The sequence below is a fragment of the Schistocerca americana genome, chromosome 3 (assembly GCF_021461395.2).
Source record: "Schistocerca americana isolate TAMUIC-IGC-003095 chromosome 3, iqSchAmer2.1, whole genome shotgun sequence".
Classification (NCBI taxonomy): domain Eukaryota; kingdom Metazoa; phylum Arthropoda; class Insecta; order Orthoptera; family Acrididae; genus Schistocerca; species Schistocerca americana.
The window spans coordinates 464,708,865-464,780,953 of NC_060121.1; the positions used below are offsets into that span (position 1 = coordinate 464,708,865).

Sequence of the window (72,089 nt, forward strand, 5' to 3'; positions counted from 1 at the left end):
CAATGAATCTCAACCTGGTACCCGCCTTACCAACAATTAATTTTATATGATCATTCCACTTCAAACCGTTCCGCACGCATACTCCCAGATATTTTACAGAACTAACTGCTACCAGTATTTGTTCCGCTATCATATAACCATACAATAAAGGATCCTTCTTTCTATGTATTCGCAATACATTACATTTGTCTATGTAAAGGGTCAGTTGCCACTCCCTGCACCAAGTGCCTATCCGCTGCAGATCTTCCTGCATTTCGCTACAATTTTCTAATGCTGCAACTTCTCTGTATACTACAGCATCATCCGCGAAAAGCCGCATGGAACTTCCGACACTATCTACTAGGTCATTTATATATATTGTGAAAATCAATGGTCCCATAGCACTCCCCTGTGACACGCCGGAGGTTACTTTAACGTCTGTAGACGTCTCTGCATTGATAACAACGTGCTGTGTTCTGTTTGCTAAAAACTCTTCAATCCAGCCACACAGCTGGTCTGATATTCCGTAGGCTCTTACTTTGTTTATCAGGCGACAGTGCGCAACTGTATCGAACGCCTTCCGGAAGTCAAGAAAAATAGCATCTACCTGGGAGCCTGTATCTAATATTTTCTGGGTCTCATGAACAAATAAAGCGAGTTGGGTCTCACACGATCGCTGTTTCCGGAATCCATGTTGATTCCTACATAGTAGATTCTGGGTTTCCAAAAACGACGTGATACTCGAGCAAAAAACATGTTCTAAAATTCTACAACAGATCGACGTCAGAGATATAGGTCTATAGTTTTGCGCATCTGCTCGACGACCCTTCTTGAAGACTGGGACTATCTGTGCTCTTTTCCAATCATTTGGAACCCTCCGTTCCTCTAGAGACTTGCGGTACACGGCTGTTAGAAGGGGGGCAAGTTCTTTCGCGTACTCTGTGTAGTATCGAACTGGTATCCCGTCAGGTCCAGTGGACTTTCCTCTATTGAGTGATTCCAGTGTCTTTTCTATTCCTTGGACACTTATTGGATTTAGAGAAGGAACTGCAGTGCGGTCTTCCTCTGTGAAACAGCTTTGGAAAAAGGTGTTTAGTATTTCAGCTTTACGCGTGTCATCCTCTGTTTCAATGCCATCATCATCCCGTAGTGTGTGGATATGCTGTTTCGAGCCACTTACTGATTTAACGTAAGACCAGAACTTCCTAGGATTTTCTGTCAAGTCGGTACATAGAATTTTACTTTCGAATTCACTGAACGCTTCACGCATAGCCCTCCTTACGCTAACTTTGACATCGTTTAGCTTCTGTTTGTCTGTGAGGTTTTGGCTGCGTTTAAACTTGGAGTGGAGCTCTCTTTGCTTTCGCAGTAGTTTCCTAACTTTGTTGTTGTACCACGGTGGGTTTTTCCCGTCCCTCACATTTTTACTCGGCACGTACCTGTCTAAAACGCATTTTACGATTGCCTTGAACTTTTTCCATAAACAATCAACATTGTCAGTGTCGGAACAGAAATGTTCGTTTTGATCTGTTAGGTAGTCTGAAATCTGCCTTCTATTACTCTTGCAGATAAACCTTCCTCCCTTTTTTTATATTCCTACTAACTTCCATATTCAGGGATGCTGCAACGGCCTTATGATCACTGATTCCCTGTGCTGCGCTTACAGAGTCGAAAAGTTCGGGTCTGTTTGTTATCAGTAGGTCCAAGATGTTATCTCCAAGAGTCGGTTCTCTGTTTAATTGCTCGAGGTAATTTTCGGATAGTGCACTCAGTATAATGTCACTCGATGCTCTGTCCCTACCACCCGTCCTAAACATCTGAGTGTCCCAGTCTATATCTGGTAAATTGAAATCTCCACCTAAGACTATAACATGCTGAGAAAATTTATGTGAAATGTATTCCAAATTTTCTCTTAGTTGTTCTGCCACTAATGCTGCTGAGTCGGGAGGTCGGTAAAAGGAGCCAATTATTAACCTAGTTCGGCTGTTGAGTGTAACATCCACCCATAATAATTCACAGGAACTATCCACTTCTACTTCACTACAGGATAAACTACTACTAACAGCGACGAACACTCCACCACCGGTTGCATGCAATCTATCCTTTCTAAACACCGTCTGTACCTTTGTAAAAATTTCGGCAGAATTTATCTCTGGCTTAAGCCAGCTTTCTGTACCTATAACGATTTCAGCTTCGGTGCTTTCTATCAGCGCTTGAAGTTCTGGTACTTTACCAACGCAGCTTCGACAGTTGACAATTATAATACCGATTGCCGCTTGGTCCCCGCATGTCCTGACTTTGCCCCGCACCCGTTGAGGCTGTTGCCCTTTCTGTACTTGCCCAAGGCCATCTAACCTAAAAAACCGCCCAGCCCACGCCACACAACCCCTGCTACCCGTGTAGCCGCTTGTTGCGTGTAGTGGACTCCTGACCTATCCAGCGGAACCCGAAACCCCACCACCCTATGGCGCAAGTCGAGGAATCTGCAGCCCACACGGTCGCAGAACCGTCTCTGCCTCTGATTCAGACCCTCCACTAGGCCCTGTACCAAAGGTCCGCAGTCAGTCCTGTCGACGATGCTGCAGATGGTGAGCTCTGCTTTCATCCCGCTAGCGAGACTGGCAGTCTTCACCAAATCAGATAGCCGCCGGAAGCCAGAGAGGATTTCCTCCGATCCATAGCGACACACATCATTGGTGCCGACATGAGCGACCACCTGCAGATGGGTGCACCCTGTACCCTTCATGGCATCCGGAAGGAACCTTTTCACATCTGGAATGACTCCCCCCGGTATGCACACGGAGTGCACATGGTTTTATTCCCCTCTCTTGCTGCCATTTCCCTAAGGGGCCCCATCACGCGCCTGACGTTGGAGCTCCCAACTACCAGTAAGCCCACCCTCTGCGACTGCCCGGATCTTGTAGACTGAGGGGCAACCTCTGGAACAGGACAAGCAGCCATGTCAGGCTGCTGGGATAGTTCCTTGGAAAGGCACGACAGACTTCCTAATCCGATGGGACCGATGACCTCGCTGTTTGCTCCCCTCCCCCAAATCAACCAACTAATCAATCCAGGCAAATACCAAAATAAAATACTTTCTAACATTTAAATTTATTTTTGACGTACACAAAGTTCTGTATTTCAAAAATTCTTGTCTTGTCATTGCGAGTCTGCACCTCACACACCCTTTACTTCTCTCACTGGCACTTATTATGTTGCCCAAGCAACAAAATTATTTTAGTTTCTCATTTCCTGGTCTAATTTTCCGCATCAAAAAATGGTTCAAATCGGGCTGAGCACCATGGGACTTAACTTCTGAGGTCATCAGTCCCCTAGAACTAGGAACTACTTAAACCTAACTAACCTGAGGACATCACACACACCCATGCCCAAGGCAGGATTCGAACCTGTGGCCGTAGCGGTCGCGCGGTTCCAGACTGTAGCGCCTCGAACCGCTCGGCCACCCCGGCTGGCTTCCCGCATCACCTCATTTGTTGAGCCTGACTGTGACGTTACCTGGACTCGAAAAGAAGGCCTAGATGAACGCAAGTTAGTCATCAGCTGTTTCTATCGGCCACCCGACTCCGCCGTAACAGTTGAAAAATCATACAAAAAATGAACGCTCAGTAGCGCGGAAATACCCGTATCATGCAGAATTAGTTGGAGGGGGGGGGGGGGGGGAGGGGCTTAATCTACCGCGTATAGGCTGGGACGTCTATGGATTCATCGCAGGTGGTATGGACAGACAGTGTTGTGAAATACTTTTGAACATGTTTTTCGAAAACTGTCTTGAACGTTAGTTAGACAACACACAGGCAGCGGACATATTTTAGACCTTGTAGCTACAGACAAACCGGACCTTATCGACAGTGTCAGTATAGAGGCAGTGATAAGCGTTGTTGACGTCGTCATAGTAACCTTGCGTTTTAAAAAGACACACCATATTCATTTCTGCGCATCTAGGGAAAATACAGCAATGATAACTGTAATACATGATAAGGAAACAATAATTCGGGTGTAAACTTCAAAATTTTAGATGTCCATATTGATGAGAATTTAAACTGGGAAAAAGTGCATTTTGGAATTCGTAAAATACCTTGTTCACCCACTTTTGCACTTAGAATCATTGCAAAATTTAGAGAGAGACAAATCAGCAAGCTGGCATATTTTGCATGTTTTCATTCAGTAATTTCGTATGAAATAATGTTCTGGGGTAACCCATTTTAAGAAAGAAAGCCTTCATTGCCCAGAAAACGTGCTGCAAGAATAATATGTGGTGCTCACCCATGATCATCTTGTAGACGTCTGTTTAAGGAGTAGACGCATACACATTGTATTTATTCCCTCGTGCAGTTTGTTGTAAATAATCTACTATACTTCAAGAGGAACGATGAGGTTCATAATTACAACATCAGGAGGAAGAATAACAATCATTACTCCATATTAAGGCTACCTTTAGCACTAAAAGGAGTGCACAGTGCTGTAACTAAAAATTTTGGTAATTTACCCAGTTATATAAAATGTCCGTCAGATAGCACAGTAGAAATTGAAAACAAACTGAAGCTTTCTCCGTGACAACTTCTTCTATTCCGTAGAAGAAATTCTATTATTGTATTGTGGAAAAGGTGGTGGGTAGGAAACAGCTACTCACATTTATGCATTTAATAATTAAACAAACGTAAGTATTAAGCAGGTAACCATATTTAGGAATTAATATTCAGTGCGAATATAAGAAGACTTGTTTACATCATTAAGATTCATCGCACAAATGACCCATGGGACATGAAACTGATTGACTAAATAACGACTGTTATTGAAGTTAATAAATCCATCAAGAAGGCAAGGAGAATATTTATGCTAGGAAGAGCAGAAAAGACGCTGTCAGCGTCCTACTTAGACAATCAATGTAAGTTACATTATTTAGTTCTAATGTAATGGAAGTAGAGGAATCACGGGTAAAATTTAGGCTTATCGTAAATCGCGCCATCGATAAGTATGTGGAGAGTGAATGGATTACGGACGGAGAAGACACACTATTGTTCAATAACAAAACTTGGAAAATGCTGGGAAAAAGCAGAGATTCTACATCTATATCGACATGATTACTCTGAAATTCATATTTAAGTGCTTGGCAGACGGTTCACCGAACCAAAATCATACTATCTCCCTACCATTCCACTCCCGAACAGCGCGCGGGAAAAACGAACACCTAAACCTTTTTGTTCGAGCTCTGATTTCTCTTATTTTATTTTGATGATCATTCCTACCTATGTAGGTTGGGCTCAACAAAATATTTTCGCATTCGGAAGAGAAAGTTGGTGACTGAAATTTCGTAAATAGATCTCGCCACGACGAAAAACGTCTTTGCTTTAATGACTTCCATCTCAACTCGCGTGTCGTATCTGCCACTCTCTCCCCTATTACGTGATAATACAAAACGACCTGCCCATTTTTGTACCCTTTCGATGTCCTTCGTCAATCCCACCTGATAAGGATCCCACACCGCGCAGCAATATTCTAACAGAGGACGAACAAGTGTCTCTTTAGTGGACTTGTTGCATCTTCTAAGTGTACTGCCAATGAAACGCAACCTTTGGCTCGCCTTCCCCACAATATTATCTATGTGGTCTTTCCAACTGTATTTGTTCGTAATTTTAACACCAAGGTACTTAGTTGAATTGACAGCCTTGAGCATTGTACTATTTATCGAGTAATCGAATTCCAACGGATTTCTTTTGGAACTCATGTGGATCACCTCACACTTTTCGTTATTTAGCGTCAACTGCCACCTGCCACACCATACAGCAATCTTTTCTAAATCGCTTTCCAACTGATACTGATCTTCGGATGACCTTACTAGACGGTAAATTACAGCATCATCTGCGAACAGCCTAAGAGAACTGCTCAGATTGTCACCCACTTCATTTATATAGATCAGTAACAGCAGAGGTCCCAGGACGCTTCCCTGGGGAACACCTGATATCACTTCAATTTTACTCGATGATTTGCCGTCTATTACTACGAACTGCGACCTTCCTGACCAGAAATCACGAATCCAGTCGCACAACTGAGACGATACCCCATAGGTCCGCAGCTTGATTAGAAGTCGCTTGTGAGGAACGGTGTCAAAAGCTTTCCGGAAATCTAGAAATACGGAATCAACTTGGGATCCCCTGTCGATAGCGGCCATTACTTCGTGCGAATAAAGAGCTAGCTGCGTTGCACAAGAACGATGTTTTCTGAAACCATGCTGATTACGTATCAATAGATCGTTCCCTTCGAGGTGATTCATAATGTTTGAATACAGTATAGGCTCCAAAACCCTACTGCAAACCGGCGTCAATGATATAGGTCTGTAGCTCGATGGATTACTCCTACTATCCTTGTTAAACACTGGTGCGACCTGCGCAATTTTCCAATCTGTAGGTACAGATCTATCGGTGAGCGAGCGGTTGTATATGATTGATAAGCAGGGAGCTACGTATCAGCGTAATCTGAAAGGAACCTAATCGGTATACAATCTGGACCTGAAGACTTGCCAGTATCAAGCGATTTGAGTTGCTTCGCAACCCCTAAGGTACCTACTTCTAAGAAACTCATGCTAGCAGCTGTTCGTGTTTCAAATTCTGGAATATTCCATTCGTCTTCCCTGCTGAAGGAATTTCGGAAAACTGCGTTCAATAACTCCGCTTTAGCGGCACAGTCGTCGGTAACAGTACCATCGGCACTACGCAGCGAAGGTATTGACTGCGCCTTGCCGCTTGTGTACTTTACATACGACCAGAATTTCTTCGGATTTTCTACCAAATTTCGAGACAATGTTTCGTTGTGGAACCTATTAAAGGCATCTCGCATTGAAGTCCGTGCCAAATTTCGCGCGTCTGTAAATTTTATCCAATCTTCGGGATTTCGCGTTCTTCTGAACTTCGCATGTTTTTCCGTTGCCTCTGCAACAGCGTTCGGACCTGTTTGTGTACCATGGGGGATCAGTTCCATCTCTTACCAGTTTATGACGTATGAATCTCTCAATTGCTGTTGTTACTATATCTTTGAATTTGAGCCACATCTCGTCTACATTTGCATAGTCAGTTCGGAAGGAATGGAGATTTTCTGTTAGGAAGGCTTCTAGTGACACTTTATCCGCTTTTTTAAGCAAAATTATTTTGCGTTTGTTTACGGTGGATTTGGAAGAAACGGTATTGAGCTTAGCTACAACGACCTTGTGATCACTAATCCCTGTATCAGTCATGATGCTCTCTATTAGCTCTGGATTGTTTGTGGCTGAGAGGTCATGTGTGTTTTCGCAACCATTTACAATTCGCGTGGGTTCATGGACTAACTGCTCGAAATAATTTTCGGAGAAAGCATTTAGGACAATCTCGGAAGATGTTTTCTGCCTACCACCGGTTATGAACAAGTATATCGAGGGAAGGTTGAAGTCCCCACCAACTATAACCGTATGAGTGGTGTATTTATTTATTACGAGACTCAAATTTTCTCTGAACTGTTCAGCAACTATATAATCGGAGTCTGGGGGTCAGTAGAAGGAGCCAATTATTAACTTACTTCGGCTGTTAAGTATAACCTCCACCCATACCAAATCGCACGGAGTATGTACTTCGACTTCGCTACAAGATAAACCACTCCTGACACACAAAAACACTCCACCCCCAATTCTGCCTAATCTATCTTTCCTGAACACCGTCTGAGACTTCGTAAAAATTTCTGCAGAACTTATTTCAGGCTTTAGCCAGCTATCTGTACCTATAACGAGTTCAGCTTCTGTGCTTTCTATTAGCACTTGAAGCTCAGGGACGTTCCCAGCACAACTACAACAATTTACAACTACAATTCCGACTGTTCCTTGATCCGAGCACGTCCTGTATTTGCCATGCACCCTTTGAGATTGCAGCCCACCCCGTGCTTTCCCGAGGCCTTCTAACCTAAAAAGCCGCCTCCGCTACCCGTGTAGCCGCCATCTGAGTGTAGTGAACTCCTGACCTATTCAGCGGAACCCGGAACCCCACCACCCTACGGCGCAAGTCAAGGAATCTGCAGCCAACACGCTCGCAAAACCGTCTGAGCCTCTGATTCAGACCCTCCACCCGGCTCTGCACCAAAGGTCCGCAGTCGGTTCTGTCAACGATGCTGCAGATGGTGAGCTCTGCCTTCAACTCGTAAGGAAGACCGGCAGCCTTCACCAAATCAGATCCAAAGCAACACACGTCATTAGTGCCGACATGTGCCACCACTTGCAGCTGGCTGCACCCTGTGCTCTTCATGGCATCGGAAGGACCCTTTCCACATCAGGAATGACTCCACATGGAGTGCACACTGGATTTCTTCTCCTCCTTAGCCACCATATCCCTAAGGGGCCCCATTACGCGCCTAACATTGGAGCTCCCAACTACCAATTAGCCCACCCTCTGCGATTGTACGGACCCTGAAGGCTGAGAATCATCCTCTGAAACAGGGCAGGTAGCTGCATCTGGCTCAGCCAGAGACAGTACCTGAAACCTGTTTGTCAGACGCACCAGGGAGGCTTTCTGATCGGCCTCCGGGGACGTCTTTCGCTGCCTGCCATGCCTTGGAACCACAGGCGACGGCTCAGCCCCACTGCGAGCAGCAACCGGGGCAACCACAGCGACAGACCGATCTGGAGACGAGGTTGACATCCCCATGATACCCAAGTCCGGCTCCCCACAGTGGTGCCCATTGGCAACAGCCCCAAGCTGCGTGACCGAAGTCAGTGCTGCCTGCAGCTGTGAGCGAAGCGATGCCAACTCAGCCCTCATCCGAACACAGCAATCACAGTCCCTGTCCATTCTAATCGATGTTGAACAACAGTGGCACTCTCGGTTCAAACAGAACGCGCTAATGGCGATACTCTAAAATTAGTAGAAATTCGAGCATCTGTAAGAAGATCGATGAGCAAAGCATAGATCGTAATACCTTACTGTAAGATCTTGTCCAGAACCCAAGGAAATTCTGGTCCTTGTAAAATCGCTCAGCATGTCGAAGGCTACTATCAAGTCACCAACCAGCTAAAGGAAAGCTTAAGTTTTAAATTTCACTTTCAAGCAATCGTACAAACATAACGTCGTTTCACCGTCGCACTGACTCCCATATAGAGGAGGTCGGCATCCCTAGTGTAGAGAAGCAACGGAAGGAGTTGAAAACAAATACGTTCCCAGGTCCTGATAAAATACTAATTCCGTTTTACATAGACTACGCTGCAGCTTTGTCCCCTTACCTAGCTTGCCTTTATCGCGAAAGTCTCGCCCAGCACAAAGTCCCAAGCGACTGGGAAAAAGCGCAGATAACTGCTGTAAATAGGGAGTGGAAAGGAACGGAGCCACATAACTACAGACCGATATCCGTAACATCGGGTTTGCTGCAGAATTCTAGAACATATTCTCAGTTCGAATATAGTAAATTACCTTGAGACAGAAAAGTTTCTGTCCATAAATAAGGACGGATTTAGAAAGCATCACTCAGGCGAAACTCAGCTTACCCTCTTCTCGTAGGACATCCTGCGAACCATGCCTGAAGAGCAACAGCCAAATTCCATGTTCCTAGATTTCTGGAAAGCGTTTGACACAGTGCCCCAGTGCAGATTGTTAACAAATGTACGAGCGTACGTAATAGATTCCCAGATATGCGAGTGGCTCGCAGACATTTTATGTAAGAGAACCCAGTACGTCGTCCCCGTTGGCGAGTGTTCGAGAATGGTATTGGTGCGAGCGTTACAAGTGCCCCAGGGAGGTGTAATAGGACACCTCTTACTTTTTGTATAGGTAAATGATCTGATGAACAGGGTGGTTGTTTGCTGATGATGTAGCAGTGTTCGGGAAGGTGTCGTCGTTGGGTGACTGCAAAAAGATACAAGTAGGCTTAGACAGCATTTCTGGCTGATGTGATGAATGGCAGCTCCAGTAATGTTCGAGTACAACATGAGTTTAGGTTATAGCAAGAACAAATTAAGACCGCAACAGTTCTGTCAACATTAAAACGGGCAGGCGGTACGACGACACAGGACTAGAGAGGCTCGGCAGAGTTTCTGCTGAGCAAGCTCCTCCTTGATGACCAAGAAACACACAACCAACACACGACTTAGGTTACAAAGTGAACAATATTTACTAAACTGGCGATGTTACCATCCCTTTCGCCCGTGGAGACATAGCGTTACCCACAGCTAGACTTAAAAATAGAAATGCGCCCGGCCAGGATGGAATATATACGGGAACTCTTAAAAATACTGTCACGCAGACCATACCCCTTTGTAATGGACATACTAAACGACGACTTACAACAAGGAAGAACTCCTGCTCTTTGGAAAACAGCCAACGTCGTAATTATTAAGAACACGGACAGGGACCCAAGTGACTCAAAACATACAGGCCAGTATGGCTTCTAAACATTTTGGCTAAGGTAAAGGACTGATTACAGATACACATTGAGCTCTTTGGTCTATGTCCACACCATTGCGGTTTTAGAGCAAACAGATCAATAGAAGACGCAGCCAACTGCGCATTAGAAATAATACAAACGACAAACGATAAATGCGCAGTTGCAATTTTAATCAATATCGTAGGTGCTTTTCATAGTCTTTGGTGGGCTGTGTTGTTCGCTAGGTTGAGGGAGGTGCTACCTCCAACTGCCCTGCATTACACCTTACTGGACTATTGTAAAAATAGGACAGCAGAGTGAAAAGAGGACACCAGAAAGTAGTCAGCGAAAGGATGCCTGCAGTATTTTGGGACATTGCGTTGAGCCACTCCTAAACAAGGGTTGGGTTGGGTTGGGCTGTTTGGGGAAGGAGACCAGACAGCGAGGTCATCGGTCTCATCGGATTAGAGAAGGATGGGGAAGGAAGTAGGCCGTGCCCTTTCAAAGGAACCATCCCGGCATTTGCCTGGAACGATTTAGGGAAATCATGGAAAACCTAAATCAGGATGGCCGAACGCGTGATTGAACCGTCGTCCTCCCTAAACAAGGTGGACGTGGATGACAAGATAAACGAGGCAGTCACTTATGAAGATGACTTAGTTGTTGTCTCAGCAAACTCATGAGTATACCTAGAAAATATCAAACTTTCCATAAGTATAAGTAAGTGATGTAGCCAAAACAAACTAAGAATAACTGCGAACGAAACAGAATATCTATTACTCAAATGGGCACTGAAATGGAACCCAATTATGAACCTGGATGACATTAACGTAAAGAGGAAACAAGTAACACGACATTTAGGGATACATATTGACAAACGATATACTTTCAGTGGACACACCAGAATGGCAATTGACAAAGCGACCAAACTGATGCACACACTTGCAATGCTAAGCACCACTCAATACGAAGCTACGAACGTATAACACACCTCTCTTGGAAGTCATGGTACGCTCTGCAGCAAGTGCACGGAGTAACAAGTCTGTGTTACTGGCCCATAGAAACACAGAGAGACAAGGACAGAAAAGCATACTGTTCACAAGTGGAGACCACGACGTTGGGATCACAGATTTACTTAAAACTTTGTTCACCTTTAGTGCACCATTGAAACAACGTAATGTGCAAGTAGTAAGGTGCACTACTCTGTCAATTCAGAGAAAATCGCAAGAGAAATTTTACGCGTCTATTATGTAATTGATCTCTCTGCGCGTAGGTTCCGGACGTTAGAGTTCAAGGTGGTCAAGTGGTCTGTTAGCTCTCTGCCGTAGTAGCGTGCGGACCTGTCCCGCGCGTCGCACAGTGCTCCGCTCTGGGAGTTGTTTACCTTTGCGTCGCGTTATTTGTTTACATACAGTCCACTTATAATGTGCCCCAAGGCGCACTCTTACCGCCGTGCGACAATCAAAGTAATGTTTCATGCCGAACATCCACGACCAACAGCCTCTGATATTGAGCAGTTCATACGAGAGGATCTGCGTTTGAACTCCCTAGACGTGACAGGAATACATTTTCCCATCACAGAAAGTGTGTATACATCAAGATGTCGACGAAGGCGCTCTGCGCTGAACTTGTTCAACGACATACCGCAGGACTACAATTAAAACACTCTGATGGACATCTAGGTCCAGTGACAGTGGCCCGTACGGAATTCGGTCCCTTAATCTTGCGGGTGTTTGAGCTCCCATTCGAAGTACCTCAAGAAGTGGTCATTGCCGCTTTCCAGCCATAAGGCAACGTCTTTGGTCACCTCGCTGACAAGTGGTGAACATTTACGACCTACCCAGTATTAAATGGCGTTCTGTATCCACAGGACATGTGGCCTGTAATTGAAGAAGTGTCATGATGATCTCTCCATTGGTAAAAGATGCCGGAATAGTCCCCCATTCGGATCTCCGGGAGGGGACTGCCAAGGGGGAGGTTACCATGAGAAAAAGATTGAATAATCTACGAAAGGATAACGTTCTACGAGTCGGGGCGTGGAATGTCAGAAGCTTGAACGTGATAGGGAAACTAGAAAATCTGAAAAGGGAAATGCAAAGGCTCAATCTAAATATAGTAGGCGTCAGTGAAGTGAAGTGGAAGGAAGACAAGGATTTCGGGTCAGATGAGTATCGGGTAATATCAACAGCAGCAGAAAATGGCATAACAGGTGTAGGATTCGTTATGAATAGGAAGGTAGGGCAGAGGGTGTGTTACTGTGAACAGTTCAGTGACTGGGTTGTTCTAATCAGAATCGACAGCAGACCAACACCGACAACGATAGTTCAGGTATACATGCCGACGTCGCAAGCTGAAGATGAACAGATAGACGAAGTGTATGAGGATATTGGAAGGGTAATGCAGTATGTAAAGGGGAACGAAAATCTAATAGTCATGGGCGACTGGAATGCAGTTGTAGGGGAAGGAGTAGAAGAAAAGGTTACAGGAGAATATGGGCTTGGATCAAGGAATGAAAGAGGAGAAAGACTAATTGAGTTCTGTAACAAGTTTCAGCTAGTAATAGCGAATACCCTGTTCAAGAATCACAAGAGGAGTAGGTATACTTGGAAAAGGCCGGGAGATATGGGAAGATTTCAATTAGATTACATCATGGTCAGACAGAGATTCCGAAATCAGGTACTGGATTGTAAGGCGTACCCAGGAGCAGACGCAGATCACAGTATACTAGTGATGAAGAGTAGGCTGAAGTTCAAGACATTAGTAAGGAAGAATCAATACGCAAAGAAGTGGGATACGGAAGTACTAAGGAATGACGAGATACGTTTGAAGTTCTATAACGCTATAGATACAGCAATAAGGAATAGCGCAGTAGGCAGTACAGTTGAAGAGAAATGGACATCTCTAAAAAGGGCCATCACAGAAGTTGGGATGGAAAACATAGGTACAAAGAAGGGAGCTGCGAAGAAACCATGGGTACCAGAAGAAATACTTCAGTTGATTGATGAAAGGAGGAAGTACAAACATGATCCGGGAAAATCAGGAATACAGAAATACAAGTCGCTGAGGAATGAAATAAATAGGAAGTGCTAGGAAGCTAAGACGAAATGGCTCCAGGAAAAATGTGAAGACATCGAAAAAGATATGATTGTCGGAAGGACAGACTCAGCATACAGGAAAGTCAAAACAACCTTTGGTGAGATTAAAAGTAACGGTGGTAACATTAAGAGTGCAACTGGAATTCCACTGTTAAATGCAGAGGAGAGAGCAGATAGGTGGAAAGAATATATTGAAAGCCTCTATGAGGGTGAAGATTTGTCTGATGTGATAGAAGAAGAAACAGGAGTCGATTTAGAAGAGATAGGGGATCCAGTATTAGAATCGGAATTTAAAAGAGCTTTGGAGGACTTACTGTCAAATAAGGCAGAAGGGATAGATAAAATTCCATCAGAATTTCTAAAATCATTGGGGGAAGTGGCAACAAAACGACTATCCGCGTTGGTGTGTAGAATATATGAGTCTGGCGATATACCATCTGACTTTCAGAAAAGCATCATCCACACAATTCCGAAGACGGCAAGAGCTGACAAGTGCGAGAATTATAGCACAATCAGCTTAACAGCTCATGCATCGAAGCTGCTTACAAGAATAATATACAGAAGAATGGAAAAGAAAATTGAGAATGCGCTAGGTGACGATCAGTTTGGCTTTAGCAAAAGTAAAGGGACGAGAGAGGCAATTCTGACGTTACGGCTAATAATGGAAGCAAGGCTAAAGAAAAATCAAGACACTTTCATAGGGTTTGTTGACCTGGAAAAAGCGTTCGACAATATAAAATGGTGCAAGCTGTTCGAGATTCTGAAAAAAGTAGGGATAAGCTATGGAGAGAGACGGGTCATATGCAATATGTACAACAACCAAGAGGAAATAATAAGAGTGGACGATCAAGAACGAAGTGCTCGTATTAAGAAGGGTGTAAGACAAGGCTGTAGCCTTTCGCCCCTACTCTTCAATCTGAACATCGAGGAAGCAATGATGGAAATAAAAGAAAGGTTCAAGAGTGGAATTAAAATACAAGGTGAAAGGATATCAATGGAACGATTCGCTGATGACACTGCTATTCTCAGTGAAAGTGCAGAAGAATTAAATGATCTACTGAATGGAATGAACAGTCTAATGAGTACAGAGTATGGTTTGAGAGTAAATCGGAGAAAGACGAAGATAATGAGAAGTAGTAGAAATGAGAACAGCGAGAAACTTAACATCAGGATTGATGAAGTCAATGAAGTTACGGAATTCTGCTACCTAGGCAGTAAAATAACCAATGACGGACGGAGCAAGGAGGACATCAAAAGCAGACTCGCTATGGCAAAAAAGGCATTTCTGGCCAAGAGAAGTCTACTAATATCAAATACCGGCCTTAATTTGAGGAAGAAATATCTGAGGATGTACGTCTGGAGTACAGCATTGTATGGTAGTGAAACATGGACTGTGGGAAAACCGGAACTGAAGAGAATCGAAGCATTTGAGATGTGGTGCTATAGAAGAATGTTGAAAATTAGGTGGACTGATAAGGTAAGGAATGAGGAGGTTCTACGCAGAATCGGAGAGGAAAGGAATATGTGGAAAACACTGATGAGGAGAAGGGAAAGGATGATAGGACATCTGCTAAGACATGAGGGAATGACTTCCATGGTACTAGAGGGAGCTGTAGAGGGCAAAAACTGTAGAGGAAGACAGAGATTGGAATACGTCAAGCAAATAATTGAGGACGTAGGTTGGAAGTGCTACTCTGAGATGAAGAGGTTAGCACAGGAAAGGAATTCGTGGTGGGCCGCATCAAACCAGTCAGTAGACAGATGTTAAAAAAAAAAAAAAAAAAAAAAAAAAAGACGAAAACTGAGATGACGAAACACATTCCGCCGAACATGAACATGATGATTGACTGTGAGCGGCCCGTCGTCATGTACGATGGTCAGCCATGAACGTGTGCAGGATGTGGCCAGGAAGGACATGTCCGGTCCTAATTTTTACGCCAACGTTTGATACAGACCTGGGCGAAGGTAGCACAGAACCCTGCCACGTACCTCCAGTAGATATCTGAAGCCTCATCAATGCCACCCGCTGCACTACAACGCGCTGATAAGACCAGCATATGTCAACTCCAGTGCTCGCACTGGTACTGTCCAATCTCAGGACTGTGACGGGCAACCCTGTTCGAACCATGGACGTCGATGTCGTGCCGACTTCTGTCTTTATGCAAACGGGTGACATCGGATGAAGGGCGACCACATTCTGATTCAGAACAACGCTTTAGGAAACAGTGCAAGAAACACCGAAGAACACCCTCCAATGACGCTTTCCTTCAGATGGCCTCGTGACATGACGGCCAGATGTCTGATGGTGATCTTCCATACTGCGTCCAGTCACATGGCGTGGCCACTCCTGATGCTCCTCCCATGACGAATCCACTATCAATCTAGAGCACGTACTCAATATTGCCAGCACGTATGGACGATGGATCCCACACAGCTTTTGTCGCAGCATCCACTTCCCCAGCTCCAACAGCAAACAACTGCCATGTGTCTTCGTCAGCATCCTGCGCTGATGACGTTGAAGAAGGAATGGATTAGATCACCATCGTGTCCAAATGGCAGCATCCTACGGAAGCGCCTGAGCTGGCACCCTGCCAGCAATCATGGCCACTGTGACAGACCCAGCGGGTCTACACCCGGCATATGCTTCCATCGTGCATTCTGCATCGACTGCAAGGGACCATAGACAACAATATAGTTTCGCCACAATGAATCTTGCCACCATCCAAGCCCCTCACAAATTGGCCATGCTCTGAGACGCCATCTATTCTGCAGATGTTGCTACTGCACTCCTACAGGAGGTGTTTGTCACTGACATCCAAGTGCCCATTGGGTACACCACCCCTGTTTCCCATGCCTCCGATACTTGTGGTGGCATCGCCATTCTAAACGACAGGCTTCCTGCAGAGGACGTCGCTTACCTCCCGTTCTCACAGGGTATGGCCCTGGCGTGCCTCTCATTAATATCTACGCACTGGCTGCTCTAGCCGCCTTCATAATCGATATACATTCTTCACTGAGGTGGTCACATCGCTATTCACAGGTCCAAAATACGATTTGATGCTCGGTGGGGACTTCAGCTCGACACAAGGGCCCGCTGACCAACTCCCGCAGCATTTATCTACTACTAAATGTCTACAAGGATATTCTGCAAATCACATTTAAATGCCTGGCAGAGGGTTCATCGAACCATCTACACAATTTTCTCTTATTCCAATCTCGTATAGCGCTGGAAGAACGATCACCTATATCTTTCGGCACGAAGTCTGATTTCCCTTATTTTATCATGGTGATTCGTTTCTCCCTATGTAGGTCGGTGTCAACAAAATATTTTCGCATTTGGAGGAGAAAATTGGTGATTTGGAATTTCGTGAGAAGATTTCGTCGCAACGAAAAACGCCTGTCTTTTAATGATGTCCATACCAAATCCTGTATCATTTCAGTGACACTCTCTCCTCTATTTCGTGGTAAGGATCCCACATCGCGCAGAAGTATATAAAAGAGGACGGACAAGCGTAGTGCAGACAGTCTCCTTATTAGATCTGTTTCATTTTCTAAGAGTCCTGCCAATAAAACGCAGTCTTTGGTTTGCTTTCCCCACAACATCTTCTATGTCTTCCTTCTAATTTAAGTTGTTCGTAATTGTAATTCCTAGGCATTTAGTTGAATTTACGGCCTTTAGATTTGACTGATTTATCGTGTATCCGAAGTTTAACGAATTCCTTTCAGTATTCATGTGGATGACCTCACACTTTTCATTATTTAGGGTCAGCTGACAATTTTCACACCACACAGGTATCTTTTCTAAATGGTTTTGCAATTTTTTTTCATCTTCTGATGACTATTAGTCGATAAACGACAGCGTCATCTGCAAACAACCTAAGACAGCTGCTCAGATTGTCTCCCAAATCGTTTATATAGATAAAGAACAGCAATGGTCCTATAACACTACCTTGGGCAACGCCAGAAATCACTTCTGTGGCAATCACCTTGTGCGGCTCTCTCAGTGGTCATCGATCGCCTGCGACTCGTTGATGCGTGGACGAAGCTCCACGGAACCTACTTCTCAAGCCTCATAGACCGCATCTACCTGGTCCGCACACTTGCTTCTGCCACGCAGAAATCTTGCCCGCAGCCTTTTCAGACCATATAGCATACATCTGCGACGTCGTTCTCGCCCGACAGTGTGTGTGGCACAGTCGTGGTCTGTGGAAATTCAATGTCGCCTACCTGATCTCCCGAGACTGTCCCGTATGGTTGAGGATGCTGGCGTCGACGGGACGCCTATGACTCCACCTTATCATTGTGGCTGTCCTGTGCAAAGCCGACCCTCTGTAAAACATTGATGAGCTATGGTAAGGAAGTCAAGGCATGGCGAACTAACACCATGCACTTCTATTATTTCGTTCTTTGGGTCTGTGTGGCGATGCCTTGCTTGCCAGCCCATCACACTGTGGTACACCGAACGACGCCGTGGATTTCCTTGATCGTGAGCCATCACCTGGAAGGCACTGTAGTCCGATCTCGCACCTCTAATCGTATACCTAAAGAACATCCATAGATGTACTACCTCCTCCTCGAAACTCTGTAACGACATAGGGCTGTGATCCACGTCATCACTGATTTGGGAGGCCACCAGCATCAGACCCAACAAACCATTTGCCATGCTCTCCACAATCATTTCGCCGGATTGTAGGCAGCTGTATCCCATTCTGCGGATATGATCACAGAGCTCACAGGATTTACTACGAGAACTCTCCCATTGGAGGTAGCGCACGAACTCCAAGAAGACCCCAGATGAAGTTCCCGATGCTGTCAAGGCTATCTGGTAACAGAACCCCTGTGCCCAATGGTATCCCCATCGAAATTTACAAATGTTTTAACTCTGTGTTGGTTTCCACATGGACAACCATTGCACAAGAGCTGATGTCCCCAATGACAGTCGTCCCTAACGCCTTTCTCTATAGAATCATTATACCAGTTGATAAACTGCACAGGCAATCGACAGTCCATGACTATCGACCAGTCACGTTGCTCAACAGCGATATGAAAATATTTACACAGTTGCTGGCACCGTGACACAAGGAAGGTCGCACGTTACGTCGCCTACTGCGATCAGAGTTCCCTAGGAGGCAACAACAATATCTGTACCGTCCTTTGCTGTCACCGAGACATGACAGCATTTGTATGTCACCAAGGCCTCCCTGGCACCTTGGGATCGCTGGACTTGGGCCAAGCCTTCGACTGTGTAGACCGCTCCTATTTGCGGACAGTTATCCAACATCAGAGTTGTAAGGTGGCGGCATAATTTTGCCCCTTAACATATTATTTTAAATGTGGAAACGTAATCCACTCATCAAACCGAGGAGTTTGGTACCACGCATACTTTGCTTCAAGTAAAGTGATACTAATTTGCATAGTACGGAGAGCAATCATTCATACGTGGCCGACATGGACTCGATACTAACAAGCATCCCCTAGTTTGCATGTTAATAGTCACGTAGTATCGCAATCACTTTGAACTGAACTGGACGCAGTGAGTTCCCAGCCGTCGAGAGAAGTAGAACATGGAATGAATTTTGAGAGGGGCCATAAGAAGGAGGACACTTCTCAGCGGCGAGGCAGGCACCATTAGCTAACAATTGGCCACTAAGCGAGCTTCTCTGATTGACATCTGCGTGGAACGGAAAGAAACATCTTAGCATAACGAGAGTCCCCGTGGCCGCTCTTAGAGTACCAACACACAGAATTTGCATTTACGAAAGATTTTGAGTCGCACAGAATAAAGTTAACGGTGGGTCAGAGGCAATTGGACAGAAAGACCAGAGTATAACACCTAAAACGCATAAATAAGGAAACTACAAGAAAAGCAGACATAACACGTGATTGGTTCATGTATAATGATTGGTCCATATATGTAAATTTATCTTTAAATATAACTGAATAATATAAGGAAATGACTGATATCAGGAAGGAGACAATCATTACATCTAAAGAATACACCATACGGGGAGGCGAAGCTCGAATTTTAAGTTCCTAAGCGACCCTCCCACTTGTGGTACTGGTTACGAGAAAGAGCATCATGCACACAAACATGTAGCACACGCAAAAGATGCAGAACTACGTCTAGGTATAGAAGTACGAATAGTGCAGTACATATGCCCTACATAAGCATTTAAAAGACGTAAAATGCTGTACCAGTTCTTTAGACAATAGATACAAATATAGTCACTCATGATAATTTCACGCAGTTCATAAGGAGACATAATTTTTTATCCTAATTGAAGTGGGACAGGTTCAGTAATTCTGCCGAGGCCCTCGCACCTGAAATGACAACAATTAAAACCATAATTTATATGTTATTTTTTATTTTAACAGTAAAATAAAGTTTGAAGATAGTTTCTTTCCCATCTTCCTATTATTTTCTTCCACAAACATTTATTATTTTCACGCTCCGTTTCCTACAACTAATTTAATTTTCTTTGTTGGTCATTGTTTTTATCTTCGTTTTATTCCTCAGAATAAATGTTGCTAGTAATGGGGAACAATGTACTGTTATGTGTAAAACTGTATAATGTGTGACCTCCTTTTAAAATATCAGGCAGCAGGTATTTAAATACACAATAAATAAAAAGAAATGTGCAGCATGACACAGCCGTGTGACGTTGCAGAGCGATATGAAATGTAAAGAGCACCCAATGACGGTAGTAGGAAAGGGGAATGGTCTACTTCGGCTTATTGGGAGAATTTTAGGAAATTGTAGCGTATCTATAAAGGAGACGAGCCATTTTTGAGTACCGCTCGAGTGTGTGGGATCTGATATCTTAGTAGCTCAGAGCGTTCTACCGGCAGGTTCTATCAGCACGCAGGTAATACAGAGATGCTTTGTGAACTCAGATCGGAACTCCTGAACGGAAGACAGGCACTATTAATAAAATTTAGAGAACCAGGACTTGAGGCTCGCTGCAGAACGATTCTGCTGCAGCCGACGTACATTTCGCGTGAGGAGTACGAAGATAAGAGAAACTAGGACTCGAACGGGAGTTGCAGAGGGCCTTTTTTTCCCTCACTCCATTTGCGAGTGGTACACGAAAGGAAATGGTTATTAGTGGTACAGGGCACCCTCCCACACGTGCTCTACGATGGCTTGCGGAGTAGGTATGTAGATGTAGATATTTCGACTGCATTCCATCACCCTTGTTTTGCTTTCATTGTCCCTTAGACGATATCCCTGAAAGACCTCCAAATTTTGGCGTTGAATTTCGGGTTCAGTTTGTTTGTCCGAATGTCCTAAAATGTGCCGAGACAAGCACTGCTATCATTTTAAGCAGCAACAAGAAACAGGGAACATTTTTTTTTATTTTTTTTATTTTTTTTAAGACTAGGGGCCGATCGTAAATCAGTTTCTTGTGAATGTTTGTTTCTTCGACTAATCGATTGAACAATCTCCCAGTACTTATTACTGACATTTCGTAACTGGAAACATAAATAACTTTTAATATTGCACTGCTGAATATTAGTTTAAAAAACCTCATCTGCTATTTGTATAAATCTAGCGCGAAACATCTCATCTTCTTGAAAGATCCACATCCTTCATTACCATCTATTATGAGACGTTTAAGGGAATTGTTTGCATTAGTAGTGAAGAAAGTGAAATGAAAATTGAAGTCACATTAAAACTCTTGTATATTTGTTTCGAATTTTGTTGTTAATTTACATCAGAAAACCTGAGACTAGCGTCAACGTGGGGTGTTTCACACGTATACAAGCATATAAGTGTGACACTGCCCTTAGGTAATAGAGAAAAGTGCAGAGAATGCCAGTGGACTATTCTGATTATGCAGTTGCTCGCTTAAGGCCAGTCACAGGCGTTGATGTGGATGTTCCAGGCGAGTCCTGGAGCACAGTTCTGGTGAATGGCTACGCCATTGCTGCATTCCCAGAAGCCGTTAGGGTCTGACTCGTCAGCGTAGTAGGTGGGCGTGGCGCCGTCGTGGGCTGGACACTGGGGGTCAGCCAACGTCAGGGTTGCCAACGCACAGAGAGCGAGCAGGATAGCCAGCACTGCAACAATCGACAGCAGAAAGATATTAGATGTGCCACAACATTGCATGCAGAATGTAGCACATGCTATTCTCAAAAAAGAAAAAAAAATAACACTTCCCATTTATTTGTTTGTTGTGAATTTTCATCACAGGGAATATGTAAGGTTATAATTTGAAACTTCAGTAGCAGGATCATTAAAGATGGAAAAATTGTTGAGTTTTGTAATTATGCGTAGATCATCGACTTCTGTTCATAGGTACCAGTATCTCATTCAACAGTTACGGAATGCAAAAACTGAAAAAAGCGTAACAGGTGACCAGAATAAAGTGCTGCTATAATGTACAGGTTCGCGAACTTCTGAATATTTGTTGAAATACCAGAACAGAACACTGGTTAATGACGAATTTTCGCATGGAAGACTACCATGAGTAATGTTTCTGTCTACTGTTATATCTTTGTTTCCTTTCCAAGAGGGCTCGTAACCGTTTTCATTATCAATGCAAATTTTGGATTTGTTAAGTTGTCCTCATTTTTGAGCCCTGGTAATTGATGAAGGTCCCTCTCTCCTTTAGTGCTATGATTTAGATTGGGATCTTAACATAGAGAATACATAACTGAGAGTGTGGAGAAGCAGGTTACAATAAAGCCTTCAAACATGGCTAACAGCAATAACCGTAAAAAAAATTTCAGTATATAGAGTATACAGCCAATCGGTTGCTTAAATTTAACATAAAATCCTTAACCCTGTTTCGAAACCAGTAACGGTATCTTGTGCAGAAGGAAGTCACCTATGATGTCAAAACACATTACAAATCAACCGTCTAAAACGTCGAACAATAGGAAATATAGAATAGTAAAAATTATTTCACGGGTAGAACTGGGCGCTAGTAGCTTGATAAACGCACAACAGTATGAAATACGCAGCTGTTACAGTAACATATCAGCATGATACATATTTAGATGTTTTAGACAAAGTGAAATTTATGTGGCATAAAAAACAAGCTGTATAAAAGTTACGCTAGGAATAACATAACTTTTATAGAAATTAGTACGACAATATGTAGCAAAAATTAATGAAATGGTTAATTACAAATACGTGCTGAGAATAAAGAACGTACTGTAGCAGGATATTTATCAAGATGTTACAATGAGCAAAAAGAGGGATAATACGTTTTAGATAAAATCTTCGAAACAGAATGTGGTACACAGTGCTGTGTGGTGTACAATTAGTAAGGAAGTATAGAGTCCATAAAAGAGAAAGAGAAACAATGATTCCGATAGTGAAGTGAATGGAAACATGAACCAAAGTCTCACGTAGTAGAGAACAATTGCTTAAATGCGTTAGAGAAGCTTTTGTTTCGTAACAGTTGTTGTTAGTTTAAGATGACACAATCATTACCAACCATATGTCTAAAAATCTAAGGTCCTTCAAGACTTCACGTCTACACGTTTTCTCTCTATGTAGAATCATTATTTCGTCTCCTCCTTTTGGTTGTGACCAGATATTAATAAGTGCTCTGTGAAAGTAGAGTTATGAATATTCGTACATTGCTTCTGCAGCAAGTATATCTTATACCTTATGCTGAAAGCTCTACTGATTGTCCGATATAATACGATGGGCAACTGTCGCAAGTAATTTTGTAAACTCCTGAGCCTCGCGAAAATTCATTCGACTTTTTTTTTAAATTGTGGATTAAATTTTTTTGTAAACTGTTATTTGTGGAAAAAATAACCTTGCAGCCACATTTTTTAAATAATAAACCTTGAATCCTATGTGATAAAATACCTAAGTAATGTGTTTAAATTCATTTTTCTGTATCAGTATCTTCATTCATAACGTTACCAAGAGTAGTGATACTTTTTTTGGTTTTCGTTTCGAACATTTTCTACTGTGTTAATTTTATTATTAGGCTTAATCCGAATTCCAGTTCTCTAAACTATTTAAAAACGTAGAGATTTTGAATGTCACGAACAACTGCGCCAGTTGATAAGGCCGAACATAACCATTTCCAATGACAGGTTCAGTTGGACCAGAGGACGCATGTAAACACAGCTCACACCGTTATGAAACCACCACCAGCTTCCACAGTGTCTTGTTAACAACTTGGGTCCATGGCATCATGGGATATGCGGCACAGTAGAACCGTACCACCAGCCCTTACCAAATGAAATAGGATGCCACCTGACCAGACCCCGGTTTTCCAGTCGTCTAGGGTCCAAGCGAGGAGAAGCGCTGCACGAGATAATAGCCTTACATGGCTTAGAAAAAATACCTTTATCTTGGAACAGATAAAAAGGTGTTTTGCATCAAGGTGGACTCAATTTCTGATACTGCTACGTCAAATTTCACCTCACTCTCGTTGTTGTTGTTGTGGTCTTCAGTCCTGAGACTGGTTTGATGCAGCTCTCCACGGTACCCTATCCTGTGCAAGCTTCTTCATCGCCCAGTACTTACTGCAACCTACATCATTCTGAAACTGCTTAGTGTATTCATCTCTTGGTCTCCCTCTACGATATTTACCCACCACGCTGCCCTCCAATACTAAATTGGTGATCCCTCGATGTCTCAGAACATGTCCTACCAACCGATCCCTTCTTCTAGTCAAGTTATGCCACAATCTCCTCTTCTCCCCAATTCTATTCAATACTTTCTCATTAGTTATGTGATCTAACCATCTAATCTTCAGCATTCTTCTGTAGTACCACATTTCGAAAGCTTCTATTCTCTTCTTGTCCAAACTTTTTATCGTCCGTGTTTCGCTTCCATACATGGCTACACTCCATACAAATACTTTCAGAACCCGACTTCCTGACGCTTAAATCTATACTCGATGTTAACAAATTTCTCTTCTTTAGAAAGGCTTTCCTTGCCATTGGCATTCTATATTTTATATCCTCTCTACGTCGACCATCATCAGTTATTTTGCTCCCCAAATAACAAAACTCCTTTACTACTTTAAGTGTCTCATTTCCTAATCTAATTCCCTCAGCATCACCCGACTTAATTCGACTACATTCCATTATCCTCGTTTTGCTTTTATTGATGTTCATCTTATATCCTCCTTTCAAGACACTGTCCATTCCATTCAACTGCTCTTCTAAGTCCTTTGCTGTCTCTGACAGAATTACGATGTCATCGGCCAACCTCAAAGTTTTTATTTCTTCTCCATGGATTTTTGTTTTGTTTCCTTTATTGCTTGTTCAATATACAGATTGAATAACGTCGGGGATAGGCTACAAGCCTGTCTCACTCCCTTCCCAACCACTGGTTCCCGTTCATGCCCCTCGACTCTTATAACTGCCATCTGGTTTCCGTACAAATTGTAAATAGCCTTTCGCTCCCTGTATTTTACCCCTGCTACCTTCACAATTTGAAAGAGAGTATTCCAGTCAACACTGTCAAAAGCTTTCTCTAAGTCAACAAATGCTAGAAACGTAGGTTTGCCTTTCCTTAATCTTTTTTCTGAGATAAATCTTAAGGTCAGTATTGTCTCACGTGATCCAACATTTCTACGGAATCCAAACTGATCTTCCCCGAGGTCGGCTTCTACCAGTTTTTCCATTCGTCTGTAAAGAATTCGCATTAGTATTTTGCAGCTGTGACTTATTAAACTGATAATTCGGTAATTTTTACATGTGTCAACACCTGCTTTCTTTGGGATTGGAATTATTATATTCTTGAAGTCTGAGGGTATTTCGCCTGTCTCATACATCTTGATCACCAGATGGTAGAGTCAGGACTGACTCTCCCAAGGCCGTCAGTGGTTCTAATGGAATGTTGTCTACTCCCGGGGCCTTCGACTCCTTCCACCTTTATGTTTTCCCTTCTTTGCTTGGAACTGGGTTTCCATCTGAGCTCTTAATATTCATACAAGTGGCTCTCTTTTCTCCAAACGTCTCTTTAATTTTCCTGTAGGCAGTATCTATCTTACCCCTAGTGAGATAAGCCTCGACATCCTTACATTTGTCCTCTAGCCATCGCTGCTTAGCCATTTTGCACTTCCTGTCGATCTCATTTTTGAGACGTTTGTATTCCTTCTTGCTTGCTTCATTTACTGCATTTTTATATTTTCTCCTTTCATCAATTAAATTCAATATTTCTTCTGTTACCCAAGGAATTCTACTAGCCCTCGTCTTTTTACCTACTTGATCCTCTGCTGCCTTCACTACTACATTCCTCAGAGCTACCATTCTTCTTCTACTGTATTTCTTTCCTCCATTCCTGTCAGTTGTTCCCTTATGCTCTCCCTGAAACTCTGTACAACCTCTGGTTTAGTCAGTTTATCCAGGTCCCATCTCCTTAAATTCCCACCTTTTTGTAGTTTCTTCAGTTTTAATCTCCAGTTCATAACCAATAGATTGTGGTCAGAGTCTACATCTGCCCCTGGAAATGTCTTAGAATTTAAAACCTAGTTCCTAAATCTCTGTCTTACCATTATATAATCTATCTGATACCTTTTAGTATCTCTGGGATTCTTCCATGTATACAACCTTCTTTTATGATTCTTGAACCAAGTGTTAGCTATGATTAAGTTATGCTCTATGCAAAATTCTACCAGACGGCTTCCTCTTTCATTTCTTACCCACAATCCATATTCACCTACTATGTTTCCTTCTCGCCCTTTTCCTACTCTCGAATTCCAGTCACCCATGACTATTAAATTTTCGTCTCCCTTCACTACCTGAATAATTTCTTTTATCTCATCATATATTTCATCAATTTCTTCATCATCTGCAGATCTAGTCGACACATAAACTTGTACTACTGTAGTAGGCATGGGCTTCGTGTTTATCTTGGCCACAATAATGCGTTCACTATGCTGTTTGTAGTAGCTTACCCGCACTCCTATTTTTTTATTCATTATTAAACCTACTCTGGCATTACCCCTATTTGATTTTGAATTTATAACCCTGTAGTCACCTGACCAAAAGTCTTGTTCCTCCTGCAACCGAACTTCACTGATTCCCACTATATTTAACTTTAACCTATCCATTTCTCTTTTTAAATTTTCTAACCTACCTTCCCGATTAAGGGATCTGACTTTCCACGCTCCGATCCGTAGAACGCCAGTTTTCTTTCTCCTGATAACGATATCCTCTTGCGTAGTCCGAATGGGGGACTATTTTACCTCCGGAATATTTTACCCAAGAGGACGCCGTCATCATTTAACCATACAGTAATGCTGCATACCCTCGGGAAAAATTACGGCTGTAGTTTCCCCTTGCTTTCAGCCGTCACTGTCGTAACGGATATATTAGCCGTACGTCCCATATTGATTTCTGCTGTTACTTCACGCAGTGTTTATTGTCTGTTAGCACTGACAATTCTACGCAAACGCCACTGCTCTCGGTCATTAAGTGAAGGCCGTCGGCCACTGACAAGGGGAAGGCCTCAGACACGGCCAATCGATTCGGCACAAATTTGGCAGGTCGTTTGTGTACAACCTAAAACGAAGGATTTTGGGTCAACACCCCCGCATTTTTGAGAAAATCATTCCTAGAGGTTATGACGAGCAATAGCCTCAAAATTGGAGGGATCGACAGACAATGGTAAATAGAGCATCATCAGGTATTGGGTACGCAAACGCAAACTTTTCCAGAAATCGACTAAAGAAAATTTTACAACTGCAGGTTCCGTACCCACATGGTAATCGTTGTTCGCTGACAGCAGCGATAGCGCAATGGCAAAGGTAACTATCTGGGAATCGGAAAACCCGGGTTCGAATCTCGAAGAAACCTCGCGGATATTATTCTTTTCGTTTGCATTTTTCCTTATCTCAATTGATAGGTTAATAAGGTAAGTAAATCAATAAGGAATGATAATAATAAAGTAGGCAAACTAATTTCCCAAACGCCGTGAGCTAGTAAAGTATTAAACTTTTAAGCTTTGTCACATCAAAACAACTCCGATTAAGAGTGCTGCGAATTCCTCTCGAGCGATCACGCCGGGGCGCAGCGGACGTCCTCGCCCCACCGCAGCCAAAAGCAGACTTTGCTATCGGTGTCGTCGGCGAAAAGCGTTTACCGTGTGGGTACAGGAGCGGCAGTTGTAGAAGTTTCTTACCTCGATTTCTGGAGAAGTATGCGTGATGATTAAAAATGCTCTATTAACAATTATCTATCGATCCCGCCAACTCTGAATCGGTTGCTCGTCATAACCTTTAGGGGTGGTTTCCTCAAAATTGCGAGGGTGTTGGCCCTTCGTTTTAGGTTATACACTAGCGACCTGCAAAATCTGAGCCGAATCGGTTGGCCGTGTCTGAGGCCTTCCCCTTGTGAGTCGGTCGTCATGAGAGGTAAGCCCTAAATCTAGAATTTTCGGCACTCTCTTGACACTTTAGATATCAGAATATTGAATTCTCTAACGATTGTCGGAATGGAATGTCCCGTTCCTCGTAGCTCCCACTACCATTCCGCGTTCGAAGTTCGTTAACTCACTATGACTATAGTCACGTCGGAAACCCTTTCACAGGAATCACCTGATTACAAATGAGAGCTCTGACAGTGCATTTCCCTTTTATACTCTGTGCACGCGATACTATCGCCACCCGTATATGTGCATATCGCTATCCCACTACTTCTTTCATGTCAGTGTGGTCTTTGTGTTCTAATAGTAAGGCATATAGTTTATTGTTAAATGAGAAAAAAAAGAGTGCGTCAACTCCTGAAGAATATTTCAGATTTTCCGATGATGGAGATTTTCCGATGATGAGTTTAGCTCATGTAATCCATCATATTATTTGACTGTAAAAGTAAAAGCGCAAGTGTCATTAGTTTCCAGGGATGATTTTGGTGGAATAAAAAGGAAAATAGAGGTTCGGTTTAAACTGCGTGCACAAAACGCTTATAAAAATCAGGTTACCTGCCATTGAGTAGCCGGGCAGAAAATATGCCACGGAAAAACCGAGTCTGGCTGCTCATCTACTTACAACGAAACAAAAGGTGCCGACTTTTACATCTAATGTGAGGCTGCTGCATAAATGTGAGAAGGGCAGGTTCCTAGTTCTCTTAGAAGAGCTGGAGATCTTTTGAAATCACAAGAATACGGGCAGCAACTTGATTAATGATCAGGTCGTTACGAAAAATGCAGTGGTCTGGGAACTGTTTGAAAACTTGTTGCTAGGAAACAGTATAAGGTTTGACCCAGGGGGAACGAAGTAGCTTCTGACATCTTGCCAATGTGTAGCAACCATTAGCATAATACTGTAATAGTATGATGGTTATTAATTGAACCTACAGAACTTCCTCTGCGTTAGTCTAGATGCGTGTACATTGTTAATAACAGCAATTCAGTGTGTTGGTTTTATTGTATTTATAAGTAAAATCCGTTTGCAGTGACGCACAGACTAGTATGCTCTACATCTGCAACAGAGTGCCACGTCACACCAACCATCCATCTTGCTGACATTTGACGCCATCTACGAACTATTCACTAAAGAAGAGGAACAACATACCTGTCATGATGTTTAAATAAAGAGAAAAAATAATACAAAGATAAAAACATTTAAATCAGATCAATTCTAATAGTTACATACAGCATGTGCCTCCTTGTGTCTCGCAAATAAATTTAAAACAAAAAGTTTTTCCCGAACTACTAGAGCACTTACCCGCGAAAGGCAAAGGTCCCGAGTTCGAGTCTCGGTCCGGCACACAGTTTTAATCTGCCAGGAAGTTTCATATCAGCGCACACTCCGCTGCAGTGTCAAAATCTCATTCAAGTTTTTACCCATCTAAGTTTTACCCATCTGGCGTTACATACATGTATAAAGAATAAAACACCTGACTCACAAGGATTGAACCTTATATTTTGTATGTTTATTGGCAAATGTGGAAATAAGTCGGACAGCAATGTAAAGAATTTTACTTATGTTTTATTTTATGTAATTCCCATGCAAATTTGAAGTTTTTTTACTTCCTTTAAATGTTATATATTACATAGTTCACATAGAGGGCACCATACAACCAATCGAAGTGTTGTCCACACAGCCTACCTTCTTTATACAGTAGTATTTAAATAACTGTGACTAACGCCCGAACAACAGGGAACTGACATGCATCGAGACTAGAAAATAGTGGTGTAAGCCATATAGGTTATGCCATGAGCTGTAACGTTTTGTTGTATCGCCTGACCATGTACTTCTTGTATTTTTTAGCACTGATAATGGCTAGGCACCAGCCGAAATCTGGATTTGCCAAATGAAACCTGAAAAAAAAGAAGACGACTGATTGCTGCGCTCTGTGATTTATAAAGCTTATAAAAATTCTCATTTTACTTTAGCTCGAAATTTGCTGAACTGCTAACGTGTTTTGAGTGTTTCAGGAAAACGAAGGTGTTTTTAACTACGTTAGAACGAGAATGAATTCTGTCAGGAACTGGTCTGAAGAAATAACAATGAGGATACTTTAGAAGATACCAAACTTCAGATGTTTTCAGCAATGGAGGTATAATAAGGGGAGACAGCACTACAGACATAGGCTCTAAATTGCTTTGAAGCCGATGCCACCTTGTTAGTAGCGCATAAGCAGTCTCCTGTTTACAGCTGCTTCTTGTTCTTAATATCTCTCATGTCCACTCACCGTTGTTTAAGTCAGTAAATATTACAGAGCTTTCATAAATAAAACGGCTTCGGGAAGGACGATTGAGATGTTTTTATAGTCTTAAAAGGCATATTTGATACAATAGTACGACGCATCTGGCCTCGTTAATGTAACTTTGTTTGTTGCACATTTAGAATATCCAAAAAGCGAAGTATGTGATGTGAAGAGGCTGCTTTCGCAATCGAGCATTATCCTTAATACAAATTGAAGAAACATGTTCCGTTCATGTCCTCTTCCAGAAAATAACATATTTTGCTTCGTCAGAACGATTTACATTATTTCCTTTTCACAGCGTTCAGTCAAAGCGCTCTTCGGGTTGCACTGTTAACGAAATCCAATGTCAGATTACAGAAATAAAACCACTACAGTAAATGTACCCGGTGCTACTAAAATTCATGTGTATAAGAGAAAATATCGCTTGATCCAGACCACTTTTGAGCGAAATGAGATCTCTTTACACTTTATTATCAGAACGGCTAGTACACCTGTAAATGATGGAAGATAGCATTTTTTTTATCAAACCACTTCTACCAGAAGTTAATGTTTGGAGCTACTACAGCGGCGGACGTCGGCTTCAAATTTTTGACATCATGACATCTCCGTGCATCAGCGACATGGCCCAGCGATTATTTGCCTATCTTTAACGTCCGTAAAACTTTTTCTCTATGAATCACCACTGTAATTATATTAATCAAAGTAGAAAATGTTCATGGTTAACAAAAAGACATTCTAGCAAAGGACAGCAATCTTTAAAACATTGGGATGCATATTACCTTTGTGTTCTTTCAGCTATAACACACTTATCATCTAATGTGATCTTTTTATTTAATCTCTTATCAACAATTTTTCTTTGAACTATATTCGTTCGTAACTTAATATTGTTGCGAAAATCAATTTGATAAGTGCCTCATCGTTAGCTTTCCTGCTCAGAAACCTTACTGTGATCTCAAGTGTACTATGTGAAGTTTACAAAGAACCCTCTGCTAGGCACTTTATTGTGAATAGCAGAGTAATCACGTAGATGTAGATGCAATAACACATTCCATGTAAATGAGTTCACCAAACAGTTCCTCTTCTTCAGACCAAAATAACATTCTTCGATCAAATAGTGGTATTTGTTGATTTATAGCAATTACTTATACTAACACACACAGTATCAGTGGGTTAACTGGCTAAAGTTACCTGCTTGTTGCATTTCCTTAGACGATTTTGATGCTGGCAGCCGCTTTCTATGTATCATAATTATACTTGTATATTTGTTCTGGTGGTAATAACATATATTTGACATACTTTTTAAAGAGAAGATGAAACTCTTAGAAGTGCGATATGGAAAGGACACTAGAAGGTTAATCATTTTTAAAGGAGCAAGAAACATTAAGTTGCGGTTGAAATAGCCATCTCGGAAATAGAGTGAACTCAGAAATCCAATGAAGAAAATAAACAACTATCATTATGAAAAATCGATGTGTCAACAGTGGGAAAGCAGAAGAGTCAACGTTTCTGAAAGTGTAAACAGTGCTTTCCCAAAAGAGGAAAATATACAATACAACAGAGTGAGACGATGTGTTGTTGTTGTGGTCTTCAGTCCTGAGACTGGTTTGATGCAGCTCTCCATGCTACTCTATCCTGTGCAAGGTTCTTCATCTCCCAGTACCTACTGCAATCTACATCCTTCTGAATCTGCTTAGTGTATTCATCTCTTGCTCTCCCTCTACGATTTTTACCCACCACGCTGCCCTCCAATACTAAATTGGTGATCCCTCGATGTCTCAGAACATGTCCTACCAACCGATTCCTTCTCCTAATCAAGTTGTGCCACAAACTCCTCTTCTCCCCAATCCTATTCAGTACCACCTCATTAGTTATGTCATCTACCCATCTAATCTTCAGCATTCTTCTCTAGCACCACATTTCGAAAGCTTCTATTCTCTTCTTGTCTAAACTATTTATCGTCCATGTTTCACTTCCATACATGGCTGCACTCCATACAAATACTTTCAGAAACGACTTCCTGACACTTAAATCTATACTCGAGGTTAACAAATTCCTCTTCTTCAGAAACGCTTTCCCTGGCATTGCCAGTCTACATTTTATATCCTCTCTACGTCGACCATCATCAGTTATTTTGCTCCCCAAATAGCAAAACTACTTTACTACTTTAAGTGTCTCATTTTCTAATCTAATTCCCTCAGCATCATCCGAGTTAACTCGACTACATTTCATTGTCCTCGTTTTGCTTTTGTTGATGTTCATCTTATATCCTCCTTTCAAGACATTATCCATTCCCTTCAACTTTTCTTCCAAGTCCTTTGCTGTCTCTGATAGAATTACAATGTCATCGGCGAAACTTAATGTTTGTATTTCTTCTCCATGGATTTTAATACCTACTCCGAATTTTTCTTTTGTTTCCTTTACTGCTTGCTCAATATACAGATTGAATAACATCGGGGAGAGGCTACACCGCTGTCTCACTCCCTTCCCAACCACTGCTTCCCTTTCATGTCCCTCGACTCTTATAACTGCCATCTGGTTTCCGTACAAATTGTAAATAGCCTTTCGCTCCCTGTATTTTACCCCTGCCACCTTCAGAATTTGAAAGAGAGTATTCCAGTCAACATTGCCAAAAGCTTTCTCTAAGTCAACAAATGCTAGAAACGTAGGTTTCCCTTTTCTTAATCTAGCTTCTAAGATAAGCCGCAGGGTCAGTATTGGCTCATGTGTTCCAATATTTCTACGGAATCCAAACTGATCTTCCCCGAGGTCGGCTTCTACCAGTTTTTCCATTCGTCTGTAAAGAATTCGCATTAGTATTTTGCAGCTGTGACTTATTAAACTGATAGTTCAGTAATTTTCACATCTGTCAACGCCTGCTTTCTTTGGAAATACAGTGAACTCGGATATACAATGAAGAAAATAAACCACTTCTATCATTATGAAATATCGGTTGTGTCAACAGTGGGAAAGCAGGAGAGTCAACGTTTTTGAAAGTGTAAACATTGCTTTCCCAAAAGAGAAGAATATACAATACAACAGAGTGAGACGATACAATCGTTAGTTCTCTAGATTTGAAGACGTCACTGCCTCGATATTCCTTTGTGATCATCATCTTCACCGATGGTTGTTTTCTAAATTTCTTGAGGCGTTAAGAACAGATGTCACTTAAATATACCACGAACATATCTTTTCCTTCTTGGTGTGCTTGAATAAGTACTTTTTGTTTAGTGACCTCTCTGTGATTCAGGCATTTAAGTACCGAGGGAGGTGGCGCAGTAGTTAGCACACTGGACTCGCATTCAGGAGGACGGCTGTTCAAACCAGCGTCCGGCCATCCTGGTTTAGGTTTCTATGATTTCCCTAAATCGCACCAGGAAAATGCCAGAGTGGTTCCTTTGAAAGGGTACGGCCGATTTCCTTCCCCATCCTCCTCTAATCCGATGTGACCGATGACCTCACTGCTTTGTCCCCGCTGCCAAAGCAACAAAGCAATCCATCAGCCAGGTATTGAAGTTTAATCTTCCCGTCCACTTCTGAAAGGAAATGTGGTGTCAGAATGGGACTTTACTGTCAACTTAAGAGGGTGTAAAGTATAGATTTGCACTAAAACAGAAAACTACTCTATTACGTTATACTGACAGAAAGCAAGGCGAGTGTCAACAAAGACAATATTAACGGTAATTGAAGCAGCCTAGTTAATGAAATAACAGTAAAGGAATGTGGAGATTCGTATCCAGTCTTCATGTCATGCAGTACACTGTGGAACTCATTTCACCTACGACTGCGGAGTACTCAAAAGCGGATCTCAGAAATAGCGCTTTCCTTTCTCACAAGCGAAATATCGTTTACAAATAGTTCTTCTAGGATAATAATAGCTTTCAGCTAAGCGTTCAAGTTGATTTCTCCATTGCAAACACAACTGAAAGCATTTACTCACCCTTCATATTCAGAAGTTCGTACCACGTCCGTGCAAGTGAATAGGTAGTGTACGTCTGAAAACAGATCGGCTCATATGTGTATGGAGGGACAATACTTAGCCTTGAACGGTTGACAGTCCTTTCAGCTAAGCGTTCAAGTTGATTTCTCTATTGCAAACGCAACTGAAAGCATTTACTCACCCTTCATATTCAGAAGTTCGTACCACGTCCGTGCAAGTGAATAGGTAGTGTACGTCTGAAAACAGATCGGCTCATATATGTATGGAGGGACAATACTTAGCCTTGAACGGTTAACAGTCACACAGCTGTTCTCGCAATGCCCAACGACAGCTGTGTTCACACAGCTTTGCGCCAGCAGGAGCCATGCCTTATGTAACTGCTAGGAGCTCAGCCACTTTTCTTTTCTTTTTTTCTTTTTGTAACTAGTGCTTCTGTTCTGAATAGGGAGTGTTGTGTATTTGTATATATAATTATCTATGTTCGCTTGGGATTCTCTTGTTTTGGATAAAGCGGAATGTGCCTCTGTGAGATAGGTGTGAATATGTGAGATATCAAAGAAATGCAAAAGGTCGTGGGGCACGCAGCGCAGTCGTACATTGCCAACCTATGGCGAGACGTAGAACAAAGTTTATCGGTTCTAGCGGTGTATCCTTATAAGCAGATGCTTTTTACGTTGCTAGTCTAATGTGTTTTCTCAGACTGTTTGAAAGCAGTTGAAGTTCGTTACCGTATTCGCCTTTATTCTGGGGAAAGAAAAGCTGCTCCTTTGTGCAGCAGCAAATTCAATAGACGTTGCAATCAAGAAGTCGTTTGAACCTGAGAGCACGAAATAGTAAAAAATGTTTCCAAACCACCGGACAAAGGGGTGCAGTGAAATGAACTGTGCACCATCCACGCAACGCATAGCCTAAGACACTGAGTTACATCGCCCTTCCCTCACTGAGTTTCCTAATAAAATGAATGTTTTATACAATATAATATATAAATAAAGGAAAAGTGCAACGGTTGAAGCCCCCTGTCCCTGCGCAGTTATTTTTCATTAGAAATTGTTTAACTGATTTTATCGGTAGTTACTCTTATACAGTTTCGTAAAAAAATTGAGATCACGAAAGAGTAAAAGACATAAAAAACGCCAAAGTAATGCTGCGTGCCGTTTTCCTTGCAATAATGAAAATTTTCCAGGTGCAAACACATAGAATTTCGTTACACAATCATATAGAAAATGTAGATAATTTTATTACGAACACGATGGTACAGGGTTGCCTTGACTAAAGTGGGCGTATCTTAGGACTGTCGCGATTTTTAATTTTCAATAACTGACTTGAAAAACATGGCGCGGCGGAGAAAAACTGAGTGCACAAATTTTAAACATTTTTATTGGCTGAGGTCCAGCAACTGTGCGTTAATTTAATTGCAGGATGTATGTGTAGCCAACTCGGTTGCACAAAATTATCGTCAAATTGACCATGATTTCGACAGCATTAGGGTGGTCTTCATCAGAATAAAAATTGCATAGGATTACATGTAATCACACCGTGGGGGACTAGAGCATTTTTGTTCAGATGTTTTTCACATGTAATCCTATGTAATTTTTTTCTGATGAAGACCGCCTTAGTGCTGTCGAAACCATGGTCAGAAATGGTTCAAATGGCTCTGAGCACTATGGGACCCAACCTCTGAGGTCATCAGTCCCCTAGAACTTAGAACTACTTAAACCTAACTAACCTAAGGACATCACACAAATCTTTGCCCGAGGCAGGATTCTAACCTGCGACCGTAGCGGTCGCCTGGTTCCAGACTGTAACGCCTAGAACCGCCACCACGGTCAATTTGACAATAATTTTGTGCAGCCGTGTTGGCTATACATACATCCTGTAATTATGAATGTACAGATCTATGAGACAGGGAGAGAGGAGCAGCTGCGAGTGAAACAGTTATTGAGTAAAAGAGAGTAAAAAGAGATCTACTGCACCACGAAGAATCCATTTTGGAGCGAGCGAGGTGGCGCAGAGGTTAGCACACTGGACTCCCATTCGGGAGGATGACGGTTGAATCCCGCGTCCGGCCATCCTGATTTGGGTTTTCCGTGATTGCCATAAATCGCTCCAGGCAAATGCCGGTATGGTTCCTTTCAAAGGGCACGGCCGACTTCCTTTCCTATCCTTCCCTGATCCTATGAGACCGATGAACTCGCGGTCTGGTCTCCTCCCCCAAAACAACCCCAATCAATTTTGCAATAAATAATATTATCAGGTTTGACTGCTTGAGGAAGCAGATGTGCCCAGTGCTTGCATCTATTTCAAGTAGTAAAGACTGCAGCAGTCAGTCGCAAATAATGTTTATGTCATACCCAGATTTCTGTCAATGTCTGGCCGTCTTTAGTGCAGTAAATGTAAGTTAAAACATTAAAACTACTTACTTATGCGCAGTCCCAACTGCACTATTCATGTCGAAGGTTGAGTTTGGACACACACACACACACACACACACACACACACACACACACACACACATTGCGTACGGTGCAACGTTACCTCAAAAGGTAATCAAGAAAACACAGGGTGACAATAAGTATTGAGCTATTTGGAAAAAACGTAAATTAGTTACAAACTCCAGCGTGCACATACTTAATCCAACATGTAAACGTCACTACAGATATTCGCATTTAGATTATGACACGTTCGATGTGCTATGGCATGTTCGATATGCCTGCCATCATTGGCGATGATGTGGAGCACACTAATAGGGAAATTCTATATGACCCTCTGAAGTGTCGGTACGTCGATGACCTCCTGAATGGCTGTTTTCAGCACAGAAATGGTTTTGGGATTATTGCTGTACACCACGCCTCCAGTATAGCCCCTTAAAAAGGAGTCGCATATGTTCAGATCCGGAGAACACGGCGGCCAGTCGAGGCCCATGCCAGTGGCCTCTGGGTACCCCAGAACAAGAATGCGTTTCCCAAAGTGTTCCTCCGGGACATCAAACACTCTTCTGCTTCGATGGGGTGGAGATCAGTCTTGGATGAAACACGTGTTGTCGAAATCAGGATTATGTTAGATAATGGGGATGAAATCATCTTCCAAAACCTTCACGTACCGTTCGGTAGTCACTGTGCCGTCAAGGAATACCGCACCGATTATTCCTTGATTGGACATTGCAAAAACAGTCATCCATTGAGGGTGAAGAGACTTCTCGATCGCGAAATGCGGATTCTCAGTACCGAATGTGCCAATTCTGCTTATTAACGAAACCATCCAAATGACAGTGGGCTTCGTCGTTAAACCAAACCATGCATGCGCATACCAATTCCTATCGTTCCCCGCGGCCAACAGTGCAGTTTGAAAGTCCAAGCGCAAACCGTTCAGAAGTTATGACAATTTTATTTCATGTAGTTCAATAATTGTCAACCTGTAGGGACATAGGCAGTGAGGTAGTACACATCACTTTTGAATTGCCTTTTCGCCTGGCATGGTTTTTACATCAATGAATAGTAATTGAGTACTGACAGTAAAGGATTTGACAAATCATCTGAATATTTCAGACATTAGTAAAAAAATGGTTCAAATGGCTCTAAGCACTATGGGACTTAACATCTGAGGTCATCAGTCCCCTAGACTTAGAACTATTTAAACCTAACTCACCTAAGGTCATCACACACATCCATGCCTGAGGCAGGATTCGAACCTGCGACCGTAGCGGTCGCGCGGTTCCGGACTCAAGCGCCTAGAAACGCTCGGCCACACCGGCCGGCTATACCGTAAGAGGAATGAGCACTTCTTCAGCTTCGATACTATAAAACAAATAACTTCTACTGGAAAGTCTTTGCTTTCCATGTTTTGGGAGGAAGAAGTATTGACCAAAACAAGAAAAAAATATCTAGTAAACAGGGGGCTCAAAATGTATACCTTGAGGGCTATGAGCACTTGTTGATCTTCGCTAGTGTAAAACAAATCTCGTCTGTTGAACAAGTGCTCATGGGTCATAAGGTATGCTTTTTACAGCCCATTTGTAAGAGGCTCTTTTTCTTGTTTTGGTCCATAATACGGCCTCCCAAAATGTGAAAGGCAAAGAGCTTGCAACACAAGTGATCTGTTTCACAGTATCGAAGATGAAAAAGTGCTCGTATCTCTTTAGGTGTGCGCTTCAGAGCTCTTCTTTACTAGACTTTTTTTCTTGTTTTGGTATTAAGGAATGTGGTAAACACTGTAGAAATGATCTAGCACAAAAACAAACGCTCGTATCTTATAAATGTATATATAAAATGATTAAATGATCTCCACGTTATCTGTCTAATCACATCAAGAGTGACTTATGCAATTCACCCAGCCCACTCTGCTCTCACTCACACCAATATTTTTAAATTAGCAGGCAAGTTGGTGTGGAGCCAAATGTAGAGAAACAATGAAAATAGAAACGCATTGGTAGACATATCTTCTTTACTCCGTAAGTCACTGGGCTGACAAACTTTTTAAATGACATACAACAGTTTCATAAATGTTTCGAGAAGAAAACAGTTGCATTTCATGTTTCATAACTGAAGGCTTGAAGTAAATAGGAATGTAAGTGCCACTCTTTTGAAAAGTGTTGTTTTATCAAAAACGGGATCTATGTGGCAATGGAAACGATGTAAAAGGCGATTTAAGAGCCAAGACGGTTCCTAGTAGTTACAGCAATCGATAACAGAATGCGCTGGGTGTATGTGCCAGACAGTCGAGTAGGCCTGTTATTAGAAGGCGTATCAGTCTTATGCAGTGTGAATTATGGCAGATAAGGCTTTTAAGAAGCAAAGGAAGAAAGGAGAAGGAAGACTATTGGAAGAAAATAAGTTGAGAAACGCTGACAACATCTGTGCTACAGCTACTAACACTGTAGTGAAGGAAAAGGACGCCCCAGCCCAGCAAACTGTATGTAGGTGCAAATACAAGTGCAAACGTATACCCTATGACCAAAAACTTTTACTCTTCGATGTGTTTTATAAGTTAGACCATTGTAAACAACAAAACCATCTTCTAGGCCTAAACAAAAGTTAAGCATTTGGGAGACACACGCGTAGTACACATGGAGACCCTGCACAAAGTAGGCATCAAACAATGTAGATGTTCATTTTTCTAAATGGCGAAGAGGAAATTGTGCAAGTTTGTATGAATACTTTCTGCACTATCTTTGCTATCTCCGGTAAAAGGTGCCAGCTTTCAGAAAAATCAAGCTATCCCAGTGTATGTTGAAAACAAGGGATAATAAGAAAATTGATCAAAAATATACTCATTATGACAATGCTCTTTTCTGTGAGCACATACATTCTTAAGAGACGTAAGCCGCTATGGGAGGCAGGATTTAGGGAGAAATATCTTTGACAGGATTTGAACATGTCCAGGTTGTATGAGGCTTTTAAGAAACAATATTCTGACAGCACTGTGCCGTACCTTTTTATTATTTGGTATTTAATGAGCATTTCAAAAGTAATCTATCCTTCAAGAAACCTAGAACAGACACAGATACAACATGTGTTTGTTAGCTTGTCAAATCGTAACATTGGCTGGTATAGCTAAAACAGATTTCAGAAATAAACTAAAAGTTCATCATTTGAAATCTGTAAAAGCCACAAAAGAAATGATAAAGGATTTTAGTGAATCTCAGATTCCTATTAGCCTCAATATGACATTTGCATTTGATTTAGATAAAGTACTATCTTTACCGACTTTACCTCATACTAACATTAACTACCTAAGGCGACTTCCAAATTTCAACCTTTGTACCTATTTCTGTAGTAACGTAAGTATGATGAACATATGGCATGAAGGAATAACAGGTAGGGGGGCGGGGGGGGGGGGGAGGGAGAATGAAGTTGCATTCTTTCTCTTTCGAGCCATCAAAGAAATTGAATCTACAGACAAACTCACAGCGAGGAGTTATAACTGCTGTGGGCAGAATAAAAATAAAATGATGATATTTTTGCGGGTGTATTTAGCTTCCATTGAAATGCACGCAGAAATAAACCATAAGTTCTTAGTCAAGGGTCGCTCCTTCCTCAACTGCGCTGTGATTCTGCCGCTATTGAAAACCGGGAAACACTTACTAAACGCAATGTTCTAGAAAACTTAAAATCTATGATAGAATAGTGACAAATCCATTTAAAGTTGACATGTTAAGCGAAACTGATTTTTTCGACTTCAAAAAAGCAGCAGGGACTTTTATTAACATAGCGAATGTTAATATTGCAAAATTTTCATGGGTAAAAGTTACTTCTAATAATCCTGGAAAAATCCTGATTGAAAGGACCTTCAATGAACTCGAACAATGGACTGAAATTAATGCTTTCAAGAAAGGTGTGGCCAAAGGAAAGTACCAGAGGCGGCATTGCCTATGTTGTTGCGCAAATCACATATTGCAGGAGATAAGAAGACCAATTTCAAAACTGTGATTGAATTTTTGATAAAACCTAAAGGTAAACTGTTTTATGAAAGCATCACATCTTAAAATTCAAAGCCAACTTCAGAATGTTTTCATTATTCCAATATGATCGTAATAATGGATGTCAGTAGTATTGTATTAATAAACTTGAATATTACTTAAAAAGATGAAAGTTTTTGTATTACAGTACCAGTTTGTTTCCGTTATCAACACGTGAAAGAATAGGGAACCAATACCTATTCTATGATTAAGATATTATCCAATTAAACGTCTGTATAAAAGAACGTAAGTGCCTCAGGCACATACGTCCTATTTTAGCTCACATATTGTTGACATAGGACTGACGTATGTTCTGCTTTTTTTTTACTGTTCTTGATTAATTTATATTTTTTAATGATTGAGCAAAGTGTAATATGTCTTTAATTAAATATATAAACTATTTTCAATTAGAAAATTAAAAATAATTACTAACCAAATAAAAAACGCATTTCCTGCAAAATGTTGGGACTGGCGCTTAGATGCCCATTTATTTCAAGCTTTCAATTGCGGACATGGCTTCTTAGAAGTAAAATTACTTTATTATTTCAGATGTTTATATAAAGGGTGATTCGAAAGTCTTGTCTCATAGGATACAAAGGATGAACTATAATTTCATCGACAAAACAAGAAAAAATGTTTAGTAAAGAACGGACTCTATATGCATACCTTAACAGATATGAGCACTTCATCATTTTCTATAATGTGAAATAAATCATTTCTACGGCACTGTCTTTGCTATCCATTGTTTGGGAAGTGGCAGCATGTTGCCGCGGTCCAGAGTGTCGGCACTGTAGCTCAGTATGTTCGGTTAGAGGGCTGCTTGCCCTTTGTAATAAAAAACCTCAGTGAAATATGCAACAATCAACTGGACAGGTGGTGACATGTGACGCTGGCCCAGACCAAATTCCGACAGCAGTAATGATTAAAAAATAGGGTGTAGAGTTTTCGATTAGTAATCACAATGTCCTGCGTCTCGGGTTGGAACTTCACTACTGCTTACATTTTGAGTAAAAACCATCAGCAATGGCGGACGAGGAATTTCTGCATAAGCAGTCATCCTCATCCGCCGGCTTTGTCAAACAGGGTGGAGGAGCGGATATACATTCAGAACACTGTCTTGCCCTTGGGTTCGGAAACTGTCATTAAAAAGTGGAGGATTTAGCAATGAGTAACGGCATGAGAATACAAAATGAAATGACAACCACTGCATTGAAGACACAATTCGAATCCACAGAACATGTGGTCTGTAATTAAAAAAAAAGTCATGATGATCTCTCCATTGCCAAAAGATTCCAGCATAGTCCCGCATTCGAATCTACGGGAGGGGAGTGCTAAGGTGGATGTGGCCATGAGAATAATGTTGAATAGCTGCATCAAACCAGTCTCAGGACTGAAGACCACAGCAACAACAACCAACAAAAGGTAACATTCTACGAAATGGGGCGTCGAATGTCAGAAGTTTGAACATGGCAGGGAAGCTAAAAAGTATGTAAAAGGAACTGCATGCTTAATCTGGAAATAGTGTCAATGAAGTGAAATGGAAAGAAGACAAAGATTTCTGGTCAGACGAATACAGAGTAATATCAACAGCCACATAAAATGGTGTAACGGCAGTAGAATTTGTCATAGGATTTGTTATGAATAGGATGGTAAGGCAGAGAGTAAGAAACTGTGAACAGTTCAGAGATGTGAATGTTTTCAGAATCGAATGCAAACCAGCAGCAGCAACAATAGTTTAGGCATACATGACGACGTCGCTAACAGAAGGTGAGGAGATAGAGAAGATATATGACCATCTTGAACCGTAATTTCAGTACGTATAGGGTGAAGAAAATCTAATAGTCATGGAGAATTGGAATGCAGTTGTTGGGGAAGGAGTAAAAGAAAGGGTTGCGGGACAATAGGGGCTTGGCTGTACGAATGAGAAAGAAGAAAGACTGAGTTTTGCAGTAAATATAAGCTTTTATTAATCAATACTCTGTTCAAGAATCACAAGAGGAGGAGGTATGATTGGAAAAGGCAGAGAGATATGGGAGGACTGGATTGTAAGACGTACGCCGGAGCAGATACAGATTCAGAACACAACTTACTAATGATAAAGAGTAGGCGGAAGTTTTAAGAGACTAGTCGGGAAAAAATAAGTGGCATACGTAAGTACTTAAGAATGAAGAGATATACCTGAAGTTCTCTGTAACTACAGATACTGTGATAAAGAATAGCTCAGCAGGCAGTTCAGCTGAAGAGAAATGCTCATCTCTAAAAAGAGCGATCACAGAAGTTGGAAACAAAAACGTTAAGTGCAAAAGATTAACTGCGAACAAAGCATGGTTAACAGGAGAAATGCTTCATTTGATCGATGAAAGAAGGGAGTACAAAAATGATCAGGGAAATTCAAGAAGGTAGTACAACTCACTTATGAATGAAATAAACGGGAATTGTAGGGAAGTTAGGGTAAAAGGGCTCCATGAAAATTGCGAAGAAATCTAAAAAAATTATTGTTGGAGGGATTCACTTCAGGAATGGAGAAGTCAAAACAGCCTTCGGTTAAATGAAAGGCAAGGGCGGTAACATTAAGAGTACAACGGGAATGCCGGAAGAGAGAGTGGGCAGGTGGAAAGAGTACACTGAAGGCCTCTATGAGAACTGGTCTGACGACGTGATGGAAGAAAAAACGGTAGTCGACAGGGAGGAGATAAATGATCCAGTGTTAGAATCAAAATTCTAAAGAACTTTGGACGACTTGAGATAATATAAGGCAGAAGGGATAGATAACATCCCACCGGGATTTCTAAAATCATTGGAGGAAGTGGCAACAAAACGACCATTCGCATTGGTGTTTAGAATGGCGATATAACAGCAGATATTCGGAAAACCATGATCCACACAATTCAGAAGATAGCAAGAACGAACAAGGGCGAGAATTAACTCACAATTACCTTAACAGCTCATGCATCCAATTTTCTGACAAGAATGATATAGTGAAGAATGAAACCTTTCCTAAAGCTAAACTGACTGGCATCCAACAGATTAGATAACGTTCAGTTTCAGATTAGGAAAGGCATAGACACCGGGAAGGCAACTCTGACGTTGCGGTTGACAATGAAAGCAAGAGTGAAGAAAAATCAAGAGACGTTCATTGAATTTGCCGACCTGGAAGAAATTTTCGACAATGTGAAACGGTGCAGTATGTTCTAAATCCTGAGAAAAACATGGGTAAGCTATAGCGAAAAGGGGGTAATATATGATATGTACAATAATCAAGAAGGAACAGTACGACTGGAAGACCAACAACGATGTGCTCGGATTAAAAATGGTGTAAAACAGGGACGTAGTCTTTCGCTCCTACCGTTCAAACTATACATCGAAGAAGCAATGACGGAAATAAAAGAATAATTCAGGCGTGAAATTAAAATTCAAAGATGTCAATGATAAAATGTGCTGATGGCTTTGCTAGCCTCAGTGTTAAGTGAAGAAGAATTATAGGATGCATTGAATGGAATGATCGGAATACACATTGAGAGTAAATCGAAGAAAGAGGAAAATAATGATATGTTGATTGTAATGATAGGAATACGCATTGAGAGTGAATCGAAGAAAGAGGAAAATAATGAGAAGTAGCAGAAATGAGAACAGCGAGAATTTTAACATCAGGACTGGTGAAAATGAAGAAGATAAAACTAAGGAATTCTGCTACCTAGGCAGCAAAACAACACATGACGGACGGGGCAAGGAGGACATAAAAAGCAGACTAACACTGAAAAAGACGGCATTCTGGCCAAGAGAAGTCTACTTGTATGAAAAATAGGTCCTAATTTGAGGAAGAAATTCTGAAAATGTACGTTTGGAGAACAGCGTTGAGTGGCATTGAGACTTGGGATTGTGGGAAAACCGGAAACCAAGAAATCGAAGTATTTGAGATGTGGTGCTACAGAACAAGGTTGAAAATTAGGTGGACTTATACGGAATGAGGAGGTTCTCCACAGAATCGAGAATCGGTGAGGTAAGGAATGTATGGAAACCACTGTCAGGAAGTTGGGATAGTATGATAGGACATCTGCGAACACAACATAGAATAACTTCCATGGTACTAGGACAGATGTGGAGGGCACAAACTGTAGAGAAACACGGAGATTGGAATACATCCAGCAAATAACTGTGGACGTATGTTGAAAGTGCTACTCTGAGATGAAGAGGTTGGCACAGGAGAGGAATTCGTAACAGTAAAAGTTTCGCCGTTGTTTCCATGCTGTGTAAGGAGTGCTTAATGGTTCAAATGGCTCTGAGCACTATGGGACTTAACATCTGAGGTCATCAGTCCTCTAGACTTAGACTTACTTAAACCTAACTAACCTAAGGACAGCACACACATCCATGCCTGAGGCAGGATTCGAACCTGCGACCGTAGCAGCACCGCGGTTCCGGACTGACGCTCCTAGAACCGCTCGGCCAATAAATTGCTTTATTGATTACTCGCTAGTGGTGTCGACAATGTTTTTCCGAGAATCTGATTGTGTGCTTTCAGTCTCATAGATTCTACACACAAACGTCAATAATCGTTTTGTAGACACTGTTAAACTGTTAAACTGTTAAACTGTGACTAAAACTATATCCACTATACCATCCACATTCACTTCAAGATACAAGTCTCCCCTGTCATACTCTTACCACCCATCCACTCGCTCCTCTGCGCTTAACAATGGAACTGCAGCTACACTCTTAATACTGTCGTCCTTTATTTTGACTTCTGGCATGCTTGTTTCGCCTAGTGACGATCACTTCTTTTTCGATTTCATCACATTTTTCCTGCAGCCATTTCACCTTGGCATCTTGCGCTTCCATTTTGTTTCATTTCTAAATGACTTACAGCGCTGTATATCTCTGAAACATTTTTGTACCTCGATCTGTTGCTGATCAGTTGACATTAGTCGAGTCCATGCCACGTCGTGTCGCGGCACTCTTACGTGCTCGCGGGGGTCCTTCAGGATATTAGGCAGGTTTACCAGTTTCTTTGACTCTTCAGTGTAGAAGAAAATTAAAGAATCATTTGGAGAAATGAGAAGCAGTTGTGTCTTTTGTGTACGACTTGTTACACAATGGTAAGGAGAGGTGGGCTACGGAATGGTGCACCAACTGTCGTAGAAAAGCTGGAGAGGAGCAGAAATGGTTAGCGAACAAGTTAACCCAATAAACCGAAGATTTACGTAACTTGTATTTCTCTAAGCGTATGAAGACTCTGAAACGTCCCCTTAGAAAAATTATGATCTACTGTACTGGTAAACTTCTACGTTATTTGATACAGAGACAGCTGAGTAAAACTGAACGTACTCAGACATTTCTCTCTTTACTTATTCTAATCATCAATAAACTGACACACTATATTATTATCGGAACGCAATCTGACTTTCAATAATCCCTACAAAACAATGGCCCTGACTAACAATAACCTATACCTCTCATGAACCACTCACCTCACAAAAATCTTCGTTACTCGAACTACTGCAATACAGCGAGCACCAATACTGCCAGCTAAATAAAAGATTCTAACTACGAAAGGCACTAACTACTAAGGGCATAGTTAGCTAATGAAAGATATTGATATAGAACAAACAATGTATTTACCTTAATAATGTTCAAAAGTCATCATATATATATATATATATATATATATATATATATATATATATATATATATATATATATATATATATATCAGTTCATGATATCCAGTCTTACAAATTTCCTCTTGATGACGGGAACTCGTCCATATCGTCCGCTCTCAAAACTCTGGCGTCTCTGTCTCCACATCCACCACCACTGGCGGCTCACCTCCAACTGCCCAACGCTACGCTCTGTTCACACCCAACTGCCCAACACTGCAATAGCGAATACTCCAACAATGCCAACCAGCCACAGACTGCACACAGCACAGCCAGTGATTTTCATACAGAGCGCTACGTGGCGTTACCAACATAAAAACCTAAACAGCCTACTTACAACGCATGATAGTCAACGTAGCAAGAAATAAGAGTTCGTCTCTCACTGTCAACAAGGAAGAGGCCCTAAACCACAGCGCAAACGATGGTGTCGTAGTCGTGACTAGGCGGCGTCTGCGTAGCATTACGTACCCGGGAGGGTCCAAGTCTGAGTGGGCTGAGCGGCCGCCGCCTACCGCCCTACATTGCTGCGGCAGAGGGTGCTGAAGGCATGGCCCAGCAGACATGATCCATTGGGTATGCAGGGTCTCGCACGACCGCTGTCCGCGTCTGAAGCAAAATTGCAATTCCGTTACCAATTTCGCGACGTCTATTGGGTGATATCGATGCCACAGTATCAATATCAAAATGGCAGATTACGAGCTAGTACAGAGCAAAGAAGAGAGGGCTAATAAGTGGAAGAAATATATGAAAGGTTTAACAAATGCCTCGAAGGGAAGATGATGTACATGTAGACGATATGATAAAATTTAACTGAGGCCTTAATCAGGTCGAAGCATAGGCGATATTTCCTCATAATTACTGACATCCTTCGGAGAACGTACCACAATAAAACTGTTCCACATGGTACACAGGATATATAGACGGACGAAATACCCTCAGATTTAAAGCTGTAATAATTCCAGCTCAAAAGATGACAGGTGCTATCATGTGTGACTATTACAGAACTATTAGATTAATACATTATGACTGCAAGATCTGAAACGGAAGAATGGAAAGACGGACAGAAATGTAGCTTGGAGAATATCAATTAGGGTCCCACAGAAATTGAGAAACACGTGTGGTAATACTGACCCGACGACACAGCAAAACTGAGGAAAGTCAGACGTAAGTTTTTAAATCTAGAAAAAACGTTTTCGTTGTTGGCTTGAATACACTCCTGGAAATTCTGTAGGTACCAGGGATAAAATAAGGGAACAGAATGTTATCTTGCATATAAACAGGCCATGTCAAAAAACATCAAAGGGAAGCAGTAGTAGATATGGAAGTGAAACAGGGCTTTAGCCTACCCCAAAAGTTACACAATCTGTCTAATAGGCAAGCAGTAAAGCAAATCAAGGACAAATCTGGAAAGGGTGTTAAATTTCTCTCAGAACAAAGAAAACATTAAAGTCCGCCAATGAAGGAATTCTAGCTGAAATGCAAAGGATTTGGAAGGGCAGTTAGAAATGGATAGCGTCTTGAAAGGAGTCTCTAAGATGAATATCGCAAAAATTACAAATTGGTAATGGAAGTGTAGTTAAATTAATAAAGCCAGTGCTGAGGTACGCTCTAATTACATTAAAAATGAGTTTGTAAGAGCAGCAGATGTGTTTTTCTATTTGAACGCGAAAATAATTGACGATGCAGTAGTGAAGAGGACAAAAATGCAGACTAACAATAGCAACAGAAACGTTTCAGAAAAACAGAAAATGTTCTTCACTCTTTTCTGAAGGTGTTTGTGATGAGAGTAGAATTATATGAAATCAAATAGGACGATAAACAACTCAGTTACGGATACAGGGTACTTTTCCGGCTCAATATTATGTAAAAATCAGCACCTACTTCTTTCAGGCACTGTTTACAATTTATACGATTTACAGATTTTTTTGTTGATATAAGGTAATGCAGCACACTTTCTAAACAAATCAGAAGTATTCTGAATATTTTTGAACCTGCTTAGGGTTATAAAGTAAGAAAGTAATAGAAACATTACTAGATTGACAGTAAAATATGACAAAATGATTATAAGGATAAAATACAATGAGACTTCTTATACCCATTGCAACCTTCGAAGCTGGTAGGTGGAGCACTCTTCTCAGCTGCTGTGATGTCAAATGGTGATTGCAGTGACAGGCATAGACTTAAATACGAAGATGCTCCACTTAGCTCTTCTCCCTCTACCTCACGTCTACCAATCAGTGTAAAACGGGTTCCCACAATCGTCAAAAAGTAAAAAAAGTACAATAATAACATAAAAATAGTTATATATAGAATATCTCTTTATAACCATGGAACTACTTAAATATTGTATAAAATATCAATTAAAAGCTTTAAAAATAACTGTAGAGACAATATATACAAAGTGTGCCCTTATGGGCTAAGGTGGTACTTCCACAATGGTTTCAAAGTCAACGATAGTGTGAAGGTCTTTGGCATTGTGGCATCATATCGATATGTGAGTTGTGACTTGACTGCAAGTATACAGCTATGCTAGATTCAGTCTGTCTGTCTGTCTTATATTAACATTATTTGGCACTGGAGATATACGTAATAATGGAATGATCAGCTGCAGAGTGGTATGATATAACTTACATTTTTTTTAATGTCATAAAACTGATTTATTTCCAGACAATCTACATCATCACATTGTTTACATTTCGCCACTTCCTTTACCAAAGAAGATAAGATGCCCACATCAATAACAACAAATCCACTACAAACAGCGTCATTGTTAACATAAAAATTTGAATCAGCAGGTGTGCCATGTGGGGGTTTCTTGTCTGAAGAACTGATTCATAGGTTACTTTCAGCAGTGTGGCTTGCTTTGTTTGTGAACTGGTTACCTCGGAATTCCCTTTCATTGAATTTCTTGGTGTGTGGCATAGTTCGTATTTATTGCACACTAAAGGATATGTACTTCCACAACTATATGTAGCACTTGGGCAACAAACATTCAGTAACACGTGAACACACTGCTTCAGCGAAACAGAAGTAAATACTAGCAAAACCAATCATTTACAGACACTAGAAACCTGCACTGTTACCAACATATACAATGTATAATCGCTGGAAACAGAAAGTTCACAGTCCTTTCAGAAATAATACTGGTTTCTGTAACAGAAATAAAAGGGGCGTGGCGGCATACATTTGGTGTACATAGGTTATTTTTCATTTGAAACCCTATAATGTATATATCAAATGGTTCAAATGGCTCTGAACACTATGGGACTTAACATCTATGGTCATCAGTCCCCTAGAACTTAGAACTACTTAAACCTAACTAACCTAGGGACAGCACACAACACCCAGCCATCACGAGGCAGAGAAAATCCCTGACCCCGCCGGGAATCGAACCCGGGAACCCGGGCGTGGGAAGCGAGAACGCTACCGCACGACCACGAGATGCGGGCTAATATATATATCAATATAATCAGGAGAGACTATAGAATTTAATAAAGTCATAAAAAATTTCGGTTTTTCCGCCATTTATAAGTACCCTGTATCCTTGGAGAGAACAAAAACTTTTGAAATATGGTACTACAGAAACATTCTGAAGATTAGATGGTTAAACCGGATAATCAGTGAAAAGCTATTGAATCGTATTGGGGAAAAAAGAAATATGCAGAGCAACTTGACTAAAGAAATGGATCGGCTGATAGGATACATTATGAGGAATTAAGGGGTGTTCAGTTTGGTAATGAGGTTCAGAACTTCAGAGGAAGACCAAGACTTGACTACAGTAGGCTGTTCAGATGGATGTAGCGTACAGCAGTTATGCAGAGGTGAACAGGCTTTCACAGGATAGACTCCCTCTGAAGCTGCATCAAACTCGTCTTACCGTAACAACGAATAACAACAACAACTCAACCTTAAGTAACATCTTACGCTATTCATCGCAGCTGCAGTAAGATGTCTCTACGCTGTAGAGTCCAGTGTCTAAAATTACTCATCTTCCGAAGACGTATAAACGCAGATATTTCTGTTGGTGACGGAGGCGGTGTGCTGAACAACATTCCATCAGTACTTAAGTCATCTATTAAAAGTTTAGGTTAGGTGGTATCTCCAAGAACGTGTGGCAACAGCAAGCCGTTAATGGTTATTTTCCTCTGGGCAGCAGGTCAGACGTTGCAGTGTGAATGCATGGATGCAGAAAAAAATGGTTCAAATTACTCTGAGCACTATGGGACTTAACTGCTGAGATCATTAGTCCCCTAGAACTTAGAACTACTTAAACGTAACTAACCTAAGGACATCACACATATCCATCCCCGAGGCAGGATTCGAACCTGCGACCGTAGCGGTCACGCGGTCATGGATGCAGAACGTTAGTATATACTCACAGGCGTAGTTTACTTAGAAGGAACCCCTTCATGTTTATGGCATTCGATGCCCTACGTATCGTCTACTATGCAACCACAATGTTGGCTGCTAATGGCGTCAGAGGTGGGACTAGTGTCCAATGCCGAGCACAGCGTGGGGCTACACAACGTGGTTGCACTGCTTATTCGACAACTAACAATAGTGCTACAGTGCTAGTGGTGTTGATACAAAGCAGAGAAATAACAGCGATAAACAAACCAAACTTTGCATGATGTGTACAACAACAGCTGCCGAAGTTGACATTCCGTTAGAAGGAATCCAACGATTTTCGCAGAGTGAGGAAAAAGTGACAAATGAAATATTAGCGTTTCTGCAAGATGAGTTAGTGGGATGTGCGATGTTGTATACGCACGACTGTGCGGACAATGTACACGAGGAGTACGATGATCACTATACATGCTTAATAAGTTAAAGTGATACTGAAACAAGTATCGAGCCACGTAGTTCATCATCCTTGTCGGACAGGGAGCCACAGCTCCCCTCGCCACTGAAACGTAGTAAAGGACAACCGTTGTCCAAGGAGCAGGTACACGGAAAATCATCCGCTGCATAGTAAAATACAATGATGAACTGATTTCGAATAAGTTCGCAGCAGAACGACCGTGTACTGCATAAGATAAACTACGGATATTCAAGAGAGGACAAGGCGCAATTGTTAGAAAAACTGCAGTTTCCGCGTTTCAAGTATGCTCGATTCAATTTACAGGATGTGCAAGATAGTGACCTACTACGTTATGCACATCAAATTGCGCGCGACACAGATTACAGTGATTTGAGGGAAACAGTGGATAGTTGCATAACTTCAAACAGTGCTACGGAATAGGAATATGTAAGGCAACGAAATTTCAAACATAGCGTCAACTTGACGACGCACACCAAATTGCGGAATCGATCCGAAAATTTGTAGATTAGATAAACAAAACTCATCCCGTTGTTCAGTAAGGAATTTGTTTTCAACTCCGACCAATCGGGGTTTGAAGAGCAAATGAATATGAAAAGAACCCTGGAAATTAGAGGTACCAAGAGAGTTGTATCAAGATCAGCTATGAGTCCCAAACGAATTCGAATACAATTACCCCGACTGTTAATGTGGATGTTAAATTGGCAGGAAAGCTATATTTATCTTACAATTGTTATTGCCTATTTTGGCCCACATAAACAGGTCACCATTCAGCTTCTTCATCCTTCTTGTAGACAAAGGGCTTGTCTGGAACCAAGGTACCATAGGGAACATTAGCTAGTAGGCCTGTACTCTCAGATATACCTCATGTCTTCCAAGTCAAAATGCTTGCATCAGGGAAAGTTTCAAGGCCACCATAATCTGCATGGTTACCCTATACAACAGCCAAGGTCAACCATGTACTGCCTCCAAAGACAGCATTAACACAACACGTGAACTGCATTCTCAGTCCACGAAAGACATTTGGACCACCACTAAGCCGCTGCTTATTGAACTGGCCAGCAAGAACACTGCGCCGCCAACGGCGACGATAACCACGTACCGCTGCAGTGCCTGTGCAATAAGATGCAGCTTATTGCAGGTCCAAATGTCTTTCGTGGACTGAGAATGCAGTTCACATGTTGTGTTAATGCTGTCTTTGGAGGCAGTATATGGTTGACCTTGGATTGTTTTTGTCGTACCTAAAAAACATACTATCGCGCTATCTGCACCTACGCCAGTTCCACGATAAGCACCCACGACAGACTGTTTCGCATTCAGTTGCATGCCATCACATTCCATCAGTTATCATCAACCCGTTACACGAATATGATTCTATTTGCATTCTTTAAGAGTGGATACCTAGCTGCACGATTTGTAATTACCAAGGAGTTCGCCTTCGATTTTGAAGTTTGTGAACTTTTGTGATCACTGTGACTCACCATTTTTCATTCGTTGTTCACGGTGCAAGTTAATGGTTTGTTTTGAACATTTCTTGAATGTCGACCTAGTCCATTTTGTGAAGTGTAATACACATATCCTATCACCTCCCAGACACTCACTTTCTGTCACCCTCACGATGCGCATGGTGAGTCATTAGCAGCTAATGTTTTCCCTGTCGTAATTGTTAACACGATAATTTCAAACCAGCCTTGTTAAAGATTAGACTTTCGACCTCATACTCAAGGAGTTCCTTGTTAGTGGCAAAGAATATCAGGTGTTAAAGTTTGTGATGTGTTTGTGGGAAGACTGTTCGACGCAGAGAAAACAACGTATTATTTATTTATTTATGCATTTATTTTATCTGACAAGATTAGGGCCTTCAGGCCCTCTCTTACACCTAACCAGGCATACTCAGATTGAACGAATTTCAGTTTGTACAGAACATTACGGACATACCATGTGTTACACATAATTAATGTTAAAGAAAAAAATAGAGATTACAACAGTAGTACAAGGATAATTATAACAATCAAAAAATAATTATAACAATCAAGAATAATAATAATAATAATAATAATACTAGTAATGACTACGTATATGAAAGTAAACACATTTTTCTTTTATGAATGTCAGTCCTATTGCTAGTTGGGAATTTTCTCGTTATGTTCTTGCAGCTTGTCAGTTATTCACATCGAGCGGAGACATAAGGCGATAGAATGGGGGGAAAGAGATATAGAAGAGGCAGCCAGCTTAGAGGAAGAGAAATAGAATGGTAAAATTCGAAGCTATGATGGAGAGGAGAAAGATAGAGCTGAGAGGGGCACAAAAATGGTGGCTATACCGTCCCTAATATGTAAGTTTTGAGTTCCCTCTTGAATGTTGAGTGGTTCTGGATAAGACGCAGATCACAGGGGAGCGTGTTCCATAGTCGTATGGCTGAGATAGAGAATGACACGGAGAAAGATTTTGTGTTATGTAAAGATGCTAGACGTATCCGATCTGGTATTGCGGTTGTGGAATGATGATAGGTGTTTAATGTGAGAAGATAAGTATTGAGGGCACCAGTGACTAAGAAATCGATGAAGTTAGCACATCGTGTGGAGATAGCGTAACTTATGTGGGCGTATCCAACCTATCTGGGATTATGAAGGACTGATATGATCATACAACCGTATATTGCACACGTATCTAACGCAAGCATTCATCACAAGCTCGAGGTATCTCGAATTTTCACTATTTGTGCCGTGTTGAACTACATCACAGTAGTAAAGATTAGGCAAGATTCGTGTTTGGACTAATTTTTGTTTAATATGGGTTGGAAATATTTTTCTATATTTTTGGATTGCATGTATGGAGGAGAGCGATTTCCGGCAAGCTGCGACTGTTTGTTCTTCCCAGTTTAGGTGTTCATCGAAGATTATTCCAAGGTCTTTTACTGTTTTTTGGTATGGTAGTTGGGTACCATTGAGGAGTATTTGAGGGACTGTTTCGCGAAAGTACCAGCTGATTAACTTTGGGTGAGATATAAGAATGACCTGGGATTTCTTGGGGTTTAGTTTCAGACCTAGGTTCTGCACCCATCGAGAAACAGCAAAGATCTGCGTTCATACTCGCTACTGCGTCAGCAATGTTCTTGGGGCTTGCACTTATGTACAGTTGGATGCGTCGGCATATATATGGTAGTTGCAGGAGTGAATCACTGAAGAAATATCATTAATGTACAGTGAGAAGAGTAATGGACCAAGGACGTAGCCTAGGGGAACTCCATGGCGCACGTTTTCCCATGATGACTTCTGCGACCCACAAATGACTTGTTGACTTCTGTTTTTGAGGTAGCTGTCGAACCGGTGTATTGCGCTGTTTGAGAAATTCAGCTGTTTCATTTTAATTAGTAATATATCAAAGTCAGCTGTATCAAAGGCCTTGCTAAAGTCAAGCAGTGTTAAGATGGTAGCTTCACGTCTGTCCATAGCATGTTTAATGTCATCAGTTACTTTGATTAATGCAGTTGCTGTAGTATGGTGCTTTCGGAAGCTTGACTGATATTTATCAAGGGTGTTATGAGTTTTAAGGTAATCCGTCAGCTGTTCATGGACGATGTATTCTACGGCTTTAGATATTGCAGGTAGTATGCTGATCGGCCTGTAGTCGCCTGGCGACTTTGGGTTGTCAGTCTTGGGTATAGGTTGAATTAAACTTTGTTTCCACTCAGTAGGATATGTACTACTGACAAGAGATAGGTTGAAGATATCTGTGATAACTGGAATAATAGTGTCTACAACGTTCTTAGTCATGCCAATGCTCACTCCATCATTTTCTACTGCCTCGGAAGAGATTCTCATAATTTCGTTGTGTACTGTGCCTGTAGTGACATGTTTCAGGATAAACTTGTCTCTCGAGAGATTGATATCTTGGGGCTGGTAATTTGTCGCTGCGTGACAGTTTACACCCGTTGAGAAGAAATCGCTTAATTCTTCTGCAGACGCTTGATAAACAGCGTCAAAGCTTCGCTTTCCTATACCGAAACTGCGCAGCTTTTTCCACAGTGCAGCAGGTTTCGATATGCCGCATACGATAGAGCGGGCATGTCTGATTTTGGCATTCCTCACGCTTTGCTTGGTTCTTTTTTCGGAGTTTCCTGTAAGCTTCATACGCCTCGGGAGTTGGGTTATGCTTGAAGGCCCGTGCAGCATCGCGTTCATTCATTAACTGACGTAATTCAGTGGTGAGCCACGGAGCGGGAGCTCTCTTTACCCTGACATTGCGTTGAAGAGCGTGTTTGTCATTCAGTGCAATAATTTTGCGACATAATTCCCGAATTTTTCCGTCTAAAGTCGGTTCATTGCTTATATCATGCCAAGTGATGTCTGAGCAATCTTTTTGAAGAGCGTCATGGTTAACATTTTTTAGGTTTCTGTAGGTTACTAGGTGAGATTTTTCTTTGGTAGTATGCACTGAGTAATTTAAAAATATCACGTCATGAGCAGAGAGTCCCGGAGCGGATGTCTGATTGGCGCGAATTATTTTATCTGGTCGCTTTGTTTCTATTATATCTATGAGTGTATGGCTGTATGGCGAGTAATGTGTTGGGTCCAGCGGTGTTACACTCATATCATTGGAGTGGAACAGTCTCCTTAGTTTTTTCTGCAGAGGGACACATTATGGTACCTTATATAAAATTATCTGCACCTATACCAGCTACGTCATGTATATCTGAGGCTATTATTTGTTTATGACAACATATAGATATGACAACATATAGATGAGGGCGAAGAAAAAGACGAGACTCTTCTTTAGAAAAGCTTAGCTCTTGTGGCACTAAAAGTACGTTCTTACATAGGTGAGACGTCGTTGTCTGCTCTTCTGACAGCAGTCGCAAACCATTAGGGTGCTGTTTGAAAAATCCGTCTTATTTTTCAGGCTGAGATTAAGTAGCTTGTAAGGTTATGGTCTTTTTCGTGGCTCAGAATCAACTTTGTATCCTTCATTATAATATTTATCACTAAAAAAAGAGGAAGAGGATGACTTTTCGGCATGGTACTTAATCGTGTCTCCAAACGTCGTAGATGCAGTGTATGGCAACAGGAAGTTTGTTCTCAGACGAGCCCATAGTGGGAGAAAGAGGCAGCGTGTCGTTTTCTCTTGAAGAAACAGACTGATATTTGCTGTTGTTTGTACAAGTTCTGGTGCACAAGGAGACGATAACAAGTATACCGCACTGTTGTTAAGCGTCACACACAGTGATCAATGTCTTATTTCGTTATACTTCTCAGGCGGGACGGGGCGCTACGGGTCGCTACTGAGGAATGCACGTAACAGCCCTGAGGAGATCTGCGTAAGCTGAAATGTTCCGGCAGGGCAGATATGATGCACTGCCCGGCAGTGGTCCCTTACGTGGATGCTGGCACTGAAGCCAACCTGCGTCTCTTCTGCGGTACCAGCAAACCAGCACTGGAGACGTTCGTAAATCCTTTCAATCGCCGGGGTATGTTTGGCCACCTCCGAATGGTCTCACTCACATTACTGCAGCGAACAGACACGCAGCCGACACTGAGCAAGACGTCTTTGGGTCGGCAGGTAGAACGGACGAACCACAGGTGACAAATATGACAGCGGTCATTTTTTCTTGTAGAAATCGTTTCAAAACAGTGAAAAAGCATGCAGTACGTACTACACAAAGCGCAGGATAATGCGACAACCATCAGACGAAACATATGAACTTTAATCAAAGTGTATTCAATTGTCCGGTCAGAACACGGCGGTACAGAATTATTTCCTTACAAAATGTCGAACACCACGACCATGGCAGACTGTACAGCGATGCACCATCAACGCATGCTCTAGAATTCCAAGAGTTTGACATACTATTTCCACGGATGTGACAATACTAGTAACCAAGTCAGTGTGTTTATCGATGGGATTCTCGCAAATCTGGACCCCCACACGCCCCAGAAGGACAAGTGTATGGTAGCACGCCTGGTTATCGTACAGGTCCACCGCGACCAACCATTGTGGCCAAACTAAGTGCAATTACTCTGTAACCGGCCACCGGAAGCCATAGCCCCTGATGCCAAAATATTCATAAAATACACTATGTGATCAAAAATATCCGGACATCTGGCGGAAAATGACTTAACAAGTTCGTGGCGCCCTCCATCGGTAATGCTGGAATTCAATATGGGGGTGGCCAACCCTTAGCCTTGATGACATCTTCCACTCTCGCAGGCATACGTTCAATCAGGTGCTGGAAGGTTTCTTGGGGAATGGCAGCCCGTTCTTCATAGAGCACTGCACTGAAAAGAGCTATCGATGTCGGTCGGTGAGGCCTGGCACGAAGTGGGCGTTCCAAAACTTCCCAAAGGTGTTGTATAGGATTCAGGTCAAGTCTCTGTGCAGGCCAGTCCATTACAGGGATGTTATTGTCGTGTAACCACCCCGCCATAGGCCGTGCATCATCAACAGGTGCTCGATCGTGTTGAAAGATGCAATCGCCATCCCCGAGTTGCTCTTAAACAGTGGGAAGCAAGAAGGTGCTTAAAACATCAATGTAGGCCTGTGCTGTGACAGTGTCACGCAAAACAACAAAGGGTGCAAGCCCCCTCCATGAAAAACACGACCACACGTTGGCAGATGACGTTCACCGGGCATTCGGCATACCCACACCCTGCCATCGGATCGCCACGTTGTGCACCGTGATTCGTCACTCCACAGAACGTTTTTCCACTGTTCAATCGTCCAATGTTTACGCTTCTTTAACCAAGCGAGGCGTCGTTTGGCATTTACCGGCCTGATGTGTGGCTTATGAGCAGCCGCTCGACCACGATATCCAAGTTTTCTCACCTCCCGCCTAACTGTCATAGTACTTGCAGTGGGCCCTCATGCGGTTTGGAATGCCTGTGTGATGGTCTGGACAGATGTATGCCTATTACACATTACGACCCTCTTCAGCTATCGGCGGTCTCTGTCAATCAACAGACGAGGTCGGCCTGTACGCTTTTGTGTTGTACGTATCCATTCACGTTTTCACTTCACCATCACATCGGAAACAGTGGAATTAGGGATGTGTAGGAGTGTGGAAATCTCGCGTACAGACGTATGACACAAGTGACACCCAATCACCTGACCATGTTCGAAGTCTGTGAGTTCCGCGGAGCGCCCTGTCCAGATGTCTAATGATTACTGACGTCGCCGGTGTGGCAGCAAAATGCACCTGATATGAAAAACGTATGTTTCGGGGGTGTCCGGATACTTTTTATCACATAGAGTATCCTTCAACAACCTACGAAATATTCCCAGTGGAGGTCGGCTTCATCCTCTGTATTATTTATGAATACGACGTAGAAAATACGTGCTGCGGCAGAACAATGTGCGTTGTGAAACCAGACTAACAAAATCGATAAGCACATGGTACGAATTAATATTCTCAGTTGTACTAATCGTACCTCCGGGTGGTTTCTCTGGACAAGTGCAAACAACACGTGTTGTGCGGTAATCATGTAGAAGTAATTTCACGGAAGCGCGTTGCGTCACTACAGCCTCTTGTCGTAATCACCAGAGGGAAAATTAGATAAGCAGTGCTGAATTCGCACTGCCAGTGGACGCATGCTAGATGTCAGAACACGTGTCTCTCTCGACAGCTACAGAAAAGGAGCATAGGGCGTACAATTTATAACACCCCTTTAACACGTCAGACAACGAACTTGATTAATGATTTCGTTACCAGAAATGCACGAAAGAAATTCCTGAGAATCAATTGGTCGTAATCCCGGATACTGCATTGACGATCACCAAATATGGTTCTATTGGTTGAAAAATGAGTTCCTAAGTTGTTTATTAATTAATCCTGTATGTCTTTGCGAATTCCCAGGAAATTGGAGTAAGGGACGGGAGTAGATATAGCCGTGATTATGGCAATATTTGGCGTTTTCAGCCAAATGCATCAGTGTGCTAACTAACACGTTACGCGTTCGGTTGAAGTGGAAAAGACACGAACATTGTGGGAACATTCTGGACTGGGATTGGTACTGTAATGTGATCATATATCAGGTGGCCCATACACCACGTCCTTCATTGACGTTAATTAATCCCAGGTACCACAGACTCCGAAAGGTTCGCCTAAGCGGAGCAGTACAGGGGTCTCCACACCAACAGAGAGGAGACCCTGCTAAACGTATGGCCAGCGATTGAAAACAAACTCTATAGCTCGCCGCTAGAAAACTTGCTTGCTGTTGGAGGGGTGCCGGGATCGATTCCTGGGTCGAGAAAGGTGTCTGTGTAGGAGAATGATTGTCTCTGAACAAAACAATACGATCAAGGACCAAAGCATTATAATTATGTTTTTCATGGCATTTCAACATATAACAGCTAATTTGATAAAATTACTCGGGTTTCCAGCCGCGGTAGGTGGTCAAAATCGCACGAGCTTTCGATCGAGCTCTCCCCGGTCATTGTCAAGTGGTAAGACTGACTGCTGTGTCGCCGTGGCGACGTCGTTATATAGCCGCACTGCTGGCTGTGACGTCACTGGTGCTCTCTTCCTCGCCATATACGGTAATGTTTTCTTCCCGCGTCCGTCGCGCCCGTTTTAACACCGCAATAGCCGGGTCCCAGGCTGTGCTGAGCTGCTGGCCGCCGTCTATGTTGATGGTGTTTTCAGAGGTTTTTATTTCAATAGATCCATCCACAGCCAACCTTTTCATTGAAAAATTTGAAGACATCGCCTTGGACAGGGCTCCAACCAAGCCAAGTTGCTTTTATCGTTACGTCGATGACACTATTAACATCTGACCCCATGGTCGTGACAAACTGGGTGAATTTATAGAACACCTGAACAGCATGTACGGCCACATCAAGTTTATGATTGAAGTCGAGACAGATTGTGCATTGCCCTTCCTTGACGTCCTCGTTCGACGGAAATGCAATGGGCACCTCAGCCACAGTGTCTACAGGAAACCGACCCACAGATCGGTATCTGTACGCTCTCAGCAACTACCATCCGGCACAAAAACGTGGCGTTCTGAGTACCCTCGTCCATCGTGCTAAAGTCGTTTCAGACGCTGAAAGTCTGCCACTAGAACTGAGCCACCTCCGAAAAGTCTTCCGGGAACACGGGTACAGCCACAGGCAGGTGTCACAGGCTATAGCTGGTGTGACACGCAAGAAACACACAAACAGAGAAGAGAACGCCACCGAAGAAGAAAGCAAGAAACTTTCATTTTTGCCTTTCTGTGGTACAGTGTCGGGAAAGATTAGCCGCCTCCTGAAGAGATATAACATTTCATCGGCAAAAATTCGTCAGCTCATGAGGTCTGTGAAGGACGATATAGGGCTTAGAACGCCTGGAGTGTACAAGATATCATGACAGTGCGGCTATTACTACGTCGGCCAAACAGTATGCCCTGTGGAGCAACGCCGGGCGGAACTCGAGAGGTGCTTACGCCTACGCTGTCCAAAAAAATCAGCCGTGGCAGAACACGACTTAGAAAATGGACACCGTATTCTATTCGACGAAACATCTGTCGTTATGAAGAGGAAGGTATTTTGGGATAGCGTCATAAAAGACGCTATTGAAATAAAAACCTCTGAAAACACCATCAACAAGGACGGCGGTTTGCAGCTCAGCACAGCCTGGGAAACGGCTATCGCGATGTTAAAACGGGCGCGACCGGCGCGGGATGAAAACATTACCGTATATGGCGAGGAAGAGAGCACCGGTGGCGTCACAGTCAGCAGTGCGGCTATATAACGACGCGGCCACGGCGACACATCAGTTAGTATTACCACTTGACAATGACCGGGGAGAGCACGATGGGAAGCTCGTGGGATTTTAACCACCTGACGCGGCTCGAAGCTCGAGAAAATTTTATTAATTCATATCGCCGCGAAACCATGCATTCATACGCAACAGCAAATTTGTTAACAACACATAATGCACCAATTCGTGCTTCACAATTGGCAATATTACATGAATGCTATAGTATCTTTGACTGCAATAAGGAACAACGAATATAATGAATATCATAAATGATGTTCCTTTAAACCTATGTTATCGGCTGACAGATTTTTATAAGTGCATTATTCATAATACAAAGGTTCAAATGCGTGTCCACCTTGTTGGATGCATTGACGTAAACAAATGGTTCAAATGGCTCTGAGCACTATGGGACTTAACATCTGTGGTCATCAGTCCCCTAGAACTTAGAACTGCTTAAACCTAACTAACCTAAGGACATCACACACATCCATGCCCGAGGCAGGATTCGAACCTGCGACCGTAGAGGTCACACAGTTCCAGACTGAAGCGCCTAGAACCGCACGGCCACACCGGCTGGCTTGACGTAAACGCCTTTTGGTATTAGCATGCAACCCCTCTTAAGTATTCTACTGATACTGAAGCGCAAGCGTGACATAGTCGTTATTTTAACACATCTGGATTTTCCGGTTCCGTTTCGTAACCCTGGCTTTGATATAACTCCAGAAGAAAAATTCAATGGCGCTAAATATGTCTGTCTCGCTGGCCATCGAATACAACCACCACGACCCACACACCGTCTAGGGTACACAATATTGATATATTCCTAACCCCTCTACAATAATGAAGTGGTGCACGGTCGTGCTGAAACCAGGGCTAAATGAAGTGGGATGTCTTCTAGGAGAAGCCCAAGACTCAGCTCATTCCGTAGGAATTGCAAATACAGCCGACTACTTAGCCTGGGAGCGGTTTAAACTGATCCATTGATTTGGTCTCCTAGAACGCCGCACTATACGTTAACATTCCAGTGCGCTTGCATGTGATGTGGTCATAAGCAGTGAGGATTGGGAGGAGCTCAGAAACGTAGAACGTGTCTATTGACAATGGTGTCATTGGCGAAACAGCATTCATCTCCCCATAATATCTGCCTGATGAAATCCGAATTTACGGCTATTTTATTTACGAGACGTCTGCAGAGCTATTCCCTATTTTGGAAATCGTTTCCATATACATGAGCGTTCGAGTTCCCTGGAATCCTCTAGCAGGGAGATAGGGTTTGGAACGCGAAGAGCACCGCAGTGGTCTTGGTGTAGCTGCAGCTTAAAGGGAGGCTATTTTTGTTCCTCCAGAATCCTTTGTACCGAACACTTCGATATTCCCAGATCCGCTGCACTTCTTCTTTGTCCTAATTACGGTGAGAAGTAGGTATTACTGGGCGAGACCTAATGACTTTAATAATATTAATCATAATGACCATAATAGTATTATTATTATTGTTATAGGTACAAATAATACCGTAACCTAAATGCAACAGCACGCTGACACTTTCGTTTATACTAAATTGTACGTCCGCTTTATTTACATATATGCTATGCTTACCGTGCGTCGGATGTGACCAAAAATACTCAGCCGCATTCCGGGCAGCGTCGTGTGCGTCGCGGATTGGTCTTTCCACGACACGATGTATCTGGACAGCTGCCTCGGTTCTTAAGCCCATCTCTGTACCTCTAAAAACGTGCGCAGGAGGTAGTCGTCGCGTTGGAAAACGTTGTAAATACAGCCTTCCGTTCTCAGCTGCATTGCAAAGTGTCTCCCCATGTATCACTATCATATCGGTGTAGTATTCGCTGGAGTACAGTGCAGTTGTCACTTGTTTGATTGTAAGACATGGCTCTAAATACAGAGTGCCACGCGACCTTATCAGCGTGGAACCAGGAGCAAAAAACGCGCAGACAACGGCACAGGTCGGCTGAGGTTCGCTTGTACGTGACTTTCCCTTTGGACAGTAGTGATGAGGCAACCCTTCCTGCACTAACGTATGCGGGATACATAGAACTACAGAGGACATCTTGCGTGGGCCACCTGATACATCCACACGAAAATAAGTTCAGAAACTTTTGGTGATCGTTTCCTTCCAGAGTCAGACCTACTCGAATGGGAACTGACTTTCATTACGACAAGCCTCTTAGATTAAAATTTGTGAATTGGAGTTACTTTCTACCGGAGCAGTTTGTATTATATCAATAAAGTATCTAAAATCCAAGGACATTCGTAATCGTGCATCTAAGTATCTTGTCACATTTGGACTACAACTCTGACACTGTTCTTCTCAACCCGTTTAATAAGTATTAAGAACACTTAGTATCTTTACATGCGAGCAGCGTTTGTTTCTCTAACATTTTTTTCACACTGCCGCAATGGCACAGAGTCTCTAGAAAAGGGAAGAACAGTACTCGTTTATTTTCTTCCTCACAGACGGCTTTGTATCTATTTTTTCTTGCATGCGTCTGTGTATGATTCACTGCATACAGGGACGACGTTAGAAGTTGACTCGTATGGTCAGTTTTTGTAACGTAGGATCTTGGTACTGCCAGCCTAAATGGGTAGTAACAGGGTGTATCCACAAGTTTTCCGAACGGAGACGGGGTGAGGAGAGGGACAATGAATCCCCAGAAATGTGTTGATACTCCGCTTCCCATAGTGGTGGAAAATTTTCCCCTTACTGTTCTCTGGTGAATGGCCAAAGTTGGCCCGCAAAACGGCAACTTGGCTCCGTGTGAGTCGGTTGTAGTTGTGTATGATTTACCCCAGTCATCCACCAGTAGAAAGGAGCAAAGCTATTGAAATTGTTTAGGTTGGTACTATTGGATCACTAACCCTTTCCTTGCAGCAAAGAAGATAGAACAGAGGATCTGTGATTTTATTTTTATCAACCAACTTTACTGAATAATTATTTATTTCGCATGTGAAGGTGCGTGAGAGATTACCACCTTCCTTTCAGTTATACCGCCATCGAGGTGTCTGTGTTACTATAGAATGTTGCAATACCTTTTCCACTTCTGTTGATTATTCATTTCATCTTTTTCTACACTATCTGCTAGTGGTTTTTGAATCATGATTTTAAGATATTTTTGGTAGTTGCCTTTGCCTTTCTCATGATGCCACTTAAGCCCTAACTTCACAAGTGCTCGTAAAATGTATGGTTTATAGAACTGTGTAGCCCAGATCACCATATCTACAGGAAGTGTAAATTTACATCATTTGCTAGCTTTTGGATTTTCCTCGAATTAACGTAATTGAGCTCTAAGCTACCCACATGTTCCCTAATGCACTGTTAGAACTTAAATGGGTTGCTTAAAAGATAGACCACAGTTTGTAGATGAAGATGAACACCCATATGACGTATAAATTTCCATTATTTGCTTAATTTTGGGATTTTTTCGAGTGAAGGTATTTCGGTCTTTATCCACCCCCTATATTCCCAGATGTACTGGTAGAGATGAACTGTGTGTAACATACCAATCACGGCCTTTAGATTCACACATCAACACTATGTATAAATTTTAATTTTTTACTCACATTCGGGATTTCTGTAGAGTTCACATAATTCGGTCTTCTGCGGCCCCATGTTCCCCGATGGACTGTTAGAGCTTAACTGTGTTGCTTAAAAGACATCACAGTTTGTATACTCAGGTGAATATAGATAAATCCATAATTCCGGATTTTCGGTTTTTCTAGAGTTAGTGCAAAATTAGTCTTCAGCCTAATCGCGAGCCATCCACTACGAAGCTTGTTCCAAACCATCTCCTTCAAAGCAAAGATCATGAACTATACTGAACAGAATGACTACCTGAAAGTATATTGGAATCTTACAGAATTTTCCAGTAGACAGTCTGAATTTATTTGACGTAGTGATTTTTTTTTCTGTCTGCCCCACTGTCGTCCTGAATTCCAACATTTTGGATATAATTAATCAGTTTGGTTAATAGATGCTTTATATTGAATTACATGATTACCTGTATGTATGGAAAGACTGTTTCAGTACCTCATTTTATGACTTTTGTTCCAATTTGGGTGTTAAATGTGGAATTACCTCCATACGTCCGTGCCATATCTCAGCTGCTATTGATTACCCTCTAAATTCTAAAACAAAGTGAGGTGAAAGTGTAGTTACTGTAGTTATTCTGTACAAAGTGGTATATGAGTAACTGTAGCTGTTTGCTGCCCATTCCTTATTTTTTTCTCCTGGCAATCCCAAGAGAAAGGCGGGCTGTGTAAATTTTATCAAGTTTTCGTGAACGGAATTATTCGTGACAAGTTTGATACATTTTCTAAGCCTTTGAACGTCGCGTGGCCGTATGGACCCTTATGTTTCATGTTTGTTACAGAGTATATCCATAGCTAATTTCGGGGACTAATTAGTATTCTGAAACAGCCTCAAACTACACATCCAAATCCTTCTCCCGTTCATATACTGTGCCAAACGCTTGAGATTATTTCAATAAATATTAGATTGCCAGTGTTACAAACAAAGAACGAGGAATGATTCAAACCAATTCCTAGAGCCCCCCTCCTCACCCCTAGTCCCGAACTGTCTATGCGTTAGCTTCCACTTTCCTCACAATCCTCTCGAGAAAAAAATTCTTACGCGTCGACCGTAATAAATATGGATACCGATTTGTTCGACGGGCCAGTCCTTGTATACAGGGTGGTCCACTGATCGTGACCGGGCCAAATACCTCACGAAATAAGCGTCAAACGAAAAAACTACAAAGAACGAAACTTGTCTACCTTCAAGGGGGAAACCAGATGGCGCTTTGGCTGGCCCGCTAGATGGCGCTGCCATAGGTCAAACGGATATCAACTGCGTTTTTTTAAATAGGAACCCCTATTCTTTATTACATATTCGTGTAGTACGTAAAGAAATATGAATGTTTCAGTTGGACCACTTTTTTCGCTTTGTGATAGATTGCGCTACAATAGTCACAAACATATGGCTCACAATTTGAGACGAACAGTTGGTAAGGGGTAGGTTTCTTAAATTAAAATACCGCACGTAGGTGCGTTTGAACATTTTATTTCGGTTGTTCCAATGTGATACATGTAACTTTGTGAATTTATCATTTCTTAGAACGCATGCTGTTACAGTGTGATTACCTGTAAATACCACATGAATGCAATAAATGCTCAAAATGATGTCCGTCAACCTAAATGCATTTGGCAATACGTGTAACGACATTCCTCTCAACAGCGAGTAGTTCGCCTCCCGTAATGTTCACACATGCATTGACAATGCGCTGACGCATGTTGTCAGGCGTTGTCGGTGGATCACGATAGCAAATATCCCACAACTTTCCCCACAGAAAGAAATTCGGAGACGTCAGATCCGGTGAACGCGCGGGCCATGGTATGGTGCTTCGACGACCAATCCACCTGTCATGAAATAAGCTATTCAATACCGCTTCAACCGCACGCGAGCTATGTGCCGGACATCCATCATGTTGGAAGTACATCGTCGCAGGTTCGAATCCTGCCTCGAGCATGGATGTGTGTGATGTCCTTAGGTTAGTTAGTTTAAGTAGTTCTAAGTTCTAGGGGACTGATGACCACAGATGTTAAGTCCCATAGTGCTCAGAGCCATTTGAACCATTTTTTGTCCTTAGGTTAGGTAGGTTTAAGTAGTTCTAAGTTCTAGGGGACTGATGACCTCGGCAGTTAAGTCCCATAGTGCTCAGAGCCATTTTTTGAAGTACATCGCCATTCTGTCATGCAGTGAAACATCTTGTAGTAGCATCGGTAGAACATTACGTAGGAAATCAGCATACATTGCACCATTTAGATTACCATCGATAAAATGAGGGCCAATTATCTTTCCTCCAACAATGCCGCACCATACATTAACCCGCCAAGGTCGCTGATGTTCCACTTGTCGCAGCCATCGTGGATTTTCCGTTGCCCAATAGTGCATATTATGCCGGTTTACGTTGCCGCTGTTGGTGAATGACACTTCGTCGCTAAATAGAACGCGTGCAAAAAATCTGTCATCGTCCCGTAATTTCTCTGGTGCCCAGAGGCAGAACTGTACACGACGTTCAAAGTCGTTGCCATGCAATTCCTGGTGCATAGAAACATGGTACGGGTGCAATCGATGTCGATGTAGCATTCTCAACACCAACGTTTTTGAGAATCCCGATTCTCGCGCCTTTTTCCGCTACTGATGTCCGGATTAGCCGCGACAGCAGCTAAAACACCTACTTGGGCATCATCATTTGTTGCAGGTCGTGGTTGACGTATCACACGTGGCTGAACACATCCTGTTTCCTTAAATAACGTAACTATCCGGCGGACGGTCCGGACACTTGGATGATGTCGTTCAGGATACCGAGCAACATACATAGCACACGGCCGTTGGGTATTTTGATCACAATAGCCATACATCAACACGATATCGACCGTTTCCGCAATTGGTAAACGGTCAATTTTAACACGGGCAATGTATCACGAAGCAAATACCGTCCGCACTGGCGGAATGTTACGTGATACCACGTACTTATATGTTTGTGACTATTACAGCGCAATCTATCACAAAGCGAAAAAAGTGGTCCAACTAAAACATTCATATTTCTTTTCGTACTACACGAATATGTAATAAAAATGCGGGGTTCCTATTTTTTAAAAAACGCAGTTGATTTCCGTTTGTCCTATGGCAGCGCCATCTAGCGGGTCAGCCATAGCGCCATCTGGTTTCCCCCTTCAAGCTTGCTCATTGTAGTTTTTTCGTTTGATGCTTATTTCGTGAGATATTTGGCCCGGTCACGATCAATGGACCACCCTGTATAGATTTACATTGGTGGTCGACGGGCACGCTGGGGCCGAAAGCTGACGACTACAGCCAAATGTATGGAAGTAGGAGATTTAATAACCCTTTATATTATTATTCCAATCCAAAAAGTCGGATAGAGTACGGTCGTTTCGCATGCTCGACTCCACGTGCCGTATTATTCGTGTTACTACCAAAAGTTACGAAATTCATTACTTCCCTCTTTCAGCTCCCTGTGCGCTTGAAATAACATTTTTGTGTGTGTTTCAAAGTCGTCAGTCACTAATCACAATGCAGTTACATCTTTGTTGGGGGGTACAATATGCACAACCATTCCGTTTCTCTCAGTGAATGGTGCCAACCCAATACAGAAATACATTTACTGACTAATATTCTGCTTCACCAATAACATCGCAAACGATTGTAATGGCACTGAAGGTTAATTACGCAGGCCGGATGCCACATCTCTTATGAAGCCAGCCCACAATAGCATATTTCAGCTGCGGTGCAGTGAACCGTGTACGAGAATGAAAGCGGCAGGCGCGTGCCGTCACGAACGCTGCTGTGGCGACGCAAGTGCTCTTAAGTTGACACTGTGTAGATGCAGGAAGCGCCTGCTGGGCTACGAAGCTGGTCTGATTCCCGCGTTCAAACACTGCTAACGAGCTACAGAATTCGGATCATCAACCTGCAAACTTCTGTCTCTCCCTCTTCGCTGATTTTACAGCTCTCCGTAACTGGGTCCCATCATGACTATTTAACTATGGTCGTCGGTCTGTTGATCGTGGCTCTTCGAAATGTTTGTCCGCTCGTTGCCCCCATTCTTACTCTTTTCCGTTTTCTTCATACTGGGGTTTTAAATTTCATAGAAAGGCAAACGTGTTTCTTCCATTCGATATGGTCAAGTATAGCTCTTTCTCATCAAATCACATGGCTGTTCAGCTGCTTGTCTTTGTTTCATTTTTATTAGTAACCATTACTTTTATCAGCTGTATAGAAGAATACTCTGAGTAAGATTATTATACAGTAGTATCTGAGTTGCCCTGATATGTAATTATTTTAGCTCTATTGGTCCATCTCCTCTGCCTCCCCTCTTTCCAATCACCTTCTCCCCCTTTTCTCTGATCACCTCCTCCTCCTCCTTTTCTCTGCCTCTCTCCTTCTCTCCCTGTCCATCTGCTACTCTCCCCTCCCTCTGCCTATCTCCTCCTCTCCCTCTCTCTGTACATCTTCTTGTCTTTCTTTTCTATGTCCATCTTCTTTTCTTCTGTCCATGCCCATATCCTTCTCTTCCCTATCTATGTCCATCTCCTCCTCTCCATCTCTCTGAGGATTCTCTCCTTCCCTCATATCTCCTGAACTATGAGTCGTACAATGACATAATTTTGTAGGTACATTTCAGCAGCGTATGCTAATACTGCCTGCTCTACATGTTGCGAAAAGAGTCAGAAGAAAAGACGTCGTCATACATGATATATGTTTCATTGCATGGGCAGCGAAAATTTAGAAATTGATAAACTTTTTTACTTTCATACTTTGAGGGGTTGTCGCTCCTTTTACAGGCAGGTGGTTCTCACACCTACAACTATTCTTTCCAGACAGTAAATGATATGTGTACCAAGTTTGGTTGAAATCGCTGTAGTGGTTTCTGAGGAGATGTGGAACCTACATACATTTTTATAATATGTATGAATATCTCTGTCTTAAGTGATCCATTTTTGATGAAAAAGTAGTAGTAGTAGTAGAGGGGTTTTGTGGGCGCACGACAACAGGGTCTTCAGCGCCCGTTCAGTATCATAGTGAGACGGGTGTCAAGAAAAAAAAAAAAAAAAAACTCAGAATATTTACATAAAACGGAACATAAAACACGGGAAACAATCATCGGAAAAGATGTGCTCACCCAGACCGAAGCGTGGGATGAAGCAGGGCGTCAGCAGTAAAACATGGACAACACAGGAAGAAAACGAGAGAGGGGGCTAAAACAATGTAGCAGATGGAAGTGGCCGGCTGACAGCAAGGAAAAAAAGGGAGGTGTCAGCCACTCTGCAATACACTAAAACCTCCAGCCTAAAAGTTAAGCCAGAGTCCAGACACATCACAAAACTTAAAAACCCTAGACACACACGTCTCATCATTAGCTAAAACACAGGGCAGATCACCATCAACTTGTGCTTCTGCCCTTGCATCACGGTATAAAATGCAGTCTGTTAAAATGTGGCGGACAGAGATGTGCACACCACAAGCATCACAAAACGGAGGATCCTCCCGCCGTAATGAATAGCTATGCGTCAGAGGACAGTGCCCGATCCGAAGACGTGTGAGGGCCACCTCTTCCCGCCTGAGCAACCGACAGGAGGAACGCCACGGCCGAGTGGTTGACTTTACCGACCGCAGTTTATTGGCCGTCACCGCCAGCCATTCGTCCTCCCACAACTCCATGCACTTCCTGTGGAGTGCAGCGATGACTGACTGCAAGGGGATAGGACACTGGACCACATCCTGCTCTCTGCAGGCCTCCTTGGCAGCCCGATCAGCCTGTTCATTGCCCCAGATGCCGACATGACCAGGCACCCAGCAGAAGGATACCTCTTGACCCCGCTGTTGGAGCAAATACAGTTGGCTATGTATCAGCTGGACCATCTCTTCAGTCGGGTACAGGTTCTGCAGCGATTGTAAGGCACTAAGAGAATCGGAGCAGAGAAGAAAGCGATCGCCCCGAACTCGATGCATCTGCTCCAGTGCCGTCAGGATCGCGTGGAGCTCCGCTGCGAAAACGGTATATTCAGCAGGGAGGCGAATCCGGGTAACATGGTCAGGGAACACCACAGAACAGCCAAGGAAATTCTCCTGTTTGGAGCCATCAGTGTAAACGACAGTGAAACCGGGATGCACATCTAAAATGTTAAAAAAAAGTGACTGGAATGTAAAATCTGGCGTGCCATCCTTCTTAAAACGAGTCAAATCTAAAATAAGTTTGGGTCTCCGGAGGAGCCAAGGTGGAGATCTGCTCCAACCGCGACGTAAAACACGAAGACCAGCCATAGACATTGCAGCGAGGCAATCCTGTGCGCGAATCCCATAGGGCTGCGTCGCACGTTGCCGGTTATGAAATAACCGTGCCAGAGGAGGCTGAGCAACGGTATGGTATGCAGGTGTGTACGGTGTGGACAAAGTTTTATACGCCTGGCGTACCGTAAGTAGCCGTCGCCGCATATGAAGTGGCGGTTCACCAGCCTCTGCACAGAGGCTTGGTATGGGGCTAGTTCGGAATGCCCCAGTGGCCAACCGCAGCCCTTCATGGTGGACAACGTCCAAAATCTTTAAGTATGAAGGCCTCGCAGACCCATACACCGTGCACCCATAATCGAGCCGAGATCGCACAAACGCCCTATAAAACTGGAGCAGACAAGTCCTGTCAGCTCCCCATGTACTGTGGCTAAGACATTTTAAAATGCTTAAAGCCTGAAGCGACCGCCGTTTCAGGTCTTTAAGATGAGGTAACCACGTGAGCCTCGAGTCAAAAATGAGACCCAGAAATCTCACCGTGTCTTTAAAAGAAAGAATAGTGTCCCTCAAGCGCAACTCAGGAAAGGTGAAAATCGAACGAGAACGGTTAAAAAGAACACATACAGACTTCTCGGTGGAAAACTTAAATCCACTCTTCAGCGCCCAGTCATCCAAACGCCTAATCGTAAGTTGCAACTGACGAGTTGTCGTTGCAAGGCTTGAAGAAGAGCAGAACAAAGAGAAATCATCCACAAACAAAGAACACTGGACAGGACTTTTCACCATGGACGTAATGCTATTAATAGCGATGGCAAACAGAGTCACACTTAAAACGCTACCCTGAGGGACACCATTCTCCTGCTCAAATCGATCAGACAGGACGTCACCAATTCGGTATCTAAAATATCGTGGCGAGAGGAAAGACTGAATAAAAAGAGGAAGACAACCACGAAAACCCCATTCGTGAAGCTGCTCCAGGATGAGACGCCGCCAAGTGGTATCGTAGGCCTTCTCGATGTCGAAAAATACACCTATAAGGTGATGACGGCGTAGGAAAGCTTGTTGGATAGCCGCCTCCAGGAGGGCAAGGTTATCGAAGGTGGAACGAAACCTCCTGAACCCACACTGAAAGCGACTAAGTAGTTGCCGGGATTCTAACATCCAGACAAGGCGGCGGTTGACCATCCGCTCCAAGGTCTTCCCTATGCAACTAGTGAGGGCAATACTACGGTAGCTACTTGGGCTCGAGCGGTCTTTCCCAGGTTTTAAAAAAGGGATGAAAACTGCCTCACGCCACGCGTCAGGAAAGTGACCCGACGCCCAAATGGCATTAAAAAGTGCGAGGAGGATTTCTTTGTTGCGCATTGTGAGGTGCCATAGCATACTGTAATGGATCCTGTCGTGACCAGGGGAAGTGTCACGAGCTCCAGACAATGCAGAATCCAGCTCCAACATAGAAAAAGGGCAGTTGTAAACTTCATGAGAGGTGGGCTGGAAGTTCAGACTACACCTCTCAGCAACCGCTCTATGGCGCTGGAAACCTGGATCCTGACTGGTTGTGGCAG

General features: G+C 42.5%; 1 long non-coding RNA gene across 1 annotated transcript; it reads right to left on the bottom strand.

The window, feature by feature from the left end:
* Positions 1 to 21,128: 21,128 nt before the first annotated feature.
* Positions 21,129 to 34,209, bottom strand: LOC124606672. Its single transcript, XR_006978706.1, has 2 exons — positions 34,036 to 34,209; positions 21,129 to 21,524 (listed from the first exon to the last, which is right to left on the bottom strand). It is a non-coding gene; the product is annotated as an uncharacterized LOC124606672 (long non-coding RNA).
* Positions 34,210 to 72,089: the final 37,880 nt, after the last annotated feature.